The following is a 72,089-nucleotide window of genomic DNA, read 5'->3' as shown; positions in this document are numbered from 1 at the left end:
AACCGTTGGAGCTGTTACATATCGATCTGTGTGGTCCCTCTTCTATTGAAAGTATTGGTGGAAACAAGTATATTCTGGTTATAGTGGACGATTTCTCTCGGTTCACATGGGTGTTTTTCCTGAAGCAAAAATCTGAGGCTACTCCAAAGCTCAAGCTCTTCATAAAGCAGGTAGAAATTCAACTGAGGAAAGTTGTTTGTAACGTAAGAAGTGACAACGGTTTGGAATTCAAGAACAAAGATTTTGAAGATTTTCTTGCTGAGAAGGGAACGACTCATAATTTCTCAGCCCCATATACTCCACAGCAGAATGGAATCGTTGAAAGGCGAAACTGATCTCTGTGTGAAGCAGCTCGAACGATGTTATGCTTCGCATCCTTGCCTTTATATTTCTGGGCTGATGCAATTGCTGCTGCTTGTTATACTCAGAACAGATCTTATCTAAACAAGCGATTCTCTATCACTCTTTACGAGATCTTGAACAATCGCAAACCGAATGTGAAATTCTTCCATGTGTTCGGTTCAAGATGCTTCGTCTTCAACTCTAAAGAGAATCGAAACAAGTTTGATGCTAAGACTGATGAAGGAATATTCTTAGGTTACTCCCTGAATTCTAAGGCATATAGAGTTCTAAACAAGCGCTCGAAGAAGATTGAAGAAACATACTATGTCACTTTTGATGATAGCTATGTTAAGAAGATGAAGACAACCGAAGGTTCAATGCAGGAAATCTTTCCAAAGACCAGTCATGTTACAGCTTCTATTTCAAATCTTTTCGAGCAATATATGCTTCTTTTTGATGAGCCTCAAACGGCAATTGATTCTGAATCAAAGGCGAAAGACAACAAAGTTGATAGTCTAAAGCAAATCATCAACGATGCTGCTCAAAAGATGGCTGCTGATCAACCTAAAGCAACCGAGAGGCCAGACATAAGCGAACCTTCGAATGACCGTCCTTCTATCCAGGGGGAGGGTCCGTCTCTACAACACGATCAAGGTTCTTCATTCCAGGGGGATAATTCAACATCACAATCATCAAGCTCTTCTGAAAGTCCAAACGAAGGAGAACATTCTAATCCCGATACTGAACAGGTGTCATCATTCGAGGGGGAGAACACAAATGTCAATGATGATGATATACTATCAGAATTGGAAGAAGAAATCAATGCAGAACTAGATCCCTCTTGTGATCCAAATTACCCACCTCTTATTAAATGGACCAAAGATCATCCACAAAGTCAAATCATTGGGGAATCTTTAGAAAAGGTGTTAACTCGATCACAGATCAAAGCGAAACAAGATGCTCTCTTCTCTCAAGTAGAGTTTTGCATGTTCAACTCCTTTGTTTCCAAAGTTGAACCAAAGACTGTTAATTCAGCACTTGATCATTCTGACTGGGTTCAAGCCATGCAAGATGAGTTAAATGAGTTTGAAAGAAACAAAGTATGGTGCCTTATTCCAACTCCAAAGGATGCTTCGGTTGTCGGTCTCAAATGGGTATTCAGAAACAAGATGGATAAGGAGGGGAACGTCATTCGTAACAAAGCTCGGTTGGTTGTGAAAGGCTACTGTCAGGAAGAAGGTATTGATTATGAAGAGACCTTCGCTCCTGTTGCAAGATTAGAGTCTGTTAGTATCTTTCTTGCCTATGTTGCACACAAAAACTTTGAAGTCTATCAGATGGACGTCAAGTGTGCCTTTCTCAACGGAGAACTTGAAGAAACTGTGTATGTTGAGCAACCGCCAGGCTTCGTGAACGAGAAGTATCCAGATCACTGTTACATACTTGACAAAGCGGTATATGGCCTAAAGCAGGCTCCCAGAGCATGGTATGAAACACTCACTCGATTCTTAAAAATATCTAAATTCAAACAAGGTTCGGTTGACCCAACCTTCTTTCGAAAGAGAGAGGGTAACCACCTTATGATAGTCCAAATTTACATTGATGACATCATCTTCGGCTCCACAAATCCCAGCTTAACAGCTGAATTCAAAAAGTTGATGGAAACTAAATTTGAAATGAGCTCAATGGGTCCAATTAACTTTTTCCTTGGTTTAAACATTAGACAGGGACCCGAAGGCATTTTTATCAATCAGGAGGCATACACAAAGACATTACTTGCTAAGTTTGGCATGATGGGAGACTCCAAAGTTAAAGTTCCAATGGCTTTTGAGACAAAGCTTACACCTTCATTGGAGAAACCAGCCGCTGACATGACGCTCTATCGTCAAATGATTGGGTCTCTGATGTATCTCACAACTAGTAGACCTGACATCATGTTTTCAGTCTGTTATTGTGCCAGATTTCAAGCTAACCCACGCGAACCTCATTTGCAAGCTGTGAAAAACATCTTTCGCTATCTAAAGCGAACCTCCTCTCTCGGTCTGTGGTATCCAGCCAACTCAGGATTCTTTGTCCAAGTGTTCTCAGACGCTGACTTAGGTGGCTGTGGATTAGATCGTAAAAGTACCACTGGAGGATGCCAATTTCTCGACGGTAAATTGGTTAGCTGGCAATCAAAGAAACAAACTTGTGTTTCTCTCTCCACTGCAGAAGTTGAATACATCGCTGCAGCATCATGTACATCTCAAGTTGTATGGATACAAATTCAGCTTAGAGATTACGGGCTGAAAATGAAGAAAATCCCACTATATTGCGACTCTGAAAGTGCAATTAGGATTTGCCACAACCCAGTGCAACACTCGAAGACTAAACATATAGCACTGAGGTATCACTATATCAAAGATCACGTGGAAGATGGCAACGTGGAAATTCATTTCGTAAGGACAACTGATCAACTGGCAGATATATTCACTAAGGCTTTACCTAAAGCAAGCTTCAACAAAATTTTGCAAGGCCTAGGAATGATGGAAACAGAATCAGTACCAAAATTGCCTTCGCTCCAATAAAGGTAAGAAGCGAAATAGAGCGAACCGAAATGAACCGAACGTTCGGTCTATTTCGGGTTCGGTCTATTTCGGGTGAAGCTTGACCAAGAACCGAAATGAACCGAGCGTTCGGTCTATTTCGGGTTCGGTCCTTCTGAACTTCTTCGCTTCTTTTTCTTATCAAGGCATTTTGATTGTATTCCTTTGTACATTCTTTTAAATACTTCTTTTTATATTCATAAAATCCAAAAATATTTCTCTTTTTCGTTCTATTGAACAATTTTCACAAAATACAAAAATATTTTTCGTTTTAATCTAATGATTTCTTTTGCATAAGTGTTACTCTCGATGATGAAGATCCAGAAGGTATAATTTCTTTTCTATACACATTCTACATGTCCCTAGAAGCAAGCTGCTGCATGTTGACTAAAGCCTCGACAGATTTTGAGTGAAGCCTTAATAACATGATACATACAAATCATGTTTTCCCAAGCTAGGCTGCTATATTCACTCTAATCATGAGCTACCTTACTCTACTCATATTGAGCTTAGAGTTTTCTGCTTAGTCCTTCTTTTATAGCAGAGGTACATTTGTTTCTCATACCACCTCTATCATTTTTCTTCATCACACTTCATCTCACCAATATAACCCTTGAGACTCTCAGAATTTACCACTGAGGTTTATGGTTATACAAAAATCTGTGTTAATGATCTTAGTTTCGTGTCACTATGTACTAAGTGAAACCCACCATTCAACACCATTAATGAATTGACGGTACATGATCTCTATGTTACAAATTTTAAATGAAATCTCTTTTTATTTTGAGTGATTCTTCTGAAAATTTCTATTACCAAGAACTTTTCTTCCCCAAGGATCCAGTTAATTTTTTTGGGATTTCTCACCTATCCAACAGTCAATACATATCTTCCCTACCTACTTGTTCAACAGATCACATTGATCTCACAAGTACTTCGTTCAGTTTCGGTCTTATATCAAGTATCGAAATCATGAATTGAAGCGAAAGCCACCCTTTATAAGCTTTAATTAAAAAGATGCCTTTCAATACTTCTTAACAAGTTATTGATCGTTATTCAATGGGAAACCACACAAGCACTGTTAAGTCTCTCTTGACTTTGAAGGAAGAGATTCGTGCCCAGAATCAATTGCTTTATGTCTCAACAAGACATCACCACTACCCACAAAATGTTTGCTTTATTTCTTTATCTTTTACACTCTATGCACGAAAATCTTTGATTTTCCAAAATCTGGTTCTATTAATGATGCTCTACTTGTTCCAGCCTCGTTTCTAAAAGTATTCCAATGATCGATAAAGTTAAAAGGCAATGACAATTCATGTGAAATATGGGGTGACGTTTGGGATAAAGTTCAGGCTGACTCAGCAGTTATCCAATCGTTTTGACGATTTGAAAAAGCACTTTTTATGGAATGGCGTGTAAAAAGGAAACGTCCTTTCTCTTTCCTGCGTCATCATCGGGTATGACAACTGTTCACTCCGTCACATCAGGCATGGTTTCAAATAAATCCAAGATATCAGCCGGATTTTTCTCCCTCCTACTAGTACGTATAAAAGGATCAGGCACGCTCCACTTTACCCTTTTATCACTTACATACTCTCTCAAAGGCAAAGAGCGATTTCTCTCACTGTTCACCTTCTTCCTCTCAAAGCTTCAACAATGGCAGACTCCTCTTCAGTTCACGATACATCTGTTCACCACACCCTCCTCACCATCAAACCTCAACAAAACCTGATCATCGATCTCACTCCTTTCATATATGAACCCTACATGCTGTATGTCGTCGAGTGTCTCAAATACTCGCCTCTTGTCGACGCTCTGTCAAAAGTCGAAGTTGTTCCCATGTACTGCCTCTCACTCATCTATTCAACTGCCTACTACGACAAGGTTGCTGAGAGGATTCACTTTGAAATCCACAATGAGAAGACTTCCATCTCCAAGAACCGCTTCTGTGCCCTAATTGGTCTCTCTCAAGCACCAACTTTGGTAAACCCTGAATCGATCACTACTGGTCAACTGTTCTCAATGTTTTATCAAATGGGGTACACTGAAACCCTAGCCACCATTACCAAGTTCAAGAAGTCCTGCCTTCCTCCTCAATGGAACGGCCTATTCACTCTATTGTTCAAAGGACTTTCTGAGCGAAGCGCCGACTCAGATGGAGCAAGCAAGTCATTTATGACTGTGCTTTATGGACTATATCACGGGATAGATTTGGATTATGGAACCATCATCTGGCAACAACTGGTTCAAAGCTTGGTTTCTTCATCAAGACACTCAGAGATCTCCTGTGGAAGGTTCTGGTCCATCATCACCAAATGGGCTATGGATCGTCTCCACGTTCCAATCATGGCAGACTCTTTTCTCTCCTCCATCACCACCTTTCACACCACCAAGATAATCGTCACTGATCTCACCAAGTACTCCTTCATTGGATCAATCCTTGACACCATGCTTGCCTGTGTGTCTGCAGCAAGCAATGTTCTGCAACAATACAGGGAGATTCCTTCTTCGAGTCCAAGGGAGCTCACGCCAGCTATGGTTCACTCCATTGAAGAGGCTGATAAGCCAGCAAAGAGGGGAAAGAGAACCGCAACCCAGAAAGAAGGGAATGTTGCTAAACCAACCAAGGGTCAAACCCCCAAGAAGCGAAAATCAAACAAGGCTGCTCCTTCACAGCCTAAGAAGAAGCAACAGAAGAAGCCCGTTCGGAGACTCATACTCCAATCTTCAAGCGATTCAGACTCAGAGTATGTTCCTCCCCAAAACAAATCTACTGCTCCTTCAGATTCTGAAAGCGAAAGCTCTGGTGATGAGGCTTCGGGTTGTGGTGATACCCCGCCTCGCTCGCCTACCCCAGAAATTCCCGTTCGCTCCCAACCTCCTTCTCCTCCACCCGTTACCATCCCAATATCCATCCCTCCAATATTTCCTATCCCTACCTCTCAACCATCAACCACTATTCCCATCCCTGCTCCAATCTTCACAGACACTACCACTACCACCACTACTACAGGGGCTCATTCTACAGCTCCCACCCCACCTGTTACAACCGAACCACCAGTAACAACCGAACCTCCCACCACTACCAAACCCTTATCACCTACCCCATCTACTAACACCACCCCAGTTCTAGGCGGTGAGGACTTGGAATTTGATTCCACTTATTTCAGTCGTTACCGTGTACAAAGTGATGAAGACGATGATGCACCTGTTACCAAGCGCCATTTAAAGGCTGTTATTGACAAACTTGATCAACTTCTTCCCTCTTCATCCACTAGTGCTTACTCCGATGTTGCTCTGAAGTCGTTATTCTCTTCTATTGTCAAAGATCACGATGCATCTCTCTCTGCCGCAGCAAAGGCCATTGATGCCTCCAGTTCCCAATGTCATAAGGCCTCGCTTGCTGTTGAGGCCTCAACGAAAGAATGCAAAGATGCGACCGCAAAAGTCGAAAAACTAATTTCTGAGGCTCAGTTATTCCTCGACTCTTTACTAGCTGCTGCTCAAAAGAATGCTCAGACGGTGAATGCTTCTGTCGATAATCTCCAGCACTCTCTTGAAACCGAACGGTCTAATCTTGAAGCCGCTCGACAGGCCATTGAAGCTGCTAATGAAACACTCCATGGTAATGTCAAGGACCGTCTGACTCAGCTGGAAGTCGAACTGGCTGTCGAAAATCGTATCATGGATGAGCTCGACAAAAGAACCTCTCAGCTGAAGATGTAGAACCTCAAGCTTCGCAATGCCACAGCTGAACTCAATGATTTGAAATCTGAGAGGGAGGTTATACGAAGCTCTGCTGGCGATGTTCACTCCATTTTACTTCACCTCCTTGAAGCCCATGATCCCATCATAACCATTACCATCCGAAGGCATTTGGCTGACAAACTCAGGCCTGTATTGGACATCCTTAGTCGTATTGAGGGTGTTTCGGTGACTGGTGTCCAGCCGAAACAAGGGGGAGAGAAAGCAAAAACTCAACCTCCTCCCGAACCCACATCAACTGCTGCACCGAAGGTTAATGTAGCTTCGGTCAGCAAAAGGGATAAAAAGAAAAAGAAAGTTGGAGAAGATGATGAAATTGATGATGATGATGATATTGAAGATACTTTCAGGGCAGATCCCACTAACCCTTTTCAGAAAACAAAATCGACTGATAAGGAGCTTGAAGAAAAGCTTATGAGGGAATCGGTTGAGCTTGAACGTGAGCGGAAGGAAAAGGAGCTCTTGGAGAAAAAGAAGTCGCTCTTTCCTGAATGGACCATCACTTCGCTCCAGAGAGAAGCAATTGATGAACCGAGTACTCATTGGCTCGAACCTGTAATGTCGTTCGGCCTTGAAAACTCGAAGGACGCTCAGTTTGATATGCCAATCACTCGAAAGGCATTTGTCTTCCATTGCTTCAACTCCACTGTTCCTATTCCTTCTCCGGACCCGAAGGTAGATCGGGATATGTTAGAGTTTTATCTGGAATTCGCTCAGCCACAGTACCTAACATGGAGCTTACAAAAAATCACAACTGTCAAGGTTCTGAAGCCCTACTCAGCCGGGAAATTTGTCAACGTCAAATTCAAAGTGACTCATGGCTCTGATGGCTCGGTTCAAAACTTCACTCTTGCTGATCTACCGAACCTCAATCCCCACGACTGGATACTCCTCAACAATATCTTGCTGTCAAATCCACAGGAGTATCAGCCGATCATTGACCATGTCAAGCGAATGCTTGTATGCTACATTCACGAAGTAGCGAAAATGGACCAAGAGATCGCCTCTGCCATTCACAAGCGAACCACGATCAAACCGATAGGCAGAGCAGGTGATGTCAATACAATGCTCAAGGGAAAAATTGACTCAAAGTATCACACAGTGATGTTTATCAGGGGCGAAGGTCAGAAATGCCTATTCGCTCTTGTTGACAAATACCTCTTCTCAACTGCTTGCTTGGAGCACATTTTGGAGATTATTCAGAGGTGTAGTCAGAATACAGCAGCCGACAAGAAGATGTTTACTGATATGCTGAGATGGTACATTCAATTTCGGCAGACACTTCTTGCAATCATCCCTCGGCTGTTTAAGGTTGTCAAGACTGTGAAGCCTACTCAAAGGAAATGATCTCTCGCCTCATTTGACGCAAAGGGGGAGATTGTTGGGCTTATAGTGTTGCTTCATGAGCTCGGTCCTTAGCCCAGTTTGGGTTGCCGGTTTGGGTCTGTCCAACCGTGCATGTTTTATTCTAGGGTTTAGTTTTTAAGCTGCATGCATGCAGTCTTTGTTTTTTAACGCTTTCATTATTTTTCTCATTGAGTTTTGTAAACCCTAGCTCGCCTCTACAGTGGAAGTTCTTCATCGAGCTCTGCTGAGGCGTGACTATATTTGAATCATAAGCATAACGTTGATTCCATACTGTGTTCATATTATTATTGTGTTTGTTGTGTTTGATCTTCATATTTTTCCTGTAAAAGATCTAATCGATCTGAGATTTATTCTCATCACCTTAAAATCTCTCTTAGTGAAAGCGTTTCCTCACAATAATTTTCATGAAGGAGAGAAACCTTATGACACTTAGATTTTATGGTGCATGTGTTCCTATCCATCCAAATTTGTCATAAGCATAATCGTAAGATAATGTTTGTGACAAATTCAAACTCTTATGGACAGAATTTGTTCATTCTTAATTTCTTGCCATCAAGGGTCCCATCATTGCTTCCAAGTTATTTAGCAGCTCACCTATGCCAGTCAATATACTTTCATTGATCAAGGTGTTTGCCCTTATGCATTCAATTGAGAACTCGTAGAACTCATATGCATAATCACTCAACTGGATTGGCACAGAAATAAAATTTTGTCAACACAATAGGTTACAATCCTCAAGTCGTGTGCTAGTGTTTAATAGGTTTACTTCTTGATTTGTTCTTGAAACTTTTCAAGATCTTTAGACTCCCACTGACCTCTTGACATATAATATTCTCTTGTCAAGAAACATTTCTTGACAAACAAATACTCAAGAGTTAGTGTGTGTCTTTATCAAGACAAATCTACACACAATTTGGTACTAGCTGGTCTTTGTCTTAGTCAAGACATCACAACTTACCAAAATGTGCAAATGTAAGAACATTCCTACTTAAGATTATGTCACTCAAGTCACAATCTTGGAGTTTGACTCTAAAACTTGATTTTGGAACGAAGTACGATTCATCTTATTGACTTAACCCATTTTGACAATTCCCGACTCCTCTTCTTAGCCATACTAGTGCACTAAGGTGTCCTTAGAGGATGAATTGTAATATGGTTCTTAAGATGATCATAAAACATGATACAAAAGTACTCTCCCTTCTTCTTAGATTGGAGAAACTTTTATCTTTGATTCTTCTTATTCGTTCTGCCATTCATTGAAACTTTTCAATGATTCAGAATTACACTTAATCTTGTAAGCATAATCATATTTACTAGACATTTGGTAAATCATGACGAATAATCTCATTTGTTATTTATGGTGGACTTAACCAGTGCACATCATTGTGAACTCGATCTCCTAGTCCTTCACTTGACTATTTGTCAAGGAATTGGCCTTAAATTTTCTAAGTACCAAGATTTCCATACATCACATGATTCAAATCATATGATTCCAAGCTTCTGCCCAATTGAAACTTGGGCGATGGAAATCTTTCCTTACTTATAAAATCACGATGCTACCATAAATAACATAACTAAGAATCATATCCACTTAATATTGCTTATAATAGAAACACACAGACATCAATTTTCACAATTGCCATTGCAAGGAGATATAAATAAGATAAAATCAAATTTTATTTTATTGCGGAAAAAATATATCCTTACAATGCAAACGAAAACTATGCTATTACGTATTCCTAAGCAATCTGTCATAACTCTAAGCAGCAGCTCAAAAATCCGATCATTGAATCCATGCGATCGTAATCCATTTCTTCGCGATCAGACTCTGTTCGCTCCTTCCTTTTCTTCGATCCTTCAAAACATCAAAATAAAATCTTATCACATCATGTATTAAGAATATCCAAATAGGAACTTTTACCTGAAGCAGAGTCATACATCTTGACTCTCCTATCTCTTACATCTCTCAGGTAGTTAGGGTAGCTTCGTAACCAATTCCCCTTCTTTTGGCAGTAGAAACATATGGACTCTCTGGAATGGCACACGGGACTATCTCAGACTCAGCCTTTCTCTTGCGTAGATAAAACTTTTCTGGACTTTCAATGTTACCATTGCCCATAGAGGGTTGGTATATTGATTTACCAAACAAATTTGCTGACCAATGCGCCATATCATTTCTGATTCAGCAGCAATAAGCAAATAAGTCAAATCAATAAGGGTCATGTCGTGGTCCATCATATAGTACTCTCTAACGAACTTACCATATGATTCAGGAAGTGACTGAAGAACCAAGTCAACAGCCAACTTCCTTTAAACATCGACACCTAATAATCCCAATCTTTCAATATGTAACCTTTTATCCAAGACATGAGCACATATACACTTTCCATTTTCGTGTCTTTTGCCAATAGGGCTTGAGTGACCTTGAACTTTTCAAGTCTTCGAACACGTGGGTCAGGGAGAATTATTGGAGGAGGTGGAGGAAATGAAGCATGATTTCCATTTCCACAATACAATCGTGAAACATCATCTTCACGTGGAAAACTTTTTCCAACAGATTGAGGAAGACCATAGTTGTCAGACTTTGACATCTATGAAATGGGAGAAAATTCAAGTTTAGTTGATTGAGTCCTTAATAAAACACCCAAATGACATATTAAGGCTAGGACCCAACACAATATCCTACAAATTGGAAGAGGGATGTCGTAATCCAACTCGCAGAACACTCGAAGGTAGGTAAATGACGATTTACTAATTTCCACCATGAAAAACGAAAAGAAGGTTAGGTTTTAAATGAATTGAAACTCCTAGATCTTTTGAGATTCATTGAACTTTTCAATGTCATGTTTAATCTCGATTATGCCCTTCATTTGTGACTGGGATGCCGAGGATCACAAATAAGGTGTGAATAACCATGCGAATGTACGTGGTGCCCTCAATGTTACAGTCACCTAATCGACGTGTCGGTTAACCACACACGCTCCATCGATCTATGACAAACATCGAGTCACCCTTCGCTACCAATGCCAAACCCAACTTAGTGTGCCGGTTAAGCACACACGCTCCACTAATTGTCTCGACAAGGGCACAAAGTGTAATTCCATGGAATTGCATCGATTTCACTTTTTCCTAAAGTAACTAAGATTGGAAATTTTGTAAAAACATTTAGTTACTTTATTCATTATACTTTTAATGAGGAGAGGGTTTGCCCTATCCTACCCGTTCGGCTAACGACCCTCCACCAATCAAGGAAGCGGTGAGTGAGAGTGGACACCCATTAAACGGCCATTTTATAGGCCATAACCTTATACCCCCCTTATAGATCGGCTTCGTGAATGAGGCCTACTAACGGTAAAACTAGCAGTTTAAGTTATAGATATATATAATATTAGACTTTTAATGTTATATATAGTATAAGGGTGTATTTTACACTTTTAAAATACTAGGTGGTTTAATTTTATAAATTACACTTTTAATTTAATTAAATATAAACCATATCATTATGGATTTATTAACTCTCTTTTAATTATACTTTTAATTAACTTAATAAAACCATAAGGGTGTAATTTGAACTTTTCAAACACTAGGGTTTTAGAATTTAATATTTCAAAATTAAACTTTTAATCAAAATATTCAAATTCCAAAACTTGAGGGCAAGTTTTGAAACTTTTCAAAACTATCTAGATCAAATTACAAATAATTAAAATTAATCAAATAATTGGTAATTATCTAAATTTGACCTAAATTAATTTTCACAAGATAATCAAAAACAAAATTACAAATAATTAATATTTATCTTATAAAACAAGTAATTATCTTAATTTTGACAATTATCTATTATTTTGGTAAGGATAATCACCCCAAATTAATAAAAATCGGATTTTATCAATAAAAAAACGTTTTTGGTAATTATCCCACAACAAAATAGGTCAAAATCCCGAAAAATCTCGAATCTGATGCTCCGACTCGTCGAGCCAATAATGGACTCGTCGAGTTGCCTGTGAACTCGGCGAGTTCACCTATGGACTCGACGAGTCCAGCCTCCAGATCCAAGAAATTTCATTTTTCAGCTTTGAATAATCATCTATAGCATCAAATACATCAAACAAACAGCCTAGGCTCTGATACCACTGATGGGTTATGAGCACTACATCATTCCTATGGTGTACATGCAAACCCTAAAGCTTTGGATCTAGTTTGTCTAATGAACATGCAATAATCATCCAAAGCCATAAACCTTAAATCTAGCTTGTGATAATCGACATTAACATAAGAATAGGGTTTAGATCTTACCTTTTATTGTTATGTAGTAATAACAATCTATTCCTTCTTGTAATTGGCTTCAGAAAGCTTAGTGTCACAAGTGTCACACCTCTAATGGCTCACAAACACCAAGAGCAAGAGGATGACTTAGGAGAAGAGAAGGAGGCACCAAAAAACGTCCAAGAACCCTAAGGAAAGCTTAACCACGTTTTTGGTGCCCTAGGGGTCTTTAAATATGTGAGGCTATTAGGGTTTTGAACTAGGAAACCCTAATCTGACTGCTTAGGCCCTAAGCAGCCCATGAACTCCTCCTTTAGAGGCCTTGGACGAATTCTAATGGGTTTCCCCATAGATTTCGTCCACTCCATCCTCTATGGAGTCCATTAGCCCAATATCCAACTATCACACAACTGACAGTTCTAGTCCCCTTTATTTAATTAATGTCTTTTAGCCACAAAATTAATTCTGATTAATTCTTGACTATTATTAATTAAATAATATGATTTCTCTCTTAATATATTATTCATATAATATATTAATAAATCATAATTATTCTCTTTTTCCATAAATCATCCTATCAAGTTGCTTTGGTGAAGGCAACCCAAAAGGACCATGCTCGCAATCGGGTCAAGTACATACCAAAATAGTTATGGGCTTAGACACTAATCCAACAATTGGATCAGATATGAGCAAGGTAAAACGGTCTTTTACCCATTGGAAGTATAGAATATGGATTGGACATTGGATTTCGGGAAATGACCTTAATTATTGATTAAGATATTTGATTATGTCCAGTGTGAGGTTTCTAGTGGCAGCGGCGCGTGTGTCTCGGTTTATCTCGGATTGAGGTGAGTCTCCTCATTGTGTTTGGCGGGTCGAAGGCACCAATGCCGACCCATAATTTATTATGATTAGGATGCTAGTTGTCTGTGTGACTCTTGCATGTGTAGTATGTAATATGTATATGTGACATCCCCATTTTTATGGCCAGAAAAAACCGATTTTGTTTATGCTTTATAAAAATCAGAGTACCCATTTTAATAAAAATGTTGCGGAATTTGTTCTCAGAAAAACATGATAAAAATTTTATCAAAACATTTCCGAAAAAATGTATTTTTATTCATTTTCAAAACATTGCGATGTCATCGTCAATACAGAAACATAAGCATAAACAGAAGTTACATTCTTTTACACTAGTGATCTACATTTCTTTTAAATCTCTCGGTGTAAAGTAGCTTCATATTGACACCTGTGATACAAATAAGCTTGAGTGGGACAGGTTGGGAAACCTGGTGAGTACATAAGGATTTCAATCCCACAATGTTATATCATATATATAATTTAGAGCTCATGAAATATACAATTTCACCATATATATAATCAACTCTTACCCCACCCCGTCAATCCTCACAACGAGACTATCCATACTCTCGGACCTTAAAATTTACCACTTTACTTAATCCATACTCCCGGATCTAATCCATACTCTCGGATCAATAACTGTGCCCGTTCCATACTCTCGGACTAGGGACAATTGTCTATGTCTAAATCCATACTCCCGGGTTAATGACAAATAAATATGTCCTATCCATACTCTCGGACTAAGGACAACTGACTATGTCTTAATCCATGCTCCTGGATTAATGACAAACAACTATGTCCTATCCATACTCTTTGACTAAGGACAATGACTACGTCTGATCCATGCTCCCGGATCGATGACATATTTTAAAGTTCTATTCTCTGTGTATAACTCACTCGTACTCATAAGAAGATACTACCCAATATTCCTCATAATTAATTTAGGTTTACTCTTTATCCTAAATCACCATATATAATCAGGTATGTTCTTTAACACGTATTTCAGGCAACATCAAAATAACTCGCACATAAACATATATTTAATACTTCAATCAATACTTGTATTAAAATCATGTTCATGAAAGGGACTATGCACTCACTTGTTAAAGTGCTGATTCCAAACTCGGGCAGCGCTTCGCTTCTAACGATTCTATTTTCCTTCGACGAAACCTAGCATTATTATTGCTAAGTTTTAGTCTAATAATTATTGCGACTAATTATTAGTCTAGATTCATCATTAACTCAAAGTCTACTTTCATGATCTATCAAGTAAGGAACAACCAGGTATGATCATATCGGAGGTAGGGTCCGTTTGGTATACGAAGTATACTGTTTGGAAATCCCACTTTAAACACCTTACTAAATCACAGCCTAGATATCATCCCTGTAAGTAGATCAATCAGTATAACGACTTGGAATCCCTGATAAATCTTGTTTATAAGTTCATAATAACGATAATGAACTTAAAACATAAGTTATACTTAAAGTAGGGTAAGCATAACTCACTTACAACGAGTTTTTCTCAAAATCGGGCTTCGCTGAAGCAGAGTTTCTGAGCCGAAAGCTCTTCTTCTCGGAGCCTTCGGGCGCTCCGGGGCTTTCCTCTAGTGCCTTGAGGCTACTAGGGATTTAGGAGGGTTTTTGGGGATTTAGAGAGTGTGTAGAGAGAGAGAAGTGGGTTTTGGTGTGAAGAATGAAGGCACTCTCGCATGGTATTTATAGGCTGAAATACAGGTGAACTTGTCGAGTTGGGCCTCCAACTCGTCGAGTTAGGTGCCACATGTCACCATCCAGTGGCAAGACTTGGGGAGAAAGCAATGGCTCAGATCGCGCCACGTCACCCCTTTCGCAACAGCACACTCCTGACTTCTAAACCCCGTAACTTTCGCATACGAGCTCCGTTTTCGACGTTCTTTATATCCAGGCGTAGGTATTGACAATATCTACAACTCTCCTTTGACTCCGTAGGCTAATTCTCGTCCGATTTTAAATTTAACAGTATGAGAAGATTACACTGTTAAATGACCATGTAAAATTCATAACTTCTACATACAGACTCCGTTTTTGTCTGTCTCTTTATCGTTGAGCTCTTATTAATGAGATATTAAATTCTCATTTAGGTTGCGCTGGCCAAAAATCGATCGATCTAAAATTCGAATTCCGGACTGTGCACTGCTATTGCCAAATCTTAGAAAAATCATAACTTCCTTATATGAAGTCAGATTTGGGCGTTCTTTTTATGTATGTTCTCGGTTTAACGTATACTAAAACTTTCATTTAGATCTCTAAGGCTAAAAAGTAGTTTATCAAAAATTCACTTTTTACGATTCCCGGTGCCGTGCCGGTTTTGCCGTAAAACTTCGACAGGTCATAACTTCTTCGTTATAACTCGGATTTCGGCGTTCTTTATATTTACGGAACCCTTGTGACATATTCTATAACTTGGTTAAGATTATTTATTCTAAATAATCTTCTATTAAAAAGTCATTTTTGACGCTTATTGTCTCTAAATTGACTAGCCCGAATATGTTGGCGTTACAGTATACAAGGCGGGGTCCGATGCCAGAAGAGGTTGAAACACACACATACACACATTATCCCTACTATGCCCTCCCCTTCTCTTTATCCCTCTCTGTACCCTTTTTGTTCATAGATACCTGTACTCAACACACATATATACACACTGGTATAAATCAATAATAAAAAGAGTACATTCCCTTCTTATTCGAGCAAAAATCAAACAACAATGAAGAAATCGAGCATCAATAGAGAACGTTCTTGAAGTGCTTTGATGTATTCCAGATTCAATCTAATTTTTTTCACTTCTTCGATCTGTACTTTTCTTATTATTGTGCTTTGATTTCCACATAGAGGCGACAAAATTAAACAAATATTGGTGGTGTTCACGGGAGGTAATGGTGTTGACCAATGGTGGTGGTGGTGGTGGCGGTGATCGGAATGTGAAAGCTAGCTTAGGCGAGGTGTCTCCAGCAGCTTATGTGGTGGAGATGGAGGAAGATATTGTGGCGAAAATTGATTGAAGATTTTGAGGTGGTAGTGGTCAACGATGGTGGAGGCGGTAGATTGAAGGTCGGTGGTGGGTATTTCCAAGAGAGAGAGAGAGAGAATGAGAGAGAGAGAGAGAGAGATGGGGTGGGGTGGGGTGTTGACTTAAGCGGAGTGGGGTGGGTTTTTTGGTTTTTTTAATTAAAATAATAAGAACTTAATTAAAAGAAATTAAAAAAGAATCAGTTAAGGGCATAATTGTCATTTTAGGTAGGGTATGGACCAAAACCACAAGAAAATAATAACCATAGGGACCAAAACCACACAAGGTATCTAAAACTGGACCACTGTTGCACCACCAAAACTTTTTGGACCAAAACCATAGAATTTTGTCAACCACAGGGACCATATTTGCAATTTTGTCAAGATTGATTTCGTTCAAATAATCATAACATTGTTGCCTAAACTAACGATGATCCTGTAAATGCCAAAACAAAATGACTCATCATCCTTGCTAATTGGGATGATGACCAAAACCACAAGAAAATAATAACCATAGGGACCATATTTGGAATTCATGAACCTAGATAACACCCAACACTAATAAACAATTTCACAAGATTATATGTCAAATCTTCATAAAATTGATAGTAAATGATATAATGGGGTGAGAATCCATAAATATTGCAATATACGAAGCTCTTGTGCATGTTTGATTTTATATAAATCCTAATAAAAACAAAATAGTTGGTTGATATCAATGTAATGCAACTATAAGGATTATTTGTAATTCAAAAACTTTAAAGCAAACAACATCAAGAAGATCAACAAACAAAGCTTTCTACCCACATTAGCTAAATACAACAACAACCAGTCATAGAGGGTGGGTGATAGGGGCGACCGTCCAGGGCTCATATTTTAAAAGGGCCCAAAAATTTTATAGACTCTATTAATGATATGTTAGACAATATCGATTTTGAAGATATTATTAATGATTTCACATCTCGAAAAGCTAGAAAAAATATTTTCTTTGAATGTATGGATTTTTGTAATCGAAAATGTTATCTTTAGAAGCTAGTATACATAATTTTCTTTTAATTATTGAGTTATTATAGAAACAGTTCATGAAACATATTTTAAAAACAAGTTTATTTCTATTGACGAAAACCATATACGTTTCCAGGGCCCAAAATATGTTCGAAACGCCCTTTGCAACAACTAAGTATCTGTAGGTTGGGGAATAAATGAGGCATTAATCATTCAAATTTTTGCCCACATAAATGGAGCTCAATGCAAAAAGATTCAAGAAACATATTTTAAAAACAAGTTTATTTCTATTGAAGAAAACCACATACGATTCAAGAAACATATTCAAACATTACCACATCAGATTTTAGCATCAAGAAATCCACATACGATTTCAACATCAGAAAGTGAAAAAAAAACAAAACATACATAATTTCTTCTACTGATAGTCGATTAAAAAACAATTTAATTTATATTGAACTCATTTTTCAAGGAAAAAGAAAAGGAAAAACCTTACTAACAACCGGAGTTGTGTGTCGGCGTCGCTGTAGAAGCTGGAGGAGGCGAAGACGAGGCTGGTGGCGCTGGCGACGGCGGCAGCTTGCAGATCGGAGGGAGGCAGACAGAAGATCGGAGATGGAGGAGAAAAGGAAGGAATGGAGGAGATGTGGGCGGTCGATGATAGAAAAGAAAAAGGGTTCCCGTAATTGGTTTCTTGGGCACATATGTATTTTGGTTTAATTCATATATATCTACATATCTGAATTTTTAAGAGGTATTTAAAAGATTAAGAGGCTTTTTTTAAAGTCTAACAAACACTCTATATCTGAAATTTTAAGAGTATGCATCTTAATTTCTCAATTAAGAAGCAAACAAGCATGGCCTAAATATCACACTCATCATTACAATCAAACCTAACCCTAACACTTGCAAAGCTGGTTCATGGAGAATGATTGTGGTGGTGGTGCTATTATTTCATATTTAAGTCTTCAAACCCCTAGTAAGTATAAAACTTATCCATCCGTACTCCACCTCAACAATGTCAGAAAGAAACGAGATAATCGTGTAATTTTCCAAAATCAAATACAGTTGCAAGTCGTTGGAACTCTATTGTTAAAAAAATTAAGGCTTAATCGTAAATAAGATCGGAATGTGGAGACTTTAATGAAGATATTTATTGACACATAAGAATGATAACCGGATGTCCACCGAATAACGGATTAATTACTTGTATTTGAATACAATTGCAACTATTTTGAGTTTTATTGTTAAAAAATAATCAGAACTTACGAATAAAGGAGCTTAGAATGTAAAACTTTAATAAAAGTTTTCCATAAAATAAAGTCATCTAATAAAAAACATGATACAGTGTTCCGAAAAATAGATATAATAATAATGCAAAATGGTCCTACAAAATCCGTGGTGGAAATAGTCCTGTTTTCACCAATTCTCAATTAAATAAAGTCAAATGTAACAAAAGGTCAAACACAAAGACATGCATATAATGGTGTAGCTACCTAAAACACTCAAGCTGTATTTGATGGTCTTTTTTATTATTTGGAAAGTTGCAACCACCCCACCTCACCAAATTTATTTAAACTTTTCAAAAAAATTAAAATTTATATTTTAATTTATTTATTCTATTAATATTATCGACAATAGTATAGTTTTACTAATAATAATATCCGCCGTTTAAAAATATATAATAAGGTTTAAAAGAAGACCGCCTCTTTTTTAGAATCAGACAATCATTTTTATTTTAAAAAAGTCGGTGCTGTTTATTTACTAAGAATAATAATAATAATAATAATAATATATGTGTAAATTATATAAAAACATTAAAATTATATAATTTTTTATTTTATCACGGTGGTTTTTTATCAATTAAATTAGTAAGTTTATAATTTTACCATAAATTTAATCTATCGACCAGTTTGTTCAGATATTTTATGTTTCTCGTGCGTTAATTAGGCAAAAAGTTGACATGGTTTTCACATATTATTCTAGTTGATAAACATTTGGGATAAATTGCATATTTACGTAGATCTGTACTCATTTTCCATTATTTCTTCTTTTATTCTCTTAGTGTATCATAATTTTGTGCAATGGAGTCCCAAAATCATTCAGGTGATTCATCATCATAGAATGGTGTAAGAAAAACAAAGAATATTGTCCAAAATAACTAATGTTTTAAAACCGGTTCGAACCGGCGGATTTGATCGGGAACTGGGGACGAGGGCGGTTCAATAATGACCGGTTTTATGTCAGTTTCTAGTCAGGATAGAACCAAATAGTTTCTTCAAAAACTGAATTGAATCGGTGTGATAAAATCAGTAAAAACCCGTTGAACCGGTTTATTGGACTTCTGTAGTTGGATTTCACATAGCTCGTTAAAAAAACAACCAATTTCCAAAGAAAATTGAACATTTTCGGAATGCACACAACTCGAGAGTCGATGCACACCACTAACATATCTACGAAAATTCTTGGATGAATTGACGGTTGAATCCGTTGAACTACTAGTCGAACTGGTTGAGCCAACAAAAAACGGGTTTTTTAAAACATTAGTTTTCATAACGTTGTGAAATATTCGGTTAATGTGATATCTTAAACAAGAGTATAATTTAAATCTATGTATAAGATTATCAAAAATATATCATATAGAGGAGGTTGGGAAACCATGCGCCCTTAAAATATTGAAATTTAAAAGTAAAACTGTATTTGAATTTTAGTTGTAAAATGATGTAAAGATGGAAAATGTTGAAACAATTTTGTTTATTAAGAAACCAAGTTGATTAATTTAATTTAAAATAAAATGTTATGGAAAAAGGTCACAAGAATGAATTCTAAACAAACACGTGTCAGTTGACTATGAATTTCATGGTTATTATGGCACGTATATTTTACGCTAATCAAGTAATTTTGATAATCTATTGTCTAAATAATGAATTTCTCTTTTGACATTTTAATATCAAAAACAAGAAAATTCTATAGTTTCTCTATCCACGCGCCTGTCTAATGAAACTACAATCTATACCCTTGAAAATAACCTAAATACAATATAGTCCTTTTTTTTAATTCTTTCCTTTTCCAACCTTTTGTTTTCTATGTCCAACATTCAATAGTTTATTGTTTCCTCAAATTTGTGGAGTCTTGGTTATGTTAATATAGTTATCAATAGAAAAGAGTTGTCGAGCTTACCTTCAGACATTTATAACAGACAACAAAAAGTTAATTTTTTAGAGTAAACACCGAATATGTAATTATAATGATCGAGAAATGTCATGCTAATCACATAACAAATGAAGTTCATAGAACCATTTTATGACCTGCTAATAAAAAAATTCTGAGGCATGATTTATACACATTCTTTAAGAAAAGACAACATTACATGTTGTGTATGTGCACATAGGATCTACATGTTTTTACACGGTTGTGTTATTGTCAGTGGTTTTAGATCAATGGTTGTGAGCTCTAATGTAGACTAATCCAATGCCTTTTAATATTATTTTTTTGAGTATTGGGTTCCTTAGTAAACCTACAAAGAGTTCAAAAAAGGGATGAACGGTAGCCTCTTGTGACATTCTACATAAGAACAAGGATAAGCATATGGACACAGTATATAGGCTAGAATATACAAGCAAAGGTTCATAAATTAATGGTTGGTTGAGATATCAAAAGTGTTTTTTTTACTTCCATCTTTTTTAAGGTGAAAGACCCAAGTTTTTTTTTTTTTTTTTTTTTTTTTTTTTACTAACCTTCCGATTTATCAACCACATATATCATCATATTGCAACTTGTTTGGGTCGTGAAATATCATGTTGCAGCTTCTTTGATACTATGCCCCACATCACGTGGGTATCACTTGAATATGGATTCACCTGAAAAGCTCAAGAATCGACTTGACTTTTTTATGGTCCTATCAAATTAGAAATATATAAACAATGTATCGTTTACGCCTTTTGGCCAAGTACCTTATATTATGAATTCCAATATGCCTTTTTGGTACCAACAATCTTTGGACCTAATCCTCGATAAGATATGTTACATGAATCGAAAAAGTTGAAACCAGAATAATAAAAATCCAACTACTTCAGTTTTAAAGAAAAACAAAAAGAACTTCAAATGTAATTTCGTCATAATCAAGGCATCTAAGTGATATTTTTGAAAAGAAAAGAGAGATTCCACCATCGCAATCAAACTATGACTTTCACACCTATTGTCCAATCAACAAAGCCGAAAGTGTGTATCGTGTAGGTGTTTAGATTTTTAAAGTCGTAGTCAAGTTTTTGGAATGGAATTAATTACACATAGGGTAACATATGCTAAATAATTTGTTTATTTTTGAAGCTATTATATAGCATGGTATTGACATTATATATATATATATATATATATATATATATATATATATATATATATATATATATTCCAAAATATTAATCTAAAACGCTTTCTTCACCAAATAATGCTCATCCAAAGTCTGAACTTGAGTGTTCTTAGCATTTGATAGCTAGGCAACATGAATAAGGTCAATATGGCTTTCTTGGAGGGTTGTTCACTTGTTTGATGGGTTATATAGTTGGTTCATGATATGTCGATATATATATATATATATATATATATATATATATATATATATATATATATATATATATATATATATATATATATATATTTGTCTAAAAGCATAGCCGGAAGTGACATACACGCTCCATAATTGCGAGTGGGGCTTAAAATAGAGTAAAAACCTTTAACCAACTTTGAGTTTACTCAAAACTCAGACCCATACGCATAGTCAACGCTCTCTCGTACACAGAGAGTAGTGAATGAAAAGGTGAGCAGACAGAATTTAATTTTGTTTTTATGATTTCAGTATCCTCCGCCCTCTTAAAGTCAACGCCTTCTCTATCATCCATCCACCTTCTTTCATCTCTGCTCTCTCCATATCCCTCTATATCTTCAACAAAGAATCTCTCCTCTCTATCTTTTGACTTTCAGAATTCAGAGGAATAAAACAAGATTTCTGTCGACAAATATGATCTGATCTGTGGGTATCATGAATTAGCTGTTGATTTTGTTCTTCAATTTGATTTAGCTTACTACATCTCGTAGTCGGTGTCGGAAAATTCAATCATGGGAAACGGAGTTGGGAAACTGACTGTTTGTTTCACCGGAACCGATGTTGTTCAGCGGCGGAAAGACACCGCGGTGGTGATTTCTGATCCATTAGACGATTTGGGTCACTCGTTTTGCTATGTTAGACCCGAACCGACTCGTGTATCATCTTCTAAAGTGCACTGCTCTGAGGAAACGACAACATTCCGAACAATCTCCGGCGCTTCCGTATCCGCCAATACCTCAACCCCACTTTCGACATCTCTGGTCGATCTATACTCTTACAACTCCATCGATAAAGCTTCTGCTTTCGAGAGTTCCACATCATTTGCGTCGATTCCTCTCCAACCTTTGCCCAGAAGCTCTATATATTCCGGTCCGTTGCCGTCGGGTCCGGTTCCTTATTCGGGTCCTATCGAAAGAGGCTTCCTTTCGGGGCCGATTGAGCGTGGGTTCTTATCGGGTCCTCTTTTTTCGGGTCCTCTCGAAAAGGGTAGTCACGAGCAGTTCCAAAGAAGCTATTCTCAGGGAGGGTTTGCCTATAAACGTAGATCAAGAAAAAGGTCGTTGATTCGGGTCATCCAGAGAGCGATTTCAAAGACGTTTGTAACCCGTGGGCAAAACTCGATCGTTGCCCCGATTAATAAAAACGTGGGTTCTCTAAAGGTTCCAGATTGGATTGTTGGGGCTTCGGAGAAAAACAATGAATTGACTATTAGCAGTGTTAATTTGAGCAGTGAAGGTAGTTTTCTTGACGATTACGAGTTTATAAATCAGAGCCAGAATCTTCAATGGGCGCAAGGGAAAGCTGGGGAAGATCGAGTACACGTCGTCGTTTCGGAGGAACACGGGTGGGTTTTTGTTGGGATTTATGATGGATTTAATGGTCCTGATGCACCTGATTATCTGTTATCAAATCTGTACCCAGCTGTTCATAAGGAATTGAAAGGTTTGTTATGGGATGATGAGCTTGATTCCACGAATTTAACTCCTTCAGGGCAACAACCATTAGATGATACCAAATCCCAGGTCGAAAATCAACCTCAACAAAATAACCATCAAAGATATGTTGATCAGCAAGAGAGTTACCCCAGTGCAACCGAGGATTTTGAGAAAAGAAGAAACAAGAATTCAAGAGTTAGGAGCCGAGGGGCTTCAAAGAAATGGGAGGATAACCACCGGAGATGGAAGTGCGAATTCGACAGGGAGAGATTAGAATTGGATCGGAGATTAAAAGAGCAACTGAATTCCAATGGCTCAAATTCAATTAACCATTCAGATGTTCTGAAAGCTCTATCTCAGGGATTAAAGAACACAGAAGACGCATATTTTCAGATTGCAGACCAAATGCTCGTTGAAAATCCTGAACTAGCTCTAATGGGTTCATGTCTTCTCGTTATGTTAATGAAAGAAGAAGATGTTTACGTGATGAATGTAGGAGACAGCAGGGCAGTTTTAGCTCAAAAACCAGAGCCAGATCTCTGGAGACAAGATCTAGAGAGAATTAAGGAGGAAACATTGTATGATCTTGAGGTCTCTGATGCCGATTTAGCCACTACAAATCCAACCCTAAATGCCTGCCAGCTCACAATGGATCACAGTACCTCCATTGAAGAGGTAAAAACAAAAACCCTGTTTTCAAATCAATTCATTCTTCTTCTAAACTCATTCTTTTCTCACACTTAAACTTTTTCAGGAAGTTCAAAGAATAAAGAGCGAACACCCTGATGATTCATGTGCAGTGATGAATGATCGAGTCAAGGGTTCACTCAAGGTCACTCGAGCTTTTGGTGCAGGCTTTCTTAAACAGGTAACTAACTAACTATCATCAAGATTGAATCTTGAATTGAACTTTTTTAGTTTGAAAGCATGAAGGGATTATAATTTGTGTTGTTTCTTGATTTTTTGCAGCCTAAATGGAATAATGCGCTTTTAGAGATGTTTAGGATCGATTATGTTGGCAATGCTCCATACATAAACTGTCTCCCGAGTCTTTATCATCACAAATTAGGGCCACGAGACAGGTTCTTGATATTATCTTCAGATGGGCTTTATCAATACTTCACAAATGAGGAGGCAGTTTCAGAAGTCGAAATGTTCATTCAATGGTCACCAGAAGGTGATCCAGCTCAGCATCTTATCGAAGAAGTTTTGTTTCGTGCCGCCAAGAAAGCCGGTAAAAATCTCAATCTTTTTTTATCCGGTTTATACTGTTAATCATGTTTGCCCTAGCTGTAAAGATGTGAGAATCTATAACTGACGTACCTCATTCATGTTGGTTGTGAGACCGGTTGCTGGGACTGGTTGATAGTTTTATCTTTTTCATGTTGACCGTGGGACCCGTTGATAGGGGGCGCAAGTGACATTTACATTTTTTTTTATGGTTAATCACTAATTTTTGTTTATATAGGTATGGATTTTCATGAGTTGTTGGAAATACCGCAAGGGGATCGAAGGCGTTACCATGATGACGTTTCAATTATTGTGATTTCACTTGAAGGAAGGATATGGAGATCTTGCGTGTGAGGAATTGAGGAGACAAGAACAAAAGGAATTATGAACCGAAAGGGTGAATGATTTTTTGATTTTTTTTTCTTTGTTTTTTTGTGTTTTGATCTTGGTCACCTTGTAGTAACATGGCAATGAAGTTCAAGAACTTTAAAAAAGACTTGATTGTGGAATGTAACTTGGGTGATTAGGCTTTTTTGTAAAGGTGTGAAAACTTTACTCCATGTTTATTAGTATAAATTTGTCATATAAAAATCACCAATCTTCTTAATAAATGACATAAAAGTTTTGAGAATAATGCTTCTTGAGTTTCACGTTGTATATATTTTTGACATGTATTAGAATATTGTGTATTTTGTTATTGTTATTGACTAACTTAAAGTGAAAAATACGTCAAGTAAAAAATCCAATTAGAGTTTGGATTGATTGCTTACTACAAGCATGTCAAAGAGTTAATTCAAAGGCAAGAAACCTTAAAAGAATAGATAGATTTATAGGCACATGTTAATTAGCTTTATGGTTAATTGTTAGGCTGCTAGGTATAGGCCAAGACGGAAAGTCTGAGGTGGTTGTAACATCTTAAAATTTAAGATTATGTTCTTAAATTAATAAAGTAAATAAATGAAATATGATTTATAAGTTAAATCATCAAGGAATAATCATATCATTATTTGATATGAAGTTTAGAAAGTTAGAAGTGAAAATAATAACATTTCAAAAGTTAAAGGCCTAAAAGTGTTAAATTGGCAAAATGAGTTGACAAAAGGGTTGACTCAATTAATGGAAGGGACTACAAAAGTTATAAAATGGATAAGGATGGACTTATTATGCCAAAACTTAAGTTAAACACACAAATATTAAGATTTGGTTGGTTTTGGTCAAAATAAGCAAAGTTGAGGGACTAAATGTGAAAAGTGGGGAAATAAGAAGCACATACTCCCCACATTCTCTTTAAATCTTGAATTGCAAGAAAGAAGCCCTCTCATGGTGATTTCTTCATCATTTACCATATAGGGTTTGATTCAAGAGGTGATTTGAGCATCCAAGCGAAGGAAAGAAGAATCAAAAGCTTGCTATGTATAATCTCTTATATTTTATCTCTAAATTTCGAATTCAAGGTTTGGGGAAAATCCCAATGTCGAAATTAGTTTGATTCCTAGTTGGGGTTTTGGTTTCTAACCTCCATTGAGTTGTTTTGATGATCCAAATCTCAATCCAATAATCCCATTGATGGATTTGAGGATTTGGGTGAAAATCCTCATGAACCCTAGAAATCAAATTGGGGATTTCTTGTTTATATGTTAAGTTGGAATGGACTCAATGACCTAGATGATGTTTTATAACAATGAATCCAATTGGAATGCTTAAACACATCCATGATGGTAGAATGTTGCATAAACATGAATTTTATATGGTTTTTGGGGAAACTGTGATGAAAATAATGAATCCTTGGTATGTGAACATTTGATGAGTATATGATACTAAAAAACATGAGTTTATACTAATAATATGACTTAAATGCAAAAACATGAAGGCTTGAATGGGATTTATATGAATGTATGGAATATTTGGCGATAAGGGCATTTTGGGAAATCTATTGATAATTACATAATGAATTACATCTAAGAAGTGAATAACATTCATGAATATGAATTGACACTCTAGAGATGATATTGGAACATAAACATGAAGGAATGCTAATTTTGGACCAAGGGCAATTTGGGAACATGTAATGAAATTGAGGATTCTATAGTTATATTAAGTACTTACAATGAGATTGGTTGTGGTTTTATGTACTTGACAACACCCAATGATATATTAAATGATTTGGGAATAAGTCATATTGGTTAAAGAGTGTTCTTGAGCAACTTGAGCTCTTAACCCTTTCATTTAAGTGTTTTTTAGCATTATAAACTTAGCATTTTAATTGAGAACATAATGAATTAAGTTGAATGTTTTGACATGATAAAACGTCCTCCAGTAATGCTTGTAAACCTTTAAAAGTGTGGTTACCTAAAATACCAAAACCATTCAAGCAAGTGTAAGCCTCAAAAATTAAGTTTTTGGGCGTGTTTGGGGTGTCTCGGGATGTTGTGACAACTGGCAAATTAGGAGTCGAACAAAGTCTAAAAGTGTATTATGTATAAGTAAAACCACACCTTAACCTTGTTGCAATAAATCATTTATAGCCAAAAGGCATCATTTGTATAAGTATATATATAAGTTGAAAACCATATTCGTAATAAACATTTGAAAGTCAATACAAGTCAACATAATACAACACAAGACAACTCAAGTCAACAAAAGGCAAATAAATTACACTACTTAAGAGATTTCGGTTTTTGGAATCTAAAACCATGGGATTTCGGTTTTGTTGGGCCAGAATTTCATACCATGGCCGAAAACTCATCCTAGAACCGACATCAACTACCCAAAACTGAAAACCATGCATGGACCGAAATCTCACTACACCCAAATCATGCTAGGACCGAAATCAACATTAGTGGGTGGTACTAAAACCGAAAACCATATGATTTCGGTCATATCTTGGCCGAAATCCTCAACTAGACCCACTTGTGTTGCTTATGATTGGTTGATACACTTCCCAATGTGATAAAATTTACCAACCAATGCAACTATCACCTCATTTTACATCTTTTCCCCCCTTATATAAGAGATGATAAGAACTCTTCAAACAATCTTCACGTATCATCAGTTAAACACATTTATTCCTATTTAAGTTTTCTCTCAAAGATCAAGTCTCTTTTTCCTCTCAAAACTCAAGTTCAAACACTTCCAGGAAGCCTACTTCAAGATAATCCTTAGGAGATATTGTAAGTATCCATATATATAATCTAGTATTTTTAATAACACATTCATATTATTTCATTTAATTTACACACAAAAATTGTGTGTTAAATACTCGTAGAATACGATCACCTTCAATCATTCTAACTTGAAGATCACCACCCTCACTTCGTTATCAAACCGCAACCGCATATAAGGTGAGTTCATACCCCTACATTTTCAAGATTTTTATATGTTTTAGAGGGGAATACAAGTAATACACAAGAAAATTTACGTTAAAACACAAATATTTAAATACATTTATTTACTATTTTTACGAAAAGTGATAAATACGTGAAACGACTTTACTACCAAACTCGTATACTCTTACATGCAAAGTTTTTGATAAAAACGTAAAGATATGAAAAACGAGTTCAAAACACCCCGCATTATTCTTAGAAAAATATATAAAATCATATATATATATATATATATATATATATATATATATATATATATATATATATATATATATATATATATGGGAAAAGGGAATATACATTACAGCCCCACCTAAGCTTAGGTACTAAACCTTTTGAAAATACATTGTTTTACTATATAAAGATTACGGTTAATGGATTCACGATTAATACTTCAAGATGTAAATTCAAGATCGACACAATAGGGTTTAGGGTTTAGGGTTTAGATTTAGGGTTTAGGGTTTAGATTTAGGGTTTAGGGTTTAGGTTTAAGGTTTAGGTTTAAGGTTTAGGGTTTAGGGTTTAGGGTTTAGGTTTAGGGTTTAGTAATGTTCACTTGGGTGAAGTAATAAACGATAATTGAGGAAAGAAAACAGAGATGGTAAAACGATAATGAAAGAAAAAAATGTTATGGAGGATGATATATTTACCAAGTGAAACCAAACCGGGTATATTTAGTATGTTAAAACGACATATTTTAGAGGTTTAGTACCTAAGCTTAGGTGGGGTTGTAATGTATATTCCCTATCCCCTATATATATATATATATATATATATATATATATATATATATATATATATATATATATATATATATTGGGTACAAAATTTCTTACTACAATAAACTATATAAAGTATAGATTACGAAACTTTATCACCTTTGTAACCCGTTGAGCAAAGGGTGTAATTATATAAAGTACATATATAATTGTTTTACGCCATTCCTTAATTATCCTGGGAAAAGAGGATAATTACAAATACAAACGTTTTAATTACAAAAACACGTACTCTCGTTGAATAAATTTGTGAGACATTGTCTTCATCGTACCTAACTGAGGTATACACGAAAGTCGTGTTTCATAACCAGAATCTACCGTAAGAGAACGTGATACTTGTGTATATATCTATACGGGACTGATGATCCCACACCCTGACTGTTAGCTACAGTCAGACCGGCAGGTTATGGGTGACAAATGTCATAAACACTTCGACACCTGAAGAACGTCGCGGCAGGCAATTCATTTTTAGCACGGTTATAAAAACTCACATGGGGAAACGACAATACTTATATTTTACACGAAAACACATTTCTTCAAACGGTTTTATATACGAATAAAACTACATATTTCTATTTTAGGTATGGAAATTACTGGTACATTTCGGTCTTGAAACATTTAAGATTACAACTCATTTCTATGGAAAATATTGGATTTTCTGGAACAAACACCGTCATTTTTCAAGTAAACGACTTACAACTCATCTTATGGAAAATATTGGATTTTATAGAACAAACACCGTCATTTTTCAAGTAACGACTTACAACTCATTTTTTGGAAAATATCGGATTTTCTGGAAGCAAACACGATTACTTTATACGGAAAGGCTTGCAATTATTCATACAAACTCTTATGAACTCACCAACTTAATTGTTGACACTTTTTCAAAACAACTTGTATTCTCAGGGAATCATTAAAACATGTAACCACCAACTTTTGAGGATGGGACGCTAAGGCGTCAAACAAATCTTTTGTCATATTTTAATTGACTTTTGAAACATGTAACACTTATAATGATGTAACTTTTTCAATTATATATGATGGTTGTGTTTGCTTTGATCATTTATATTCAAATGTTATGATATTGTACATGAAAGTCATCCACCCCCGAACGTTTCCCCCATCCTGGTTTAGGGGTGTGACAGATGTGACCCGCGTGGTCAAGCACGCACCCGCGTGCATGGGTCAGAACGCCAGCTCGACCAAAACTTTTGCATACAGACTCGGATTTACGTGTGGTTTTCGCCTACATTCATATTTTTACACGAGGAATAGTTTGAAGCAATAAAACTTAGTAATGGAACCTATGAAGGGTATTTTAGTCATTTTAATTACTTATGTCCATGTTATATATGTGATGTTTGAGAGTGTTGCTATAAGGAAAGGTATGTCCATGTTATATATGTGATGTTTGAGAGTGTTTGTCTATGGAACGGAACTAGAAGAGGACTAGTTAACCTACTTCTGATTAAGGTGAGTGCGTGTTAGCGTTTTCCCACTTTGGGTACATGGAAAAATGATTTTATGATAATGAAATACTAATGCTTTGATATACAAAATGTTTTGAAATCAAATGTGTTAAATGATTTTGGAAAGGATGCTTTGAAAGAACGCCTTGAATGCAAGAACATTTTTTGAAAGCAAAGAATGTTTCGAAAAAAAACCGAATGTTTGATATGTGAAATGTGACTTTTCAAAGTATATCTTACTAGTAACCTATGCTATTATAAATGATGATATGAGTATTGATAATGTGGAAAGTAAAAGTTAAAAAGAAAGTAAAAAAGGAAAGAAAGTGAATGAATAATAAAAACTGTCCGGACCATGATACCTCATAAGAGGGACTAGAGGAATCTACTGGGGTGGTACATTCCCTGTCGCGAAACAGCTGTCCTATTATGATACCTTGGTGGAATGATTTGGTTTTGTTCACCTTGGCCATATATGATACCTTGGTGGACTGATTTGGTTTTGTTCACCTTGGCCAGCTATGATGCCTTGGTGGACTGATTAGGTTCTCTTCACCTTGGCCAGTTTTGATACCTTTGTGGATTGATTTGTTCTTTCCACATTGGCCTTAGAAATGGAAAATGATTAAATGAAATGATATGATAAGATATGATATGCTATGTATAAAAATATATGATATGATATGTTATGTTATGTTATGTATGAAATTATTTTCATGTAAAAGCTTTGAAATGTTTTGGGTCACAAACCCGTTATCTCATGAGACATTATTGTCTTACGTATCTCTTTTTAATGTCATGTATCCAAGGTTGTACTTAAGGATAGAAGATGATAGATGGAAGTTAGAATTTAAGAGTTAGAGAATGGTGTGGAGCTTGTCAAGTTCTTTATTAATGGTATTCATGTAATTCTTATTTGTTTGCTATGGTTTGTATGATGCTTAATAGTAACACCCAAAGTCTTAATTGTAAATATTTTTGCAGGACCGATTTTTATTAAATGTGAGTTAATACCCGAATGTTTTTCTAACCAAAGCATTAAAAAAATTTGAAAATTTGGTGTGTTACAGTGGCTTGCCTCTACGCGGCAGAACACCGCCCCCTAACGCCCCCTCGGAAGATGTGGAGATTACAACGTAGGGCAACTCCCGATGGAAGAGACGATAGTCAGTTTTTATTTTATTTTTCTGTAAAAAGTATTTTAATCATTTTTTAACCTATAAATACGCGGTATGGTGTGTGGTGACCGTTTTCTAGCAAAAATAAAATGATGCACAAATAAGGTGGAGTATGGAGCACATTCCAACCACCTTAATGTATAAGAGTTTAGTTTGGGAGTTACTTTTTGTTTAGGTTTTACCCATGTCTAATTATTTGGAATATTTTTTAAAATGACTAGAATAACATCACAAACTAATTATATATTCTAAAATATTACGAAATAATCAATGTATTATTTTACAAAAAATTACAAAAAAAAAATAAAAAATAATAATAACGGCATTTACAAAATATCTTTAATTTATGAAATATTTTTTAATTGTTATGTAAATCATGATTATTTTATATTCAAGAAGACTATATGTTTCTAAAAGCATATTGCAATAACTTTTAATAGTTTTTGGGATTTTTAGCTTAAAAAAACTCACCAAAAAAAACTTAATTTGGAGCAATATCATTTAGCTTTTGTTTTAAACAAAAACTTTTAAATCCAAAAGTTATCTAAAACAGTTAAATAATTTTTAGCTTATAATTTTTAACTAATTTTACATATTTAAAAAGTAACAATTACTTTTGTCCCACATTTATGTATAAATAAAAATTACAACTTCCAACTAATTTTGTCAAACGCATATAATTTGAAAATATGATGATACTAACTTACAAATCCTACACTACCACAAAAATGAAATCAAATTTTCTTGAGCCTTGATATCTTCCACTTTCAAACATAATTTCTTCCGGTCCAAAATGATAAATATATTTAAATTAATACAAACAAAACTCTAAAATATCTCTCTCACAAGGTTGTAGCGAAACACAGAGAACAAATTGAAAAACATATGAATAATAACCAACATCACATAGCTCAACCATTTATAATGTATGAACAAGAGGTGGTTGTATGCATGAATATTGAAACGTTCCATTTTCACAACAAAATTTTTCATTTTTAATTAAAGTAAAACATCATGTTCATTAAATTTAAGTTAAGAAAAACCATTTGTTCCAAAATACATTTGTTTGAAAATCAAAGTAAAGTAATAAATGTGGAATCTCTATGGCTGATCATGAGTGTATACAATCATGCTTTCGTCTTCTCAGGATCACCAATGGTACCTAAAAAAAATTTAATCCACAATTATAAGCCGAAGTTTAGTGAGTTCCCCCAAAATACCACACACCACAATACACATACAATGCATACATGCACCTTAAGTCTGTCTGCAAGGCCTACAACATGCCTAGATCGCTCCTGAGCCTATAGTATGACTGGACCATCTCGCAAGGCCTACAATACACATGTACCGCTCTCTGTTAGCATACAGATGATCCACAACTGGCCTACAACACATCGCTAGTCCGCTTGGGTATCTTGGCCTACAACACAAAGCAGGACCGCCTCAACCCACCACCCAATATGTCGATATATGTAACAACCAAACAATCAAGTAAACACGTAAACACATGCAACTATCTACACTAGTCTACTTGTCTACCTATAACGCCCGCAATTTTGTGTTAGACAATTAAAATATAATAAGCAGTATAATCGACAATTTGATAGAAGGTTATTTAGGATAAATAACCTTAACCAAAGTTATAGTATATGTGACAAGGATTCCGTACATATAAAGAGCTCTAAAATCCGACTTCGTATGAAGAAGTTATGCTTCTTCGAAGTTTTACGATTAAACCGAAATGGCTACACGCATTGTAAAAAGTGAATTTTAGATAGGTTTCTTATTATCCTAAGCAATCTAAACAAAATTTGTAGTGATCGTAAAACTGAGAGCGTACATATAGAGAACGTCCAAATCAGACTTCGTATGAGGAATTTATGATTTTTCGAAGTTTTAGCGCAATAGTGTTGACATAGAAACCGAAATAGAAATCGGTTGATTGTTAGCCGAAACAATATAAACGAGAGTTGAAGATCTCGCAGATACAATTTTGTCGATATAAAGACAGTCGAGAACGGATGTAGTATGAGAGAGTTATGATTTTGATACAGACTTTAACAGCCTAAGCCTATAAAAATATAACTTTAGAAATAAAGTGAGAGTTAGCTGACAGAGTCTAAATGAAAGTTGTAGAGCTTGTCGATAGCTACGTGTGGATATAAAGAACGTCAAAAATGGAGCTCGTATGAATAAGATATGGATTTTTGAAAATTTTGCTAAAATGCATGCGCAGGCGCCCGCATCTGACATTCCACGCAAAATCCGCCACATGTCACACATATATCGGAGCCACATCAACACCCCCGACAAGAGGCATGGCACACACCAGACTTGTGCACGGCACACACTCGAATTTCATCTATAAATACCAGTCGATTTCAGCTCATTTTCTCAGCCCTTTCTCCCGAAATCCTTCGGAATACTTTCCACCCTCTAGCCTCTTTACTCCCTAGTTCCTGACTACTTTAGCAAGGCTCTTGAGTGCCATAGAGCCAGTAAGAATAGAGCTTTCGATTCAAAGTTCTGCGGATTTGCCCGCATAATTTCTCAGTTTTCGTTAAAATCTATGTAAGTTAAGCTACACTTATTTTATTTCAAGTGTAACTTATATTTATGTTCACAGTCATTATTATGCACCTATAGACAAGATTTATCAGTGATTCTAAGTTATTATACCGATTGATCTACTTACTGGAATGACTTCTAGGCTGGATTTAGTGAGGAGTTTAAAGTCAGATTTCCAAACAGTATACTTTATATTCCAAACGGACTCTACCTCTAAGGCGAAGTTCTGCACAAATTTTGAGACACCCACTTTTAATAAGTGAGTGCATAGTTACTTTCAGCATACACATAGATATCATATATTTAATTTGCTTAGATGGCCTATGTGCTTATTATTTTTGTTCTTGATATATGTGCTAAATGAAATGATGCTTTTATTTGAGATAATTATATTTGTATTTTTAGCATACTTATATTATTGGATATAAATGGAAAAGAGAGAGAGGGAGAGAGAGAGAAAGAGAGAGAGAGAGAGAGAGAGAGAGAGAGAGAGAGAGGGGGAGTGAGAAAATAGTGAGAGATCATGTCCAACATGGTATGATTGTACCATTGAAACGAGAGAGAGAGAGAAAGAGATGAGATAATGGTAGGAGACCATGCTAGAGATGAGATAGTAGTGAGAGACCATACCATAGATAATATAACGGTGAGAGACCATGCCCAACTGAGAGTAGTCATCTAGCAGAGTATTGATGACGACCAAGGACTCTTGTAGACAGTCCAGTATGGATAGTTATGACATCCCAAGTTTTAATAATCGTTACAGATCTAAGACCAAAACTTCAGATCTACTTATTTTCAGTGACTTAATGGATAAAGTTTCCAACTTTATCCATCAGGACTCTATTTCAAGGCTAGATCTACAACCCTAAATCCAGTAAGTCCTTAATGGGGCCAAAACTTGAGCATGAACATAAGGGACCCCAAACATAGCTCCTTTTTCTCACTTTTCAGAACATAATGACCATAAGAGGCCATCTACAAGCTTTGGAGTTCTTCAACTCCCAAAGCATCCAAATAAAGGGACCAAATCCTCTAAAATGAACTCATACTTGAAACAAAAAGAATAATGGTCAATGTATGAACTTTATACCTCCAACAACTCAGATTTCTGAAGAGGATGTTGGATCTAAGCTTGCTCTTTTTTCCCATGCTTCCTCGTGACTTCCTTCTTCCTCAAGTTCAACCAAAAATCCAAGAAATAAGAATCAAATCAAAGGAACAAGCACTCAAATCTTCATGGAGGCTAGGGTTTCGTTTGCAAGGGTTGGATGCTGAAGAGGATGCCCTAAACCTTGAGTTTAGGGGCTTAAATATGGAAGGAACCCTAAAAGATCATGAGCTTGGTCCGCAGCTGATTCCACGTCGTGGCGGCCATTTGGATACACGTTCATGCATTTGGCATGCCATATCGTGGTGCTCCATTCACCACATCGTGGCATAAGGTTTTTCCTAAAAAACCTTACCTTTGATCCCTCTAATCCCTTAACTAATCTATTATGGAAACGGGTGTTACACATATTGATATTGAACTAGTCTATGATTTTTGTACTCCAGTTGCTTCCCTCATCTAGACCTTGTATTTGTAGTCATGACTCACTTAGTCCACAAGATTTGCAGGATCAACAACTTTAGCCCTTGTCTTCACTTTTATCATCTATATTGATCATGTCTCTTCAACACAATAACCATGTGCCAAACTTAGAGATGGCAATGGGGGTGGGGAATACAGGGGACCCAATCCCCATCTCCATCCCCGAATTCTCATTCCAATCCCCATCCCCATCCCTAGCCCCATTGGGGAATATAAATAAACCCCCATCCCCACCCCCAACGGGGACTGGGGATCCCAGCGGGGAATCGGGGATTTGTTTTCCTTTTTTAATATGAAAACTTTTACGTAAAGGAAAACTATAAGTTTAAAGATTTTACAAAATATAAAAATATCCATAGATCGCATAAAAAATATAAAAAAAATTTCTACCAAATTTAAATAACTACATAAAAAATCAAGTAGAAAAAAATCATCAGAGTCATATTTGAGATTAAGTAGATAAACTAAATAGAAAAAAAATTATACACGAGTTTAAATTAGATAAAAGAAAAAGAAAATGTGTAATTTCAACCAAGTAATTAGGAATGAGTTAGGTTACTTGGATCAAGTATTATGTATTGTAAATTGTACAATAAATATATGTTTTGTATTATTTTTATATATTAATATATATCGGGGGCGGGTCTAGGGTCGGGGATTAAGGGTATCCCCATCCCCATCCCCATCGTCACTTTTTTGTTCGGGGATTCCCCATCCTCATCCCCATCCCCGGTCAACTTGGGGATTCCCCAGTCAAAACGGGTGCGGATTTCGGGTTCCCCATCGGGTATGGGGATTTTTGTCATCCCTAGCCAAACTTTCTACATTAGTAACAAAGATGATGCATGATAAAAAACTAAAAACCACCACAAAAAATTAAGAACACAAATAACGACCAAAGAATATCAATTAGGGTTTGGTTTTATTATAAACTTCAAAGATAACTTTCTAGAAAAAACAAACCGAACACTTATAGTAGAAAATAACATAATCAAGAATTCGAATTTGATTAGGAACAAAATTTATCGCAATCTAAAAAATTTAAATAATACCAAATAATACTTCATGTGCACTCCAAAGAATATTTTCTTATTCAAAAACACAATAAACATCATTCAAAGCATGAATGATCAACAAGACCTCAAATATGATGACTGAACCTCAAGAGAACATAAGAACCACTTCCTAACACATCATAATCCATGGTTTTAGATATAGAACATTTGGGGTTAGAAAACCCCAAACTATGACAAAAAATCAATTAACTCCAAATGAGAGTAGGGTTTGCAATTAATATAACAGATAATGATCTAAATAAATTAGATGAACATAAAACACTAAGAATCCTTAATTTATATAACAAAATTTTGGATTATACCTTGAATGGTTAAGAAAATCCACCAAACAATCCCAAACTTCCAAATCTTACAACTATTAGCTAATTGGAACTTGGGGATGAGTCTAGGAATGGGAACACTATACAAAGCTCATATGAACTCAACCATTTAAAGGTATTTTCGATTATACCAAAACCCTAACATTCTAGAATATAACTTAATAGAGAAAATGATGAAAAGATACATTCTAAGCTAGATTATCAAGAGGAGTTGATAGAGGCTTCAAGCATTAATTTCTAAGGTATGAGAAGTAAAAATTGCCTATGGAGGAAAGAGATGGGGTTGATTACGTGAATGAGGAAGAAAGTGTAACATTCAAAAAATTCATGAAAAATTTAAACTTTTATAACAACCCAAAAATCATCATTGTTCACAAATAGTTTTCCAAAACATGTCAACATCATAGTAATCCCAAAATCATGAAACAAAACATGAGGAGGTGCACGATCACGCCTTTTCCTTCCCGCGATCCTCTGAGGTACCTGAAACATAATCCAAAACTGTAAGCCCAAAGCTTAATGAGTTCCCCCAAAATACCAATACATAAGCAAATAACACATAACATAATAACAACATGCAATGGGTCCATAGCTAACAAGTTTGATTACCCCTGAGCCGACAACACAAGTCTGGCTTTCCCCCTAGCCCCACAGCTTATGTCTGGCTTGCTACCCGACCTGATCAGTCCTCGGACTGACTACCACTAAGCCCTCAGTACGAGTCTGGCATGCCTTTCCAGGCCCTTAACTCGTATCTGGAATGCTCATGAGCCCTCAGTATGAGTCTGGCATGCCCACCCGAGCCCTCAGCTCATAACTGGTATGCTCCACGGTTTGTTGGCTACAACACGGAGCAGTACAATCTCAACCGAACCCACACAATATGTTGACGTATAACAGATAATATCATATACAGATAACAGACAATATCACAGGTAGTCCTACAGATCTACCAGACTAGCATATCAAATCTAGCATGCATATCTATCTCATACTCCACATATCAACACTATCAGGTTATCAAACTAATGGATCGGCCTTGGTGCCTTCGACCCGAAAGTACAGTGAGGAAACTCACCTCACTAGCAACACAAAACTGATAAGGCCTGACTCCGAATCTCAGCTCTCAACTTAAATGCCTACAACCACCAACTGACAAATTCCATCAAAACCCAATAATACCCAAAATACCCTCAAAAGTCAAACTTGGTCAAACATGGTCAAACTTGGTCAACTCAAAGTCAACTAGTCAAAATCCATAAACCAGCCGAGTCAACCCTGATGGGTTTTGAGCATTCTAACACTCCTAAGGTGTACATGCAACCCTAGAAACCTTGGATCTATGTTTTACTAAGATACATGCAAATTTGATTTTTCCAAGGTTCTTAACCTAACTAGCATGGCATGGGGAACTTAAAACATAAAATCTAGTAGAAGAACATACCTTTCTTGTTGCTTGGATTCCTTAATAACTTTGTGAACCTAGCACCCCAAATGTGATGCCTCAAATGTTTCACACAACACCACAACTCTTAGAATAACTTTGAGAGAAGTACACTATCACTCAAAATTGGCTAGACCTCCTTGTTCTAGTCTAAGTGCCGATTTTGCTAGCCAGTGGGGTCTTTATATAGTGTGTCACAAGTAGGGTTACACCATGTAAACCCTAATTGACATGGCTTTTCATTTCCTCCATGATCCATGGGTTTTAGCCTCCATGGAGCATCCATGGAGCACCCTATGGATTTAGCCCAATCCAATAAACCATGGATCATTAGCCCACTATATAAGAATGGATTATTTACACAATCAACCCCATATATTTAATTAGTCTCAATTTTGATCACAAAATTAATTCCAATTTAATTCTTGATCAATACTAATTAAATAATATGATTTCATATTAATATATTATAACTTATAATATATTAACAAATCATAAGTGTCCTTCTCATTTTGTCTATCCAATTATCATGATGCCATGCAACCCAAATGGACCATGCCAACCGGGTCAAGTACATACCAGAAATAGTTATGGACTTAGACACCTTATCCAACAGTCTCCCACTTGGATAAGTCTAATAACTATAACTGCAAGTATGACTTCAGGAACCAATCAGCAATCGTAGCTCTTTCAAAGTCTCGCGGAACTAAGATGACCTGCCATTCAAGATAAGTGATCATATAATCCTCTGGTCTCAAGATATCAGCCGGAAAAATACATGGAACAATGTCGTACTTATTCTCCAGCAGTTTTTTTCCCGATTTCCGATTTGTTTGACATAGAACTAAACTGAACACATCAATTTTGTTCTGACCGGGCCCGATACATAGGTCAAAACAAAATCATCGAGGGGCCTAGATATCACTTTTAATCCTCCAAGGACTAAAAGGAACAGATAAACTTCGACTCATATGCTTGTTCTACTACTTGTTAAATCATACACAAAGGTTCTTTTTATGACATCGTGTTACCAATGCATTTTTGTACAATCAATGTATAATCAACTCATAGTCAACAACTCATATCTCTAGGTTTGAAGATTTTTATGATATTACCGTCTCACGATCACTCAAGATATATTCTATGAAGTGATACAAGTAAGCGTGGGTTGAATCCAATACTCGAATCCCCATTCCAGGAGTACTCATGAACACTGCAGTCCCTTTGTCCCAGACAAACTACAGATCCTTCATGACAGTCTTGCCTCATTACCTACTTCCAAAGTATGATTGACTGTGGATGGTTTGAATAATATGATATATCATAACATAATTATTCTGGAAGTTAAAACATGAAAAAATTGAAATGATAGTAAACGATTGACAGAAGATAGTAACACTTTACATATAAATAAACAACAACTTTTATTTATCATCAAATGTCAATTACACTTTACAAATTTCAAAAGCTATCTAATTTCTAAAACTAATATCATCCTTTAGCCCAATGCGCCTCGCATGCTGAAGATGCTTAACCCTACTCAGTCCCTTCGTGAGGGGATCTGCTGGGTTCTCATCCGATGATACCCTCTTTGCCACGAGGAGTCCTTCTTCTATTCGATGTCTAATGAAATGGTATTTTCTGTCGATGTGTCTGGATCTCCCGTGATCCCTTGGTTCCTTAGCTAAGGCAACTGCACTTTGACTATCACAGAAAATCTCCATAGGCTCCTTTATAGCTGGTACTACTCCAAGGTCTCCAATGAAGTTCTTCAGCCATATCGCCTCCTTTGCTGCCTCGCTTGCTGCTATGTACTCTGATTCGCAAGTTGAATCAGCCACTGACTCCTGCTTGGAACTTTTCCAAGTAATTGCTCCTCCGTTTAAGGTAAAGACCCAGCCTGACTGAGAGCGGAAATTATCCCTATCAGTCTGAAAGCTAGCATCACTATTCCCTACTACTATCAAGTCATCACTCCCACCGAGGGTAAGGACCCAGTCCTTAGTCCTCCGCAGGTACTTGAGAATGTTCTTTACCATAGTCTAGTGAGCCTTGCCAGTGTTCCCCTGATATCTGCTGACCATGCTCAAAGCAAAGGCCACATTAGGATGAGTACAAGTCATAGCATACATGATCGAGCCTACAGTGGAAGCATACGGTACTCGACTCATCTCATCTATCTCAGCCTCTATACTCGGGCTTTGAGTCTTACTCAGTCTGACGTTACTATGGATCGGTAACTCTCCTTTCTTGGAATCTTGCATGCTGAACCTATTTAGGAACCTTATCCAAGTAGTTACTTTGACTAAGTCCAATTAGTCTCTTACTCATGTCTCTCAAAATCCTTATCCCTAGGATATAGGCAGCTTCTCCAAGATCCTTCATAGCGAAACACTTCCCAAGCCAGGACTTTACTTCCTGCAGAGTTGAGATGTCATTTCCTATGAGTAGTATGTCATCCACATACAGTACCAAAAAGCTAACTATACTCCCACTAGCCTTGACATATACACAGGACTCATCTTCGCTCCTCGAAAAGCCAAACTCTTTGACTTTCGCATCGAAACAAAGATTCCATCTGCGAGGTGCTTGCTTCAGTCCATAGATGGATTTCTCAAGCTTACACACTCTATTAGGGTACTCTGTACTAACAAAACCCTCTGGCTGACTCATGTAAACATCCTCAACCAACTTTCCATTAAGGAAAACGGTTTTGACATCCATTTGCCATATTTCATAGTCATGAAACGCAGCAATGGCTAGCATAACCCTAATAGACTTAATCTTCGCTACTGGTGAAAAGGTCTCATCATAGTCAACTCCCGGAGTTTGAGAAAATCCCTTTGCAACCAGTCGCGCCTTATAAGTGTATACATTCCCATCCATGTCGGTCTTCTTCTTGAAGATCCATTTGCACCCGACTGTCTTACAACATGGTACATTGTTAACCAAGTTCCAAACTTGATTGTCATACATGGACTGTATCTCGCTGTCCATAGCCTCTTTCCATTTAGTAGACTCGGGGCCTGCCATGGCTTCCGTGTAGCTGTTAGGTTCATCCAAACTTGCCAGTGTACTATCACTGATGAGTGTATCACCTTCCGCAGTTATATGGAAACCATAGTAATGCTCAGGTGCATTCCTAACTCTCGTGGAACGCCTCAGAGGTACAGACTCGTCAGTTGGATCAACAGGAGTTTCCTCCTCAGGTTGATTGCTAGTGTTTGAGGTTCCTTCACCGCTTGACTCTTGAAGTTCTTCAAGGTCAATTTGCCTCCCACTGTTTCCTTGGCTTATGAACTCTCTCTCTCTCTCGAAAGACTCCTCTCATTGCCACAAAGACCACATTATCACTGGGTCTATAGAAGAGGTAAGCAAAGGATTTCTGTGGGTAGCAGATGAAAATACACCGCTCACTCCGAGGTTCGAGCTTATCGTGAGTCTCACGCCTCACGAAAGCCTCGCAACCCCAAATCGTGATGTGGTCCAAATTGGGAACTTTCCCACTCCACATCTCGTGAGGTGTTTTGGCAACCTTTTTGGTAGGGACTAGATTAAGGATATGGGCGGCAGTTTCTAAGGCATACCCCCAGAATGAGATTGGTAGCGAAGCTCGACTCATCATGGAACGAACCATGTCCAACAAGGTTCGATTACGCCTCTCAGCCACACCATTAAGCTGTGGTGTTCTGGGAGGTGTCAATTGTGAGACAATCCCACATTCTTTAAGATAGTCAATGAAATTTGTACTAAGATACTCACCACCTCGATCGGATCGAATCATCTTAATGTTCCTGCCCAGTTTATTCTCCACTTCCTGTTTAAACTCTTTGAACTTTTCAAAGGTTTCTGACTTATGCTTGAATAAGTAGACATAACCATATCTACTGTAATCATCAGTAAAAGTCACATAGAAGCAGTTAGCATCCCTTGTGGCGGTTCTAAAGGGTCCACACACATCTGTGTGTATGAGATCCAACAAACCTTCACCCCTAGCATAGGTACCAGTGAAGGGTGACTTTGTCATTTTTCCAAGTAAACAAGATTCACAACTATCATCTGACTTTAGGTCAAATGACTCCAAGACTCCATACTTTTGGAGTTGGCCTATGCGTTTCTTGCTAACATGTCCAAGACGACAATGCCATCATGATGCTTTTATCCTAACTAGTGGAAGAATCAATACACAACACATTATTTCCTAGGTTATCTACAACCGTGTAACACCCAAAAAAAATCATGCCAAATTTTAAACTTTTTAAAACATTTCAAAACCCATGATTATTACAAACTTGTTTTCAAAATAGTAAAATGTCAGAGTATCCCAGAATCAAATCATAAAATCATGAAATATGAGGAGCTGTACGATCACGCCTTCGCCTTCCCGCGATCATCAGAAGTACCTGAAACAATAATCGATAAATGTAAGCTCGAAGGCTTAGTGAGTTACCCCCAAAATACCAACGCCATAAAACATATCAATAACATATAAGAAAACAGCATTCATAATGAGCTTTTAGCCTGACTGGACCGCCTCGCAGGCCTTCAGCTTATCTGGACCGCTCTCCGAGCCTTCGGCACGTCTGGACCGCCTCGTAGGGCCTACAGCCTATCCGGACCGCTCATCGGGCCTTCAGTCTGACTGACATGCCCTCCTGGGCCTGTAGTCTATCCGGACTGCCCTGGGTATGTTGGCCTTCAGCACAAAGCAGGTCCGCCTCAAGCCAAACCCCAATCAAACAACATGTGCACATAATATCGTACGCTAGCATATATAACAGACAAACCAATCTAACAGATCATCAATCATAACAACATCCTATAACCAGGATACAGACCTAACCAATCACTAACATAGCATTATCCTATATACCAGGATACCGACCTAACCACGTCACTAAGCATAACACCATCCTAACTACCAGGATGTAAATCAATAAGTATATCATGCAATAAACCTGGATACAAATCCAATAAGGGATGGCATTGGTGCCTTAGACCCTGTTGATATAGTGAGGAGAACTCACCTCGCAAGAAGCTCAGGATGATATTGTCAACTCTTCCAAATACAGCTCCAACCACCAACACCTATAACCACCAATGGTCCAATATCATAAATTCTCAATTCACTAAAATACCCTCGGGAGTCAACTGGTCAACCCTTGATCAGAGTCAAGGTCAATGGTCAATGGTCAACAGTCTATGTTGACCTACTCGTCGAGTGCAACTTGCCACTCGTCGAGTTCTTTAAAGATTCCTGAATCATTCGACTCGACTTGCCGAGTTCCCAACTAACTCGCCGAGTATATGCGCGTTCAAGTGTTGGAAAACCCTAACTGACTCGCCGAGTCATCTCCCAGACCCGCCGAGTCCATGCATGACTAGTCAGTCGAAAACCCTACTCGACCCGCCGAGTCGGATTATCCGACTCGTCGAGTCCATGCAACCTTATCCATGTCCAGACGATTTTGAGCTATTCCAGTGTTCCAATCACCTGATCTAGCCTCCTAAGGCATGCTTATCACGTAAAGTTGCAGACTTTACGTGCATGCAATGATCTAAAAGCTTAGAACTATAAATCCAAGCTTGGAATGACATTTGTTCAAAAGGGGAAAGGTTATTACTTGCTACAGCTGGAACTTTATAGCTATAAGGGTTAAGATAAGCTCAGATCTGAAGTTGCAACTCCAATTTATAGCTCATACCCGAAAATGGTTCACATAAACCCTAAAATGGCGCTAATCTTAGATGTGAAGAGATCTAAAAGGAAGGAAAGCAACGTAACGACTTGTTACCTTCCAAATGATGCCAAGAGACAGAAGACTAAGATCCACCAGCTCTTTAATGATCTAAACTTCTTTTGCTTCACTTCTCCTTCTTCTAGCACACTCTTCCAAGCTTGAAATCACACAAGATGAACACATACACGAATTAGGGTTTTCAGAGCTCTCTAGAGGCTATAAGAGACTTAAGGGGGCAAAATGATTCCTTAAATAGGGTGCAAAACCCCGGAAATTAGGGTTTCACCCTCCGGCTCCAACTCGTCGAGTCACTCTACTGACTCGGTGAGTTGGTCACTTAAACACGTGGCCCCAAACCCGCTGCTACTCGACGAGTCAGGGCATCCAACTCGTCGAGTAGACCTTGAAACTTAAAAATTAAAGTCATAATATTAATACCTGAGAATCAGGGCATTACAATTCTCCCCCACTTGAACAAGACTTCGTCCTTGATGTCCGCTGCGATGAAAAACCCCGGATAGTGCTCCCGTATCTCCGCCTCTGGCTCCCACGTCCACTCAGACCCCCTACGATGTTCCCATTGTACCTTCACCAAAGGTATCTCCTTGTTCCTCAGAACTTTCATCTTCCTCTCCAGTATGGTCACAGGCCTCTCCACATAATTTAGGCGCTTATCGACCTGAATATCATCCAGCGACACCACTGCCTCCTGATCCATAATGCACTTTCGCAAATGCGAAACATGGAAAGTGTTGTGGATCCGACTAAGCTCCTCCGGTAGCTCTAGCCTGTAAGCCACCTTGCCAACCCTGGCAATGATCCTGAACGGCCCAATGTAACGAGGACCCAATTTCCCCCTCTTCCTGAAGCGGATCACACCCTTCCAGGGTGAGACCTTCAGGAGAACCATATCACCCACCTGAAATTCTAGCTCAGATCGGCGTTTATCGGCGTAACTCTTCTATCGACTCTGAGCGGTCTGCAGTCGCTGCCTAATCTGCTGAATCTTCTCGGTAGTCTGCAAGACTACTTCCGTCCATCCCATCACCCTGTGCCCGACCTCACCCCAACAAACCGGGGTGTGACATCTCCGCCCATACAACAGCTCGAAAGGCGGGGCGCCAATGCTGGAATGATAGCTGTTGTTGTAGGTAGGAATCCTAGCTCCCACCGAAATCAACGACACACGCCCTCAACATATCCTCGAGGGTATGAATGGTCTGCTGGCTCTGACCGTCAGTTTGCGGATGGAATGTTGTGCTGAAGTGCAATCGCGTGCCTAGCTACTCGTGGAACTTCTGCCAGAAACGGGAGGTAAACCTAACATCCCGGTCGGAGACAATGGAGACCGGAACCCTATGGCGAGCCACGATCTCGCGAACGTACACGTCAGCCAATTTCTCGGCCGATGAACTCTCCCGTATGGCCAAGAAATGGGCACTCTTGGTCAATCGATCCACGATGACCCATATAACATCAAACCCTTTCGCCGTCCTCGGAAACTTGGTAATAAAGTCCATAGTGATCTGTTCTCATATCCACATGGGAATCTCTAGGGGCTGCAGCTTGCCATGCGGCCTCTGATGCTCGGCCTTGACCATCCTGCAGGTCAAGCACCTCTCGACATACCAAGCGGTTTCTCGCCTCCATGCACGACCACCAGTAGCTCAAACTCAAATCTCGGTACATCTTGGTAGCCCCCGGGTGAATGGAGAAGTGAGACTTATGAGCCTCCTCCATCACTGTCTGTCTGACCCCTCCAGACATTGGAACCCATACCCGACCGCATCAGGTCAATAATCCTCGGCTATCTCGCACAAACCGGGTGTTCTCACCCCTAATCCTTTCCATTCTCTAGTTCTCTGGTTGCATGCCCTCCACCTGAGCATCCCTGATCAAACTCACAAGCGGAGAATCCACCGCTATCCTCATACATATTGCTGGGGTGGAAGACCCAGCTGACTTGCGGCTCAGAGCGTCCGCCACCACGTTCGCTTTACCGGGGTGGTAAAGGATCTCGGAATCGTAGTCCTTGACTACATCCAGCCACCTGCGCTGCCTCATGTTCAGGTTCGGCTGATCCATGATCTGTCTCAAGCTCTTGTGATCCGTGTATATGGTACAGCGGATCCCAAATAGATAATGTCTCCAAATCTTGAGAGCGAAAACCACCGCTCCCAACTCTAGATCATGAGTAGGATATCTCGTCTCAAGCGGCTTCAACTGCCGCGATGCATAAGCTTTCACCCGTCCCCTCTGCATGAGGACCGCTCCTAGTCCCGTGATGGACGCATCACAGAACACCACAAAATCCTCGACTCCCTCTGGAAGAGTCAAGACTGGAGCCTCGCATAGACACTGTCTGAGGGTCTCAAACGCCCTCTGCTGCTCAGTGCCCCACCGAAAATCCACCCCCTTCCTTCTCATACGAGTGAGAGGTATTGCAATCTTGGAGAAATCCTGTATGAATCTCCGGTAGTACTCTGCTAATCCTAAAAAGCTCCTGATGTCTGAGGGAGATTTCGGAACCTCCAACTGCATAACTGCTTCGATTTTGGCCGGGTCGACCAAAATCCCCTCCTGGTTAACGAGGTGTCTCAGGAACTGGACCTCTCGTAACCAAAACTCGCATTTCGAGAACTTGGCATATAGCCGCTCTCGTCTCAGAACTCCCAACAGCTCCCTGAGATACTCCTCGTGCTGCTCTCGAGTCTTGGAATACACCAAGATATCATCTATAAACACGATGACCGAGCGATCCAACATCGGTCTGCAGACCCGATTCATCAGGTCCATAAATACCGCCGGCGTGTTGGTGAGCCCAAACGGCATCACCACGAACTCGTAATGACCATAACGAGTCTGAAACGCGGTCTTCTCAACGTCCTCCTCTCTGACCCTGACCTGATGATACCCAGACCTCAAGTCTATCTTGGAGAACCAAGACGCACCCTGCAATTGATCGAAAAGATCACCTATCCTCAGGAGTGGATAACGGTTTTTCACCGTTAACTTGTTCAACTCCCGGTAATCAATGCACATCCGATGCGAACCATCCTTCTTCCTGACGAAGAGTATCGGTGCTCCCCATGGGGAACTGCTCGGACGAATAAACTGCTTTCCCAGCAGCTCCTGCAGCTGTGATGACAACTCCTGCATCTCTGGTGGTGCTAACCGGTATGGCGCCTTGGCGATAGGGGCCTCACCTGGCACTAGGTCGATCCTGAACTCGACCTGCCTCTCCGGAGGTACTCCGGGTAACTCCTCCGGGAACACATCAGCAAACTCCCTGACCACCGGATCATCTGAAACTGAAAGCTGCTCCCTGGCCCGCGTATCTAACACGTACGCTAGATAACCCGCACACCCGTGCTGAAGGTACTGCCGAGCCCTGGCAGCTGAACAAAACCCTGATCCCAACCTAGTGCCCTCGCCATAAACAATCAGTTCTACCCCACTTGGGGTTCGAACTACAACTCGCTGACCCTCGCAATCTATCATGGCACCAAAACGGCTAAGCCAATCCATCCCTACAATCACGCACCCCTCCCCCATGGGAATCGATATCAAATCTATCGGAAAGGATACTCCGAAGATCTCCAACTCGCATCCTCGGTAGACCGAAGAAGCAGAAACTCCGTGTTCGTTGGCGATAGAGACTCGCAACGGACACTCTAGCCCGCCCATTGGCACCCCAAACTCCCTACTAAATGTCTGAGATACGAAAGACCGACTCGCCCCCGATTCAAATAAAACCAAGGCAGGCAAGGAGTTCACTAAAAACGTACCTAATCACAGGTATAACGGATAAGCATAAAACAGATATAATAAATGAGATAAAGGATAGAAACATACCAGCAACCACATCTGGTGCTGCCCTGGCCTCCTCCGTTGTAAGCTGGAAGGCACGCCCCTGAGCCTTCGGAGGCTCTGCCCTAACTGGCCTCCCATCTGTAATCCTCAATGTAGTCGGCGCTGGAACCTGCGCCGTCCTGGCTGCGAGCTGTGGACAGTTGGTCTTCACGTGACCAACCTGATGACAATGATAGCATATCCTCATATCCGATGCAGAGGTGGACGGGCGACAGTCCCTAGCATAGTGCCCCTCCTTACCACACTTGTGGCACCCACTACTCGCTCGACAGGCTCCCGAATGACCCTTGCCGCACTTTCCACAAGTGAGGCTCTGCTGGCCCCCAACCCTAGAATCAGCGGTCTTAGGCCGCTTTGGCGTCGGCTGTGACTGTGTCGGGGCCTGTCGCTACTCCCTCATCTGCAGCTCAATCTCCAACTCACGCCACCTAGCGCCCTCCTGTAACTCCAGCAGAGTATCACATCACTGTGTGGCAACAAACTGACGAATGTCAGTCTTGAGCATGCTCAGATAACGTGTCATCTGGGCCTGCTCCGATACAAACCTTGGGCAGAACATCGCCCTCTCCATGAACATCCGGGTGATCTCCGTCACCGGATCTCCCTCCTGTCTCAAACTCAAAAACTCATGTGCCAATCGTTCCCGCTCAACCCGAGGAATGTATCGAGCGCGAAACATATCCCTGAACTGCTCCCACGTAACAGCAGCTCTCTGATCATCTGTGTATGTCCTTGTCGTCAATCTCCACCAGTCCTTGGCCTCGAGCCTCGGCATGTTCAGGGCACATCTGACCTTTTGGTCAGTAGGACATGAACATGTGAAGAAACAGCCCTCCGTGTCAGATAACCACCTCATAACTCTAATCGGATCCTGGGTACCATCGAATGTCGGGGGCTTTATATTATCGAAGTCCCGGTACTGGAAGCCCCGACTGGCTCCACCTCCTCCTGCCGCTGTTACAGCCGATGCAGCTGCAGCGACAGCCGTCTCTGCAAGGGCTGCGTAACGCTCGTCGAAGTACTCAAGCATAACGGTCTTAATAGACCCAAACATCTCTGGTAGCTGCGCCCGGAACATAGCAGCAACCTCATCATGCAGGATCTCTCGAATCCTGGCATCCAACTCCTCTGTACCCATCTGCACCATAGGCTCAGGTGCCGTTGGCCCCTCCTGGCCTCCGTCTCCTGATCCTGATCCCGAACCGGATCCAGTCACAAAGAGTCTGGTCATCACCATTCTGAAACATAACACAAGGTATCAGATAATCCACACAAATAACTGGGAACCAACTCCCGACTAAACCCGAGGGGTTGTGTCTTCCTTGCTACGTGTATGGGTCCTGTGCTTTCAGTAGTACGGGCCCATAATACCTTCCAAACCTACCCATATTTGTCTCAAGTATCATCACAACGCCCTAACAATATACATAATCATAGCGAGCGCTCAATCCTCACTCCTAGAGGAATGCTAAAATATCTCGTACTGGCCTCCCGGCTTCTCACAACCCACCCATGAAACTTCCACCAACCCTGCAGCACTCGTGTATGCTAACCATACATAACACTGGACCCTATAGACTTTCGAATACCTGATCCTACCCTAAGCCCTTCATCAAACAAGAACAGGAAATAAGGCCAAACCAAACATTCTCAGGCTATAAGATCTTCATTATGTACAGTCGTGATGCATACACTAAGCAACTACAGTAATGATGTCAATTTCATATAAGGAAAAACTCTAGGCTATCAGCCATCATATAATCAGGCAATTCTATCATGCAATTCCTGAAGATCCCTAGCCTAGTACTAGCATACTGTTCTAATCATATCTCATAACTCAAATAATCCGTAAGGTATTTTGGGGTCTATCCACGAGCTCCGACTGATCGTACACTTGCATCCTCCTTTTATTATTTTGAAAACATTTTAAGACAATCGTTTTATATGTCCTCAGTTTGAGACTGGAGACACATGAGTGTTTCCTCCAATTCACTCAAACCAAGGCTCTGATACCAACTTGTAACACCCAAAAAAAATCATGCCAAATTTTAAACTTTTTAAAACATTTCAAAACCCATGATTATTACAAACTTGTTTTCAAAATAGTAAAATGTCAGAGTATCCCAAAATCAAATCATAAAATCATGAAATATAAGGAGCTGTACGATCACGCCTTCGCCTTCCCACGATCATCAGAAGTACCTGAAACAATAATCGATAAATGTAAGCTCGAAGGCTTAGTGAGTTACCCCCAAAATACCAACGCCATAAAACATATCAATAAAATATAAGCAAACAGCATGCATAATGAGCCTTCAGCCTAACTGGACCGCCTCGCAGGCCTTCAGCTTATCTGGACCGCTCTCCGAGCCTTCGGCACGTCTAGACTGCCTCGCAGGGCCTACAGCCTATCCAGACCACTCGTCGAGCCTTCAGTCTGACTGACATGCCCTCCTGGGCCTGTAGTCTATCCGGACCGCCCTGGGTATGTTGGCCTTCAGCACAAAGCAGGTCCGCCTCAACCCAAACCCTAATCAAACAACATGTGCACATAATATCGTACGCTAGCATATATAACAGTCAAACCGATCTAACAGATCATCAATCATAGCAACATCCTATAACCAGGATACAGACCTAACCAGTCACTAACATAGCATTATCCTATATACCAGGATATCGACCTAACCAGGTCACTAAGCATAACACCATCCTAACTACCAGGATGTAAATCAATAAGTATATCATGCAATAAACCTGGATATAAATCCAATAAGGGATGACATTGGTGCCTTAGACCCTGTTGATATAGTGAGGAGAACTCACCTCGCAAGAAGCTCAGGATGATATTGTCAACTCTTCCAAAATACAGCTCCAACCACCAACACCTATAAGCACCAATGGTCCAATCTCATAAATTCTCAATTCACTAAAATACCCTCGGAAGTCAACTGGTCAACCCTTGATCAGAGTCAAGGTCAATGGTCAATGGTCAACAGCCCATGTCGACCTACTCGTCGAGTGCAACTTGCCACTCGTCGAGTTCTTTAAAGATTCCTGAATCATTCGACTCGACTCGCCAAGTTCCCAGCTAACTCGCCGAGTCTATGCGTGTTCAAGTGTTGGAAAACCCTAACTGACTCGCCGAGTCATCTCCCAGACCTGCCGAGTCCATGCATGACCAGTCAGTCGAAAACCCTACTCGACCCGTCGAGTCGGATTATCCGACTCGTCGAGTCCATGCAACCTTATCCATGTCCAGACGATTTTGAGCCATTCCAGTGTTCCAATCACTAGATCTAGCCTCCTAAGGCATTCTTATCACGTAAAGTTGCAGACTTTACGTGCATGCAAGGCTCTAAAAGCTTAGAACTATAAATCCAATCTTGGAATGACGTTTGTTTAAAAGGGGAAAGGTTATTACTTGCTACATTTGGAACTTTATAGCTATAAGGGTTAAGATAAGCTCACATCTGAAGTTGCTACTCCAATTCATAGCTCATACCCGAAAATGGTTCACATAAACCCCAAAATGGCCCTAATCTTAGATGTGAAGAGATCTAAAAGGAAGGAAGGCAAGGTAACGACTTGTTACCTTCCAAATGATGCCAAGAGACAAAAGACTAAGATCCACCAGCTCTTCAATGATCCAAACTTCTTTTGCTTCTCTGCTCCTTCTTCTAGCACACTCTTCCAAGCTTGAAATCACATAAGATGAACACACACACGAATTAGGGTTTTCAGAGCTCTCTAGAGGCTGTAAGAGACTTAAGAGGGCAAATGATTCCTTAAATAGGGTGCAAAACCCCGAAAATTAGGGTTTCACTCTCCAGCTCCAACTCGTTGAGTCACTCTACTGACTCGGCGAGTTGGTCACTTAAACACGTGGCCCCAAACCCGCTGCTACTCGACGAGTCAGGGCATCCAACTCGTCGAGTAGACCTTGAAACTTGAAAATTAAAGTCATAATATTAATACCTGAGAATCAGGGCGTTTCAAACCGACACAGTTTCATATACACCATCACAAGGTAATACTTTAAAATAAAGAACATTATCATAAAAAGCATTGATACCACCACATTCATTATCAAATGAAAAAGTAAATCCTTGTTTGTACAAACCGTGAAAGGAAATAATATTTCTCGCCATTTCAGACGAGTAACAACATTTATTCAAATCTAACACTAACCCACTACTTAGCAACAAAGAATAAACTTCAATCTTGGTGACAGATGTAACTTTCCTATTCCCCATGATCAATTTTATCTTCCCATGCTCCACATTTTCACTTCTTCTTAGTCCCTGCAAATCAGAACATATGTGAATACCACAACCTGTATCAACGACCCAAGAATTAGAATATGGTGAGTTATTAGACAATATAGTGTATATACCAGCATGGTTGGGTTTCACTTTCCCATCCTTAACATCTTGCAAGTACTTTGGGCAGTTTCGCTTCCAATGCGCCTTTTCATGGCAATAGAAGCATTCAGCCTCTCGATTGTGCCCTTCAAGTTTTGTGACTGGGATGTCGAGGATCACAAAACAAGGTGTGAATAACCATGCAAATTTACTTGGTACTCTTAATGTTTATCACCTAATCGATGTGCCGGTTAACCACACGCGCTCCACCGATCTATGATAAACCTTAAGCCACCCTTTGCCAACCTTGTTAAATCCAAGTTAGTGTGCCCGTTAACCACACACACTCCACTAACGACTAAAACAAGGTGCAAAGTGTAATTTCATGGGTTAGCACCAAATTCACATTTTCCTAAAGTAACTAAGATTGGGAATTTATAAAAGGTTTAGTTACTTTATATTAATCATTATACTTTTAATGAGAATTTAAAGTCATTGTCCTACCCGTTCGGCCAAAGACCCTCCACTAGTCAAGGAAACGGTGGGTGAGAGTGGACACCCATTAAGCTGCCATTTTATAGGCAACAACCTTATACCCCCCTTATAGACCGACTTCGTGAATGAGGCCTACTAACGGTAAAACAACTTGATCTTATATATATATATATATATATATATATATATATATATATATATATATATATATATTATTAACTTATAATACTATAAAGTATAAGGGTTGAATTTTAACTTTTAAAATTCTAGGGGTTGGAACTAAGTTTTTCTAAAGTGACTTTACATGTTCCAAAACTTGAGGGCAAGTTTTGTAACTATTCAAAACTTTTCAACTTCATAACTTATGAGTTAATGGTTTATTAAAATGAAGACTCTTCATTTTATGTAACCTATGTGTTCTTTAATGGACTTTAAAAGAAAAGACTTTTGGTAATCCATAACTTGAGGACAAATTATGGACTCCATTAAAAACATTTAGATCAAGAATTAAACTAACAAACAATTTGCAAAGAATTCCTATGATCTACCAAACTCATAAGTGTATGAACATTCATATCAACAATTTCAAGAATCATATAAACACATATACAACTTAAAATTTTGATAATAACCATTGAAAATGGATTAGCATAATCATTACCACACCAAAAACATGTTTTACAAGTCCAAAACAGTTTAGGGTAATGATTCTAGTCCATTTCCAGCAGCAAAACTCAAAAAACTGCACACAAGGCCTTCTACTCGTCAAGTGCAAGAACCTACTTGACGAGTAGGATGCTTTTACACTTGGACTCGTCGAGTCCCCCCCCCCATGGACTCGGCGAGTTCACTCAGTAGAATGCAGATTTTTCGATTTTCTTCAACAACTTGCATCAAGTATCAAGTAAACAAGCCTAGGCTCTGATACCACTGATGGGTTTTGAGCATTCTAACACTCCTAAGGTGTACATGCAACCCTAGAAACCTTGGATCTATGTTTTACTAAGATACATGCAAATTTGATTTTTCCAAGGTTCTTAACCTAACTAGCATGGCATGGGGAACTTATAACATAAAAGCTAGTAGAAGAACATACATTTCTAGTTGCTTGGATTCCTTAAGAACTTTGCGAGCCTAGCACCCCAAATGTGATGCCTCAAATGTTTCACACAACACCACAAATCTTGGAATAACTTTGAGAGAAGTACACTATCACTCAAAATCGGCTAGCCCTCCTTGTTCTAGTCTAAGTGCCTATTTTGCTAGCCTATGGGGTCTTTATATAGTGTGTCACAAGTAGGGTTACACCATGTAAACCCTAATTGACATGGCTTTTCATTCCTCCATGATCCATGGGTTTTAGCCTCCATGGAGCATCCATGGAGCACCCTATGGATTTAGCCCAATCCAATAAACCATGGATCATTAGCCCACTATATAAGAATGGATGGTTTACACAATCAACCCCATATATTTAATTAGTCTCAATTTTGATCACAAAATTAATTCCAAATTAATTCTTGATCAATACTAATTAAATAATATGATTTCATATTAATATATTATAACTTATAATATATTAACAAATCATAAGTGTCCTTCTTCTCATTTTGTCTATCCAATTATCATGATGCCATGCAACCCAAATGGACCATGCCAACCGGGTCAAGTACATACCAGAAATAGTTATGGACTTAGACACCTTATCCAACAAACCCAACCGAGTCAACCCAGCCGAGTTAACTCGAAAGTGGCTGAACCATGCGAGTACGCGGGGCGTACTCCGGAGGTACGCGCAACCAAACACATTGGAACCCGCTGCACGAGATACAACCCCTCAATAACCCACTAATGATGATGACATGCAAAAGGCATATAACAATTCTTCGAAGATATAACCCAAGAATAACAGAGAACTAAACCACAGATAACGCTTACCCAAACCAATATAAAATTCCAAGCAACATAAATATTGATAACAACCGAAGAGAACGCAAAAGGGTAACATGCCCGCAAAATTACCTGCTGGGGAACGAGCCTCCCCTATCTGAAACTGAAATGACTGGCTCCTCTCTGTTGGGGCTCCTGCCTTACCCTCACGCCTATTAGAGATCCGCAAAATAGCCAGAGCAAGTGCACTCACTGCTCCTCCCTCCTCATCGGACAAACGACCCTCTTGTGGCCCACTTGGTCGCAGAGAAAAATAACGGGCTTTCCCCCAAAGTACAATCCCTGCTGACACGATCAATCATGCTACACTTGTAACAACCCATACCCCTGGAACGACAAACTCCGTCGTGCAGTTTCCCGCACGTGTCACAATGACCCCGGCCCCGTTGGCCTCCCAATCGCTGATCTGAAGTCTTGGGTCTTTTCCTGGGACCGTCCCTTGCCTGCACCTGATCTGGCCCCCTCTTCCCTAGGTGCTCCGAATCGATCTCCCTCTCACAGAATAACAGAGGGTGAGCTCTAACAATACCCATAACCTCATCACGGATCGTGCCTAAGCGCTCATCCAAGATCTCCAGAATCCCCTCCATAACTGAACCAAAGATTACAGGGGTCTGCTCCAGAATACCGTGGGTAATCTCCGGCGAGATGAATTCCTGCATCTGCTCGCTAATCAGCTCAGTACTTGCACCTGAGCCGGAACCAGAACCGGAACCCCCTTCCTGGGTGCTCATCACCAAACTGAAATACAACATGCAAATGAGCAGAATATACTTAAGAACCCTCTTCCTACAAGCTCCTTATATTCTCTAAGACTCTCCCCGATTCGAGTATGGATCATGTGCTTTCAGTAGTACGGTCCCAATACTACCTTCCACACCTATCCATACTTTCCTCAAGAATCATCCCGAATCCTCTAAGTCACCTTCTCCCACCGATGCACCCAAAACTCACTAAACAACGCAACAAAAATCGTTGAAGCATTTCCTAGGCTCTCCTAGGTTCCCGACCTCACCCTGCCATCAGCTGCTGAAGAACTCCCCATAATGCCAGTCACCCACCTCTTGAATACAATCATATTCACTTAATAGCTAACTCCCATTACCTAAGAGTTCCACAAATCACAAAGCAAGCAGCATTCGTGCAGTAACACTCAAATCCATAAAACGATCATAGGGCATTCAACCCACATACCACAACTTATGCTATAAATTTCCACCCTTACTCTCGGTTGCCTTATGCATGCAAATTATACACAGAACATGATCAAATAGACTGTCGAATAAAAGACTCTACCCTAGGACCACAACCAGACAAGAAACATGAAATAAGGCCAAATCAATTATTCTAGGGCTATAAGATCCTAACCGTATATAATTTTTAAAGCATACACTCATCAGTTACTGATACCAATAGATATTTCCATTACAGCATAGCATCCAACACTCCCAAGACTACAAAGTATCACACATGTCAGGCCAATCTATCACTGACTAATCAGCTCTAGCATGCAAGTCTACCAGCTCATACAATAGACCTACAAAGGCATCTCTCCTAACATTCTATCATGCAAAAACTGAGCAGATCCTTAGCCCTAACTAGCATGCGATTCACAGACTCATAAATCAAATCATATCAGATAACATGTATGAGTATTTTAGGAAAACTTACTTGAGCTCGGCTGATTGCATGCACCACACCCTTTTCTTATATTAGAAAATTATTTTCTTAAAAAAGTACTTTTCTTTTGAAAACTTTACAAAATCCTCAGTTTGAGTTCAGACACACCCGAGAGTATGCCTGAATCCCTCAAACCAAGGCTCTGATACCAACTTGTAACGTCCCCAAAATCATGACATAAATTTTTTTATTTTTAGATCAATAAATTGCTAATACATATATTTCCCATAAAACCAAGGTAAACAAGTTTTAGCAAAACATCATCAAATCAGAGACATTCAAAGAATGTGGAAACATGTGGTGTGTGATTTGCAATCATCCCGAGCCCTTCCATTTAAGAACCGGAGTACCTGAAACATGAACTGAAAACCGTAAGCACAAAGCTTAGTGAGTTCCCCAAAATACCACATAACATATAACCACAGAATATCATGCAACATACATATAGTTGCCATGGGCTACTCCCATGGCCTTTACCTGGAACATCATGGGCTCCACCCACGGTCTGACATCCAAGTGTCATGGGCTACTCCCATGGTCTTTACCTGGAATGCCATGGGCTCCCCCCATGGTCTGATATCCAAGTGTCATGGGCTACCCCAATGGTCTTTCATGCAAGTATCACAGAGACAACTAGCATTCCACATAACAAGTAATGGGTCGGCATTGGTGCGTTCGACCCATGGATATAATGAGAAGACTCATGTCGACAACTGAACCCACGAATAACTCTTTGCCTGCTGATCCGCTAAAATCCCCATGCTATCAAACAATTAACACCCAATTAACATTTGGGTTCCAAACCGAATCCAGTAATCCATATATGGGGTAAAAAGACCATTTTACCCCCTCCTCACCTAGTTTGGTCCAAGACTAAAGCCCAAACTCCTCATCACAAAGACCCACAAACCAATAATCATCCAAAGCCCACTTATGGTCCAATTTTCCAAATTAGGCACAAACCCTTACATGGGCCTTACCCTTAATCCCATTAAAATTTTCCTAATCCAAACACTTGATTAAAGATGGCCCAACAAAGCCCTAAGCAATCCAAGCCCAAAAGATAGCCCAAACTGAAGCCCAAATACACCAAGCCCATTTAGACCGAGTACGCGGGGCGTACAGGCACGTACACGCAACATACTCGCTTGGAGGCTTGTACGCCTAACGTACTCACCCTTATTCAACCCAAACCCGATTAGACTTAATCCATTAAGACAAAGCTTCCAAAACACAGATCTGACCTCCTTGAGCTGGAATACCACGTAAAGTTGCCAACTTTACGTTCATACATGGCTAAAAGAAGCTCTTAAGCTTAAAAGGGACTTAATGGTTGACTTAATGCAAGCATGACTCCATAATACACATAAATCTTGCACCTTTATGCTCAAGGATACCAAAACAAACTCAGATCTGAAAGGATGAATCCTTAAACAACATAACTCATCCATAATCTCAAAAAGAAGACCAAAATCATAATAAACCAGCCATGAAGAGATCTAATCATACATAAGCCAAGATGCAAACTTGTTACCTCAAAAAGCTTCCCCACAAGGTGATGATTTTGGATCCAAAGCTTTCCCACCAAGCCAAACGACTTCCATCTTCTCTTCTTTCCTTCCAAGGGCAAAAATAAGCATCAAAGCCTCCCACTAGCTCAAGAACACCTCCAAGAGGCTTTAAGGTCGATTTAGGGTTTTCAGAGTGTGGATGTTGAATTAGAAATGAGGGAAAGGGACTAACATAAAGCTTTTATAGGGTACAAATACGAAAATTAGGGTTTCACACCAACCCTCGTACGCCCAACGTACAAGGTCTCACACCCTGATCCCAACTTCGAAGTACGCTAAGCGTACACTCCATTACGCATGGCGTGACCCTCTTTGCCTCAGTATGCCCCGCGTACTTCCTTGGTACGCCCTGCGTACTAGGGTTTTCACTTAAACCCTAACTCATTCCGAAGGCCATAACTTCCTCGATACAACTCCGATTCTGACCATCTGTATATCAATGAAAAGGTATCGAGAAGCTCTACACTATTATCAACTCATACTTGACTTAAAGTTCCCCGAACACAAAATCCAATTTCTATAAAGGCCTGTTGCCAATTTACCAAAATGCCCCTTGGCACCAGAACCAGTTCCGAATTCCCGAACCATCTACATATCATCACCCACGCCCAAATGGGTAACGATTCGAAACAGGGCGTTACAACTGTTTGGTTTTTCAACATCTGCAGACCACTAAAATAAACTAATATCTAAATAAACTGATTTTTTTTAACTTCAAAGTGATTTTTTAATATTTTTATGGCTTTGTTATAAATAATTAACAAATCGATATCAGCTTTTATGTATTATTGTATAAAAAGTGAAAATAAAATGGTAAGAATTAACGTTATATTTGATAAAAACCAACAATTTGGTCGTAAAGTTATACCTAAACATTATAATTAGAAATCAAAAAATTTGACACATAAATGGATAGAAAAACTTCGATTTTTATCAATTAAATCAATTAAAAACGTATTATAAATATTTTCCCAAGAAATTGATCATACTGTATTAAACAATGTTTTATAAAATTTGGCACACAAAATATAAGAATATATTATGATTTTTTTTTTCATATTTATATAAACAATTTCAACGACCATTATTCTAATAAATCTTTATTTATAAATTTGTCAAAAATGTTATGTTTGTGTCGTCGAACTTTTTTTTAAAGTATTGTAACTTTTTTTTTCAAATTCTTTATCATTAATAAAGTTAGAATAAATATAAATTAAAAAAAAACTAAACAAAATAAAGATATATGTGTTTTTTAGGCTAAAAGATGTATGAAGATGTTAAAAAACTTTGGTCCACATTTGCGCCAAGAATAGGCGCACAAACATTTTTAGGTTTGCTGTCTTCAAAAAAACAAACTGTCTGCGAAGGCTAATGTCTGCACGTCGCAGACAGAAGAGGCCAAGAAGATCTGCAGACAAAAATAAACAACACCTTAATGTCCCACAAAACCAATTGCTACAACGATAATAAAAATGAATAAGAAGTATATTATGAAGTATTAATAGGTAATATGCGGATATGAGCTAAGTAAGGATTATTGATGTGATTGTAGGTGTGTTAAGAGATGGAAACCCATCTTAGCTACTTATGTGGTTTTATACTATGTGACTGCTTCAGGTGAGTCTCTTCACTATACTAGTGGGTCGAAGGCATCAATGCCGACCCATTGGATTATGTTGTAGGATGATAGTTGTCTTTGTGACACTTGTTGATATACCTGTATGTGCTTGTTGTCTTTGTGACTCTTGTTGATATGACTGTATGTTTTATATATGTGGGGTTGATACGGACCCGACACAACTACTTGTTGTCATATGGGTTGATACAGACCCAGGGGTTGATTCGGACCCGATACAACTACGTGTTGTTATATAGAGTCATTATGGACTCGGGGGTTGAAACGGACCCGACACAACTACATGATGTCATGTGGGGTTGATACGGACCTGACACAGCCACGCGCTGTTATATGTATATATGCATTGTATATGGTATTTTGGGGAACTCGCTAAGTTTTGTGCTTACGGTTTCATGTTTAAATTGTTTCAGGTTTTGTTATATTGAAGGAAGGGCACGACTTGATTGCATTGCATCCATTGGAGATTTATGCACTTAATAACTTTTATGTCTAATCTTTGATAAATGTTTTAGAACGATGGATTCATTTAGATCTTTGAGGTTGTAATTGTAATAAATGCTTTTGTTTTGAAAATTACTTTGACTCTGATCGCCTTTTGGAATAATGAATGAACGACTTTAACTTATTTAAAAATGAAATTTTTACTCGATATTTTTTGGACGTTACACATTTGACCCCTCATATTTGAAAGTATTCTTTTGATGCTAAAATTCTAACATATTTTAGATATAAACTAGTAACAAGATTTATTGTTATTGTTCTATCCTTTGATATCATTTTGTTTTAGTTATTTTTTATTTTTATTTTTGTCAAAAAGCCAAAAACTTCTAGTCCCTAAAACTAGATGTTACAAAACCGTCAACATAGGGAGGGGGTTGGAGGCTGGCATTTTGTTGACGGCCACGATGAAGAAGAAGGATGCAATTATAGTTACAGTGTTAACTCTAATCTCATAATGAAACATATACTTGGTTCGGACCTACAAGTTACTATACTCCCACCTCACTTAGAGACAACCACAATGAAACATGTATTTGGTCCGGACCTACAACTTTGTCACTTCCCATCCTCTTAATGTCATCTTCATTGTTGGATTAATGTCTAAGTCCATAACTATATTTGGTATGTACTTGACCCGACCCGACATGGTCCATTTGGGTTGCACTTCACCGACACAATTTATATGGATAGTCTTTTGAGAATAGTATATTTATGATTTATATTAATATATTATAAGTTCTAATATATTAATATATAATCATATTATTTAATTAGTATTGATCAAGAATTAATTTATAATTAATTAAGTGATCAAAAAGAACTAATTAAATATGGACTCTTAGATATATGTGTGTAGTGGGCCAAGTTCATTTAGGTTGGGCTAAGTCTTCATGGATAGTCCATGGAGCTTTAACCCATGGATCCTAGGAAATGAAAGGTCATGGGTATTAGGGTTTAACCCTAATCCTCCACACTATATAAAGGGTCTTATGGTTGGCTAGTGTGGATACACTAAAGAGGGCAATAACCGATTTCATAAGTGTGAGCCAAGTATCCATATTCTCTAAAGTCTTCCAAGGTGTTTTGGTGATTTGTGATTCCACTTGAGGCTTCCACACTATTGGGGCTAAGCTCTTAAAGTTTGAAGACATCAAGCTACATCAAAAGGTATGTCATGTATCTAGAACTTTGTAGTATAGGTGCTTTATAATATGCTAGTTAGGATTAAAGCCTTGGAAAGTTCTTATTTGCATGTATGATAGAGAAAACATAAATCCAAGGTTTATAGGGTTGCATGTACACCATAGGAGTGTTAGAATGCTCCATAACCCAACAGTGGTGTCAGAGCCATGGGTTGTTTTCTGTTATATTGATGCAAATGTTTTATTTTCAAGTTGAAAAAAAAGGAAAAAAACATGACGTTTGTCAAATTTTAAGATAATTACTTGTTTTGTGAAAAACGAATTATTTGTAAAATTTGAATCATTTGTTATATGACTTGAATTAGGTCAAATTTAGTAAAAGATAAAATGATATGATTATTTTATTAGTTTTAAAAGTTTGATCTAAATGTTTTAAGGAGTTACAAATTTTGTCATAAAATTTTGGAGCTCAAAGTTTTTTTTAAAGTTGTGATCTTAAGGGTTTTTGAAACTTCCATAAGTTATGGATATGATAGTTTTTAAAAAAAAAATTTGATTCAAAGTTTTTATGGAGTTACAAAATTTGGTGTTAATGTTTTAAAGAATTCCTTAACTTATTCTTAAGTTATGGAACATGAAAAGTTTCATCATAAAACAAGCATGTAACTCCATAAGTTATAGATTACCAAAAGTTTTATGTTTCCTTGATTTATGAGTTAGTTTAGATTAATGAAAAAAAAATTGTGTTTTAGTTGTTTTCAATCATAATTAATCTAGAGGTAGTTCATAAAATGTGTTTTTGTAACTTGTCCTCAAGTTACATAAAAGGTCACATTTATGAATTTTAAAACTCATAAAAGTGCCATAGGTTACATAAAAAAAATGAAGGGTCTTTTTCATTAAATAGTATTATGACTCCATAACTTGTCCTCAAGTTATGGATGTTTAAGAGTCACTTCTTTAAAAGTGTTATTAAAGAATAAGAGGTTACATAAAAAATGAAGAGTCTTCATTTTAATGAACCATTAAACTCATAAGTTATGAAATGAAAAGTTTTGAATAGTTTCAAAAACTTGCCCTCAAGTTTTGGAATTTGTAAAGTTTTCACTTATGAATACTTTAATTCCAAGTTAAGCCCTTAGAATTTTAAAAGTTGAAATTCAACCCTTATACTTTATAATATTATAAGTTAATAATATTTATATATATGTATAAGAGTAAAGTCGTCTTACCATTAGTAGGCCTCATTCACGAAGCCGGTCTATAAGGGGGGTATAAGGTTACTGCCTATAAAATGGCAGTTTAATGGGTGTCCACTCTCACCCACCGCTTCCTTGACCGGTGGAGGGTCGTTAGCCGAACGGGTAGGACAAGGACTATAATTCTCCCTTCATTAAAAGTATTAATGATAAATACTAAGTAACTAAGCTCTTAATAATACCCAATCTTAGTTACTTAGGAAAATGTGAATTTGGTGCTAACCCATGAAATTACACTTTGCACTATGCTTAAGTCAGTTAGTGGAGCATGTGTGGTTAACCGGCACACTAGCTTGATTTAACAAGGTAGGCAAAGGGTAACTTAATGTTTATCATAGTATCGGTGGAGCGTGTGTGGTTAACCGGCACATCGATTGAGGAGTAAATATTAAGGGTACCAAGTATATTTGCATGGTTATTCACACCTTGTTTTGTGATCCTCGGCATCCCAGTCACAAAACCTGAAGGGCACACTCGAGATTGAAACTTGTCTTTGAAAAGTTCAATGAATCTCAAAAGAATCTAGGAGTTTCAAAACCAATTAAAACCTAATAATACATTTCGTTTATCTTGGTGGAAATTGGTGAATCGTCATTCACCTACCTTCAAATATTTTATAGCTTGGATTACGGCATCCCTCTTCCAAGTTATAAAATAGTTTGCTGGGTCCTAGCCTTAATATTTCATATTGGGTGTTATATTAAGGACTTTAGATCAACTATCTTGAATATCTCCCAAAAAGATGTCTGGTTCAGACATCTATGATCCTCCCAAATCTCTTGGAACTTCACTTCCTCCACCTCCCCCAACTATTCTCCCTAACCCACAAGTTCAAGGTCACTCAAGCCCTATTGGCAAGCAAGGTCTATGTGTGATCGCATCTTGGAGATGAAGTCACATATTGACAAGCCGGGAGAGTTGGGTGTCAAACTCTTGAGAAAGTTGGTGGTTCAATCACTTTCTAAGTCACATAGTGAATTCCTTTGGGACTACTATGAAACAGACTATGACATGACCCTTAGTTAAAAGTATTAATGATAAATACTAAGTAACTAAGCTCTTAATAATACCCAATCTTAGTTACTTAGGAAAATGTGAATTTGGTGCTAACCCATGAAATTACACTTTGCACTATGCTTAAGTCAGTTAGTGGAGCATGTGTGGTTAACCGACACACTAGCTTGATTTAACAAGGTAGGCAAAGGGTAACTTAATGTTTATCATAGTATCGGTGGAGCGTGTGTGGTTAACCGGCACATCGATTGAGGGGTAAATATTAAGGGTACCAAGTATATTTGCATGGTTATTCACACCTTGTTTTGTGATCCTCGGCATCCCAGTCACAAAACCTGAAGGGCACACTCGAGATTGAAACTTGTCTTTGAAAAGTTCAATGAATCTCAAAAGAATCTAGGAGTTTCAAAACCAATTAAAACCTAATAATACATTTCGTTTATCTTGGTGGAAATTGGTGAATCGTCATTCACCTACCTTCAAATATTTTATAGCTTGGATTACGGCATCCCTCTTCCAAGTTATAAAATAGTTTGCTGGGTCCTAGCCTTAATATTTCATATTGGGTGTTATATTAAGGACTTTAGATCAACTATCTTGAATATCTCCCAAAAAGATGTCTGGTTCAGACATCTATGATCCTCCCAAATCTCTTGGAACTTCACTTCCTCCACCTCCCCCAACTATTCTCCCTAACCCACAAGTTCAAGGTCACTCAAGCCCTATTGGCAAGCAAGGTCTATGTGTGATCGCATCTTGGAGATGAAGTCACATATTGACAAGCCGGGAGAGTTGGGTGTCAAACTCTTGAGAAAGTTGGTGGTTCAATCACTTTCTAAGTCACATAGTGAATTCCTTTGGGACTACTATGAAACAGACTATGACATGACCCTTAATGATCTTATCTATTTGCTTGGTGCTGCTGAATCAACAATAATTTGGAGCACTGGGAGAGCAAATTTGATTAGTAGAACAACTTCCCAAGTAAAGGGATATCTAGAAAAGCCTTCTCTTCCCAAGTAAAGGGATTGACCATAGTCAACTAGGTTGACCAAATGGTAAAGAGAAAGGCTAATTCTGCGATAGTGTAACGCCCGGGTTTCGGGGCTAAGCATTTTTAGACGATGTAATAGTCTAGGTCAACTATTGTAACTCTTTTTGATGTAATAAAGATGAAATGTTTAAATACTATGTGAATTATGTGTATTTGTGTGCTTAATATTTAATTATAAATGTATAACTAATAAATAATAAGAATAAGCGTCAAAATTAAAGTATGAGATAAGCCCGATATCTTTACATAAAGTTTTAGTGGTCGAAACAAGGATTCCGGAGATATAAAGAACGCCGAAATCCGAGTTATAACGAAGAAGTTATGACCCGTCGAAGTTTCGCAACCGAACCGGCACGACACCGGGAAGCGTAAATAGTGAATTTACGATAGATCGAGTTTTAGCCTTAGTGATCTAAACGAAAGTCGTAGAAAACATTAAACCGAGAGCGTCCATAAAAAGAACGCCCAAATCTGACTTCGTATGAAGAAGTTATGATTTTTCGAAGTTTCGGCTTAGCAGTGTACAGCCCGAAGTTCGAATATTAGATCGAGCGGTTTTTAGCCGACACAACCTAAACGAGAATCGAAGATCTCGTTAATAGTAGCACAACGATAAAAAGACAGACGAAAACGGACGTCGGATGAAGAAGTTATGAATTTTTAACGGACCAATCCTGTCCCGGCCAGTTAAAAATATAACTTTTAAAATAAAGTCAAAATTACCCGACGGAGTCTAAACGAAAGTTGTAGAGTGCGTTCCCGCCTACGCGTGGATATGAAGAACGTCGAAAATGGAGCTCGTATGCGAAAGATACGAATTTTTAAAGTTTAGACTCGAATTTGCGAAATTTGTTGCTCGATTGATGACGTGGCATAATCTGGACCGTCGCTTGCTGATCACGGCTCGCTTCGGATGAAGGACACGTCGCCCTCGCATACGCCCCGCGTCCGAAGCTGGGTACGCCCGGCGTACTCGATCTTGTCCGATTCCGAGAGTGGGTGCGAGACAGCTGGCTTCGGCTGGCAATCTTATCCGAGGACTACGCCCAGCGTAACCGAGAGGCTTCGCCCCTATAAATAGATGCGAGGATCTCCGGGTTTTTCACGCCATTTTCTTTCTCTCTCTAAATAACTTTCTCTCTCTAAGGGTTTTAACCCTCCCCTAAGCCTAGGTGAACCCCTAGCACCTGAAGGAAGCCCCGAGGTTCCCGGAGTCCCGAGAAAAAGGGTCTTTCGGTTTCGGAAACGCTGCTCCGAGCAAAGCCCGATTTTTAATAAAACCCGCTATAAGTGAGCTACGACTACGCAATTTTTAATATAACTTTTAAATAATTATAGTAATGTTATTAGGTCCTTAAAATAATTATATGGGCTATTATTATGAGTTATATTGAGTGTTATTTAACGCTTATATAATAATAATAGTCAGACTATTAATTAGTCGTGGTTAACGTTAAAACTAAACTCTAGTGGTATTAATACTAGGTTTTGATCAAGGAAAAATTGTTTTGAGATAACGAAGTGCTGTTCGAGTACCGAGTCACCACCTAATCAGGTGAGTGCATAGTTACTTTCATCTTACACATAGATATGAAGTATTTTATATAAATTACGTGCTACGTGTGCATATTATCTGTATACTTGCTATCTATGCTGGACGAACGATTTTATACATGTTTTAAATGATTTAAACTGTATATGTATTTTATATCTACAAAATGTGTTGGGTAAAACATGGGTAGATGTAATAGTTGCTGTGTGACAAAATAAAATAATGAGAGGCCTCGATATAGATGTTTTGATGATCCAGTCATCTAGTGGAGTATAGATGACGACCACGGACTTTTTTAGACAGTCTAGTGGAACGCTAGCAGGCTCGCAACCTGTAGGTGTTTATTTGAACTGTGTGTTTATTTGATCTGTGTGAAGTACTCCATCCCCCACATGGTTGCCTTAATTGACATGCATTGCTGAGGAACCCCCGAAGCATGTATCGTCACCCCGATGAAAATCCTTAGACTAGGTCCCTTGTGTTAGATGTTTTAGGGACGTAAAGTGAGGATAACGGGAATGGGTAATCGGGTTTGTTGGTTTGATAAAGTTAATAAACTTATTTATTGTGGGTTGAAAACCCTATGTGCTCACCAGGCTCCCAAGCCTGACCCACTCAGTTTCTTGTATTACAGGTAGTGACACATGAGCATGGATGTGATGTCTTGGGATGAGAGATTAAGGGATTTTAGGCCTGTAAATACGGAATAATGTAGTAAGGCCTATGCTATATTGTTTATGCTTATGATCTGTATCGAACATGACATCCCGAGTCTTTTAATTGAAATACATTTCTATGGAAATGCTTTTGATAAATCTTTATCATATTTTGTTTTGGGACAAAATCCGCAACACTTTTATTTAAAATGTTACTCTGATTTTCAAACAAAGCATAAACAAAATCGGTCTTTTCTGGCCGTGAAAATGGGGATGTCATAGTTGGTATCAGAGCATTAGTTTAAGCGAACTAGGAACTTGTAGGATTTCTAGACTTAAACTTAGAATGCTAAGCGATGATTGTGAGGTGTGAGCACTAGCTTATTTTAGGAATTGTGCCTAAAATGCTTTTATGTGCTAAATGCTTTGTGCCTGATATGCTGTTAATTGTTCGGATCTATGGTCTGTTGTCGACCAGATCTGGAAACCTTATGTGTTTAGGATTCTAAACGTACGACTACGATATTAGAACTAACATGTAAACGTTTCGGAGTGATAAGGACGGTTTAAACGACTATCCTAAATAAAGATCTAAATTCACCTTATTCGGTGTATAGATCAAAATGGCAAGAACCCGCAGTGGAGCCGGGAATGCAAATGGGAACAGAAACCAACCCCCAGTGATTGAGCAAATACCGGTTGTGGTAGCCGCTGCTGAGCCAATAACGATGGCCGGAGTGCAAGCGATGATCCAGGCGATGTTGGATCGTCAAATGGAGGAAACCAGACGTTTGCTCCAACAAAATCGAGAGGAAGCGACCATACAGATCGAACAGCCCGAGTTGAACGAAGGGCAGACTGAGGAAGGGAACTACAGTGGAACCGTTGGTCAAGTCAACCCACCAATAGTTCGACAAAACAACCAAGATGACGGAGGCGAGAGGAATGGATGAAAGTACAAGGATTTTCTGACTTGCAAGCCATCGACTTTCACTGGAAAGGAAGATCCGATCGGGGTCATGGATTGGATCTCGGAGATGGAGTTAGCTTTCATGACGTGCGGTTGCAGAGGAAAACTACAGACCACGTTTGCAGTACGTCAGTTCCGAGGAGGCGCTGTGCGTTGGTGGAATACCCTGGGGAAGACTTTGAGCCCCAATGAGCCCCTGCAGCTAACATGGGAAGAATTTTTAGGGCAGTTTAAACGCAAGTACTGCTCAGCCCAAAACCTTCTTGAGCTAGAGAACCAGTTCCTAACCCTGAAGAAAGGAAGCATGTCCATTGATGAGTACACTAACAACTTCACGGAGAAAATGGAGTTTGCCTTGCGTCTTGTTCCGGATGAGCTAACAAAAATTGACAAGTACGCCAAGGGACTCCCATGGGAGTATGCGGTGCCGGTACGTCAGGCACATACTCTGGAGGCGGCTATCTGGGCTGCCAAGTCTGTGGAGGAAATGATCAAGGGAAGAGCTGCCAGCAAGGTTGAGGTTGGCGAGAAGAGAAAATTTGAAGGGTCTGCTAAACCCAACAATAAGAAGAGCAAGTTCGGTTCGAAGAAGTTCGGGGGAGGAAATGAATCAAAGTGGTGCGAGAAGTGCAAGAAGAAGCACTCGGGAAAATGTAGCGAGGAAGTGACCTGCTACAAGTGTGGGAAAACGGGGCACTATGCCAATGAGTGCACCATCAACAAGAGGGTGTGCTATGAGTGCCGTGAAGAAGGGCACATTGCTAAGGATTGCCCAAAGAAGAAAGATGCGGCAAGACCCAACATTCCACCAAAGCCGAAGGCGAGAGCCTTCCAGATGACGCTTGAGGCTGCAAAGGAGGCAGCAGACGTCGCCTCAGGTACCTTTCTTGTAAATGGTTTGCCTGCCAATATACTATTTGATTCCGGAGCCAACTACTCCTTTGTATCGCATAAATTCGGTAGGAAATCAGCATTGCCTGTAGAAAAACTTGATAATGCCCTGATTATAGAAGTTGCCAGTGGCAAGTTCGTACCTGTTAGTGACCGTATTAGGAACATCGTCATCGAAATAAACGGAAACGAATTCCACGAGGAGTTGTTACCCATAGAATTGAACGGTTTCGACATCGTTCTGGGAATGGATTGGCTTAGCGCCAACGATGCTGAGATTCAATGCCGAAAGAAGATAGTAAGGGTAAACCCACCCGGAAAAGAGTCATTCATGGTGTACGGGGACAAACGCCGAGTAAATTCTGGAATCATCTCCCTAATGAAAGCCAGAAAATGTTTGTCCAAGGGGTGTGCATCATACTTGGCATTCGTAATCGATGCTAAGAAGGAAAAGAAATAGGTGCAGAATATACCGGTTGTGTGTGATTATCCGGAAGTCTTTCCCAAAGATCTTCCCGGATTACCACCTGATAGACAAGTGGAGTTCAGAATAGACTTCTTACCAGGTACAACACCGATAGCGAAGGCACCTTACCGATTAGCACCGACGGAGATGAAGGAGCTTATGACGCAACTTCAGGAGTTGTTGGACAACGGTTTCATTCGACCTAGTTCATCACCCTGGGGAGCTCCGGTGCTATTCGTGAAGAAGAAAGACGGAAGCATGAGAATGTGTATAGACTACCGAGAGCTGAACAAGGCAACAGTGAAGAACAAGTATCCATTGCCAAGGATTGATGACCTATTCGATTAGCTGCAAGGTTCGAGCTATTTCTCAAAGATCGATCTTAGGTCAAGATATCATCAGCTGAAGGTGAGAGAGCAGGATATCGAAAAGACTGCATTCAGAACGAGATATGGACACTACGAGTTCTTGGTTATGTCGTTTGGACTAACCAATGCTCCAGCAGCATCCATGGATTTGATGAACATGGTTTGTAAACCATTCCTCGATAAATCCGTGATAGTGTTCATAGATGACATTCTCATCTACTCGAAAAGCCAGGAGGAGCATGGCAAACATCTACAAGAAGTGTTGGAAGTCTTGAAGAAGGAGAAACTATATGCAAAGTTCTCCAAGTGTCATTTTTGGATCCGAGAAGTCCAATTCTTGGGTCATGTGGTTAACCAGGAGGGGATAATGGTTGACCCAACAAAAATCGAAGTTGTGATGAAGTCGGGATGTCCAAAGAGTCCCACAGAAATTCGAAGCTTTCTACGATTAGCCGGATATTACCGATGATTTATCCAAGGCTTTTCTTCGATAGCTGCTCCATTGACAGCTTTGACCCACAAAGGAGCTACTTATACGTGGAGTGAGAAACACGAAGAAGCATTCGAGAAGCTAAAGAAGAAATTATGTGAAGCACCGATTCTTTCTCTACCCGATGGAGTTGAAGACTTCGCGGTCTATAGTGACGCATCCGGAGTCGGGTTGGGTTGTGTTCTGACCCAAAGGGAAAAGGTGATAGCATACGCATCTCGACAATTGAAGGAGCACGAAAAAAACTACCCCACTCATGATTTGGAGTTGGCAGCGGTAGTTTTTGCTCTAAAGATATGGAGGCATTACCTCTATGGAACGAAGTGCAAACTTTTCACTGATCATAAGAGTCTCCAGTATCTCTTTAATCAGAAGGAGTTGAACATGAGGCAACGACGCTGGCTAGAGTTACTCAAGGACTACGACTGTGAGATACTTTACCACCCCGGTAAAGCAAATGTTGTTGCGGATGCTCTAAGTCAAAAAGTCAATCTTGAAAGAAAAAGGCCAAGGGTGTTGAGAATAGAAGTTGTCTCGACAATTGTGGAAAGTATCAAGAAAGCTCAAGAAGAAGCTTCAGAAAAGAATGACTGAAAGGAAGAACGTTTGGGAAGAAAGTTGGTATTCAGTACAAACCGTCAAGGACTGAAGGTATTCCAAGATCGGATTTGGGTACCTAAGACAGGAGGAATAAGAGATCTTCTGATGGAAGAAGCTCACAAGACCATGTACTCGATTCATCCCGGTAGCACTAAAATGTATAGGGACCTAAAACCCTACTACTGGTGGCTGACGATGAAGCTCGATGTTGCGAAGTATGTGGCCGAGTGTGTAACTTGTGCAAGAGTTAAAACACAACATTAGAAATCGTAAGGGAGTTTAGAACCCTTACCTGTACCCATGGGTAAATGGGAAGACATCACCATGGATTTTGTGACTAAACTACCCAGGACGAAGAACGGTCACGACATGATTTGGGTGGTCGTGGATCGTTTCACAAAGAGTGCACACTTCATAGCTGCCAACGAGAAGTGGTCTATGGATAAGCTTGCAAATGCTTACGTGAAGGAAATTGTGAGACTTCACGGTGTTCCTCTTACAATTGTATCGGATCGTGATAGTCGTTTCATGTCAAGGTTTTGGAGAAGTCTACAAAAGGAACTGGGTACGAAGTTGTGTCTGAGTACGGCTTACCATCCGCAGACTGATGGTCAGAGCGAAAGAACGATTCAAACGCTTGAAGATATGTTGAGAGCATGTACCCTCGAGTTCCAAGGTAACTGGGATGAGCACTTACCTTTGGTAGAATTTTCCTACAACAACAGTTTCCACTCGAGCATCTTGTTGGCTTGAGGCCGGAGAGAAGCAGTTTATGGGCCCCGAGATAGTCCATGAGACTGCTGAGAAGTTGAAAGTGATTAGGGAAAGGATGTTAGCAACTCAAGATCGTCAGAAGAGCTATGCTGACAAGAAGAGACGACCGATGACCTTCGAAATTGGGGATTCGGTTTTGCTTAAAGTCTCACTGTGGAAGGGACTTATAAGATTCGGGAAACGAGGAAAGCTAAGTCCAAGGTTTATTGGACCGTTCAAAGTTCTTCAGAAGATTGGGAACCAAGCTTACAAGCTGGAATTGCCTGAAGAACTCGATGGTATTCATAACACCTTCCATGTGTGTTATCTGAGGAAATTCACGGGAGAAGTTCCCGACATAATTCCAATCTCAGAGTTAAGGATGGATGAGAATAAAAGGCTGATTGAAGAGCCCGAGGCAATTGTTGACCGTAAGACTAAGAAGTTACGACGCAAGATGGTCGACTTAGTGCCAGTTCAATGGAAACATTCGAATGGGCCGAATCTCACTTGGTAAATAGTGGATGACATGATGAGTCGCTATCCGCATCTGTTTGCTGACACATGATTCCGGGACAGAATCATCCTAAGGGGGAGAGAATTGTAACGCCCGGCTTTCGGGGCTAAGCATTTTTAGACGATGTAATAGTCTAGGTCAACTATTGTAACTCTTTTTGATGTAATAAAGATGAAATGTTTAAATACTATGTGAATTATGTGTATTTGTGTGCTTAATATTTAAT

The 72,089-nt window shown here is 38.9% G+C and overlaps 1 protein-coding gene across 1 annotated transcript; it reads left to right on the top strand.

Annotated features, from left to right (window-relative positions):
* Positions 1-22,077: 22,077 nt before the first annotated feature.
* Positions 22,078-25,117, top strand: LOC145136833 (putative protein phosphatase 2C 23). The gene is made up of 4 exons (XM_079070943.1): positions 22,078-23,951; positions 24,031-24,144; positions 24,246-24,510; positions 24,745-25,117. The coding sequence occupies exons 1-4, from the start codon at positions 22,353-22,355 to the stop codon at positions 24,858-24,860; spliced, it is 2,094 nt and encodes a 697-aa protein (XP_078927069.1). The 5' UTR covers positions 22,078-22,352; the 3' UTR covers positions 24,861-25,117.
* Positions 25,118-72,089: the final 46,972 nt, after the last annotated feature.

This window comes from Lactuca virosa, chromosome 9 (genome assembly GCF_052849685.1).
Source record: "Lactuca virosa cultivar CGN04683 chromosome 9, Lactuca_virosa_CGN04683_v6, whole genome shotgun sequence".
Lineage (NCBI taxonomy): Eukaryota > Viridiplantae > Streptophyta > Magnoliopsida > Asterales > Asteraceae > Lactuca > Lactuca virosa.
This window is presented reverse-complemented; position numbering and strand designations above follow the sequence as displayed.

Excerpts from the sequence above, each read along its gene's own strand:
- LOC145136833 (XM_079070943.1), top strand. The coding sequence starts at position 22,353 with ATGGGAAACGGAGTTGGGAAACTGACTGTTTGTTTCACCGGAACCGAT. Across the intron at positions 23,952-24,030 it reads ACAGTACCTCCATTGAAGAG|GAAGTTCAAAGAATAAAGAG; the intron begins GTAAAAACAAAA and ends AAACTTTTTCAG. Across the intron at positions 24,511-24,744 it reads TCGTGCCGCCAAGAAAGCCG|GTATGGATTTTCATGAGTTG; the intron begins GTAAAAATCTCA and ends TTGTTTATATAG.